This window comes from Bos javanicus, chromosome 7 (genome assembly GCF_032452875.1).
Source record: "Bos javanicus breed banteng chromosome 7, ARS-OSU_banteng_1.0, whole genome shotgun sequence".
NCBI lineage: Eukaryota > Metazoa > Chordata > Mammalia > Artiodactyla > Bovidae > Bos > Bos javanicus.
Window position 1 is genome coordinate 13,291,378 of NC_083874.1, and position 72,089 is coordinate 13,363,466.

At 41.3% G+C, this 72,089-nt stretch overlaps 2 protein-coding genes and 2 pseudogenes across 2 annotated transcripts; 2 read left to right on the plus strand and 2 right to left on the minus strand.

The window, feature by feature from the left end:
• The window catches only part of LOC133250614 (olfactory receptor 7D4-like), a 979-nt pseudogene extending 904 nt beyond the window's left edge, over positions 1-75 (plus strand).
• A 25,585-nt stretch (positions 76-25,660) lies between these two features.
• On the plus strand, positions 25,661-28,261 carry LOC133250615 (olfactory receptor 7D4-like). The gene has a single exon (XM_061422042.1). The coding sequence runs from the start codon at positions 25,736-25,738 to the stop codon at positions 26,666-26,668; it is 933 nt and encodes a 310-aa protein (XP_061278026.1). The 5' UTR covers positions 25,661-25,735; the 3' UTR covers positions 26,669-28,261.
• Positions 28,262-44,431: 16,170 nt separating this feature from the next.
• On the minus strand, positions 44,432-45,260 carry LOC133251756 (putative gustatory receptor clone PTE01; annotated as a pseudogene).
• A 19,022-nt stretch (positions 45,261-64,282) lies between these two features.
• LOC133251969 (olfactory receptor 7E178-like) lies at positions 64,283-65,563 on the minus strand. Its single transcript, XM_061424739.1, has one exon. The coding sequence runs from the start codon at positions 65,210-65,212 to the stop codon at positions 64,283-64,285; it is 930 nt and encodes a 309-aa protein (XP_061280723.1). The 5' UTR covers positions 65,213-65,563.
• Positions 65,564-72,089: the final 6,526 nt, after the last annotated feature.

The following is a 72,089-nucleotide window of genomic DNA, read 5'->3' on the forward strand; positions in this document are numbered from 1 at the left end:
AGTGGACATTGTGAACCCCAAAGACAAATGTTGTAGATTTAAATCTCCTGGTTCCTTTTCTCCCTTAAAAGACATGTTCATTTCTTCTATTCCTAAAGCACCTGTGACTTCACTTTTTGGGGATTGTCTTTTAAGGGTTTTTTTTTTTTTTTTTTTTTTAATGTAGGCCATTTTTTAAAGTCTTTATTGAATTTGTTACAACATTGCTTCTACTTTTATGTTTAGGGTTTTTGGCCACAAGGCATGTGGGATCTTAGCTCCCTGACCAGGTAACAAAGAAGCACGCCCTGCACTGGAAGGGCAAGTCTTACCACTGGGCTGCCAGAGAAGTCCCCACTTCTGTTTTTGTATTAGTTTCTCTACTGTTGTCAGTAAATTTTTTTGACATTTTTCTTTATATGCTGTCCATAAAATTTCATGGTTTTACATGCTTTCTTATAGCCATTCTAACAATTTCTAACTTCAGATTTAGAGCACTTTATCAAGTGCTGACCTGGTAGTCCCCAAATTAGCCTCTCAAACCCTGGTGATCTTCACATTCATTTGGTTGTGGGCTTGTTATCTCCAAAAGAATTGGGATAGAAGTCATACAATAGACATAACAAAGAGTTTCTCATATCAGGATTGTGTTTATTTCCTCACATGTGTGACTTTATATCTTCTTGAAGACACTTCTTTGAGATATTTTCTCTTTTTCACCCCACTTTTCAAAAGAAGTGGCTTCCCTGCTGGTTCAGACAGTAAAGAATCAGCCTGCATTGGCAGGAGACTTGGGTTCGATCCCTGGGTCAGGAAGATCCCTTGGAGAAGGAAATGGCAACCTACTCCAGTATTCTTGCCTTGGGAATCCCTTGGACAGAGGAGCCTGGCAGGCTACAGTCCATGGGGTTGCAAAGAGTGAGATATGACTTAGGATGAAGCAACAACAACAACAATTTTCTGATTACAGGAAATAGGCTGCATTCAGCTTCCAAGATCTTCCCTGGATTCCAAGGGCAGGTTCAAACAGTTGTTAATTAGGAAAGGGAGGGGATGCAGAGACAAAAGAGGAACAGTCAAGAAGCAATAGTGCAATTCTTAAATCATCCAACATGTACATTACCATTGTAAAATAGGGGATTCCCTGGTGGCTCATATGGTAGAGAATCTGCCTGCAATGTGGGAGAACTGGGTTTGGTCCCTGGGTTGGGAAGATCCCCTGAAGGAGGGCAGGGCAACCCGCTCCAATATTCTTGCCTGGAGAACCTCCATGGACAGAGGATCCTAGTGGGCTACAACACATGGGGTCATAAAGAGTTGGACACACCTGAGTGACTAAGCACAGCGCTGCACATGTAAATAGATGACCAGTGTGAGTTTGATGCATGAAGCAGGGCACCCAAAGCCAGTGTCTGATACAACTTAGAGGGATAGGGTGAGGAGGGAAGTGGGAGCAGCCAGGATTTAGAATGGGTGGGAAATGCATGTATACTTATGGCCAACTCATGTTGATGTTTGGCAAAAACCATCACAATATTGCAAAGTAATTATCATCCAATTAAAATAAATGAATAAAATTTTTAAAACAACTGAAAAAAAAAAAAAAAAAAAGACCCAATAGTACAGTGTTGGTGCAGGGATATAGGTGAAGATAGTAAATGACTTAGACCAGTGGTATCTGGGGAAAGAGTGCCCCAGGCTGAGGTTAAGGTTAATACAAAGCCCCTGCGGTAGGAGATTGCATGGGGGTGGGGGTGGGGGTTAGCTGGAGCAGAGTGAATGAGGGGGAGCACAGTAGAACAGGAGGACAGGTATCAGGGCTGATCCTATGAGCCTTTCTCTGCCGCTGAATGACTCACACTTTCATTTACTCTGAATGAGATGGGGAGTCATTGCAGGGATTTGAGCAGACATGTAACATGATCTGACAAGATTTTAAAGATCATTCTGGCTGCTGGGTTGAGCATGGGTTGTAGGGTGTAAGTAAGGTAGCCTGTTTGGACTACCTGCAGGCAAGCCTGGTGAGATATAGGTACCTCAGGCCAAGGGGAGGATAGCAGTGTAAGTATTGGGAAGCAGTCAGTTGAGTTGTATTTTGAAGGCAGAACTAAAAGGATCTACTTCCAGGAAGGATACATGTGTGAGAGAAAGAGAAAAGACAAGAATGACTCCAGCATTGGGGCCTGAACAACTGAAAAAATAGAACTGAATTCATTAAGATGGGTTTCCCAGGTGGCACAGTGATAAAGAATCCACCTGCAATGCAGGAGACAAGGGTTTGATCCCTGTGTCAGGAAGATCCCTTGGAGAAGAAGTGGCAACCCACTCCAGTATTCTTGCCTGGCAAATCCCATCAACGGGGGAGCTGGGATGATTATAGACCAGTCTGCAAAGAGTCAGATACGACTGAGCCACTGAGCACAACAGCACACATCCATTGAGACATAGAGGGTGAGAATGGAGCAAATTTGAGAACGAAAGAGGATATAAGAGATTCAGAGACATCTCAAAAGTGAGATATTTCAAATGGATATATATTCTATGAGTCCACATATAAAAAGTACGAAGAGTAGTCAAATTCATAGAGACAAAATAGAATGGTGGTTTTCAGGGGATAGAGGAAGGGAGGAAATATGATTAGTGTTTACCAGGTCCAGAGTTTCAAGTTGGGAAAGGTGAAAAAGATTTGGAGATGGATAATAGCAATTATTGTCCAACAATATGAATATACTTAATGCCAAGTGTATAGAACTGTACACATAAAAATGATTATGATGGAGAGATGGATCCAAAAAAATATTGCTGTGATGTATTTCAAACAGTATTCTGCCTTTGTTTCCCTCTGGGCTTCCCTGATAGCTCAGTTGGTAAAGAATCTGCGTGCAATCCAGGAGACCCTGGTTCAATTCCTAGGTCTGAAAGATCCACTGGGGAAGGGATAGGCTAACCACTCCAGTATTCTTGGGCTTCCCTTGTGGCTCAGCTGGTACAGAATCTGCCTACAGCATGGGAGACCTGGGTTTGATGGGAAAGGCTACCCACTCCAGTACTCTGGCCTGGAGAATTTCATGGATTGTACAGCCCATGGGGTCAAAGAGTTGGACATGACTAAGTGACTTTCACTTCACTTCACTTCTATGTTTCCCTCTAACAGTTTTATAGTATTCAGTCTTACATTTAGGTCTTTAATCTATTTTGAATTTATTTTTGTATATGGTGTTAAAGAATATTCTACTTTCATTCTTTTACATGTATGTTATGTAAATGTAATCACAATAAAAGCATTAAGTAGCACAAAATAATGGAGAAAGATTGAGGCTGATAATATTTTCAACATCATTATAAAATAATAGAGCTTAGTTAGGATTTTTTGGATAAAAATTTTATTTTTATTTATTTTTTGACCACACCAGACAGTTTGCAAGATCTTAGTTCCCCAACTGGAGGTCAGACCTATGCCACCTGCAGTGAAAGTATGGTCTTAACCACTGGACAATTAGGGAAGTTCCAAGATAAAAATTTTAATATTTTTCCTCAACAACATAGACGAGGGTTCTCAACCTCAATAACAGTGACATTTGCTAGGAGAACCAACCCCAAGTCCAAGGAGCCATGGCTGCACGGGTGCAGGAGGGCCTAGAGGAGCTATCCCACATTGAAGGTCAGGAAGAGTGGCGGTGAGGAGATACCCCTCATCCAAGGTAAGGAGCAATGGCTGTGCTTTGCTGGAGCAGCTGTGAAGAGATACCCCACGCCTAAGGTAAGAGAAACCCAAGTAAGACGGTAGGTGTTGCAAGAGGGCATCAGAGGGCAAACACACTGAAACCATACTCACAGAAAACTAGTCAATCTAATCACACTAGGATCACAGCCTTGTCTAACTCAATGAAACTAAGCCATGCCCGTGGGGCAACCCAAGATGGGCGGGTCATGGTGGAGAGATCTGACAGAATGTGGTCCACTGGAGAAGGGAATGGCAAACCACTTCAGTATTCTTGCCTTGAGAACCCCATGAACAGTATGAAAAGGCAAAATGATAGGATACTGAAAGAGAAACTCCCCAGGTCAGTAGGTGCCCAATATACTGCTGGAGATCAGTGGAGAAATAACTTCACAAAGAATGAAGGGATGGAGCCAAAGCAAAAAGAATACCCAGCTGTGGATTTGACTGGTGATAGAAGCAAGGTCTGATGCTGTAAAGAGCAATATTGCATAGGAACCTGGAATGTCAGGTCCATGAATCAAGGCAAATTGGAAGTGGTCAAATAAGAGATGGCAACAGTGAATGTCAACATTCTAGGAATCAGCAAAATGAAATGGACTGGAATGGGTGAATTTAACTCAGATGACCATTAAATCTACTACTGTGGACAGGAATCCCTCAGAAGAAATGGAGTGGCCATCATGGTCAACAAAAGAGTCTGAAATGCATTACTTGGATGCAATCTCAAAAACGACAGAATGATCTATGTTCATTTCCAAGGCAAACCATTCAATATCACACTAATCCAAGTCTATGCCCCAACCAGTAACACTGAAGAAGCTGAAGTTAAATGGTTCTATGAAGACCTACAAGACCTTTTAGAACTAACACCCAAAAAAGATGTCATTTTCATTATAGGGGACTGGAATGCAGAAGTAGGAAGACAAAAAACACCTGGAGTAACAGGCAAATTTGGCCTTGGAATACGGAATGAAGCAGGGCAAAGGCTAATAGAGTTTTGCCAAGAAAATGCACTGGTCATAACAAACACCCTCTTCCAACAAAACAAGAGAAGACTCTATACATGGACATCACAAGATGGTCAACATCAAAATCAGATTGATTATATTCTTTGCAGCCAAAGATGGAGAAGCTCTATACAGTCAGCAAAAACAAGACCAGGAGCTGACCGTGGCTCAGACCATGAACTCCTTATTGCCAAATTCAGACTTAAGTTGAAGAAAGTAGGAAAACCACTAGACCACTCAGGTATGACCTAAATCAAATCCCTTATGATTATACAGTGGAAGTGAGAAATAGATTTAAGGGCCTAGATCTGATAGATAGAGTGCCTGATGAACTATGGAATGAGGTTCGTGACATTGTACAGGAGACAGGGATCAAGACCATCCCCATGGAAAAGAAATGCAAAAAAGCAAGATGGCTGTCTGGGGAGGCCTTACAAATAGCTGTGAAAAGAAGAGAAGTGAGGAAAGGAAAGATATAAACATCCAAATGCAGAGTTCCAAAGAATAGCAAGAAGAGATAAGAAAGCCTTCTTCAGCGATCAATGCAGGAAAATAGAGGAAAACAACAGAATGGGAAAGACTAGAGATCTCTTCAAGAAAATCAGAGATACTAAGGGAACATTTCATGCAAAGATGGGCTCGATAAAGGACAGAAATGGTATGGACCTAACAGAAGCAGAAGATATTAAGAAGAGATGGCAAGAATACACAGAAGAACTGTACAAAAAAGATCTTCACGACCCAGATAATCACGATGGTGTGATCACTGACCTAGAGCCAGACATCCTGGAATGTGAAGTCAAGTGGGCCTTGGAAAGCATCACTACGAACAAAGCTAGTGGAGGTGATGGAATTCCAGTTGAGCTATTTCAAATCCTGAAAGATGATGCTGTGAAAGTGCTGCACTCAATATGCCAGCAAATTTGGAAAACTCAGCAGTGGCCACAGGACTGGAAAAGGTCAGTTTTCATTCCAATCCCAAAGAAAGGCAATGCCAAAGAATGCTCAAACTACCGCACAATTGCACTCATCTCATACGCTACCAAAGTAATGCTCAAAATTCTCCAAGCCAGGCTTCAGCAATATGTGAACTGTGAACTTCCTGATGTTCAAGCTGGTTTTAGAAAAGGCAGAGGAACCAGAGATCAAATTGCCAACACCCGCTGGATCATGGAAAAAGCAAGAGAGTTCCAGAAAAACATCTATTTCTGCTTTATTGACGATGCCAAAGCCTTTGACTGTGTGGATCACAATAAACTGTGGAAAAATCTGAAAGAGATGGGAATACCAGACCACCTGATCTGCCTCTTGAGAAATTTGTATGCAGGTCAGGAAGCAACAGTTAGAACTGGACATGGAACAACAGACTGGTTCCAAATAGGAAAAGGAGTACATCAAAGCTGTATATTGTCACCCTGCTTATTTAACTTCTATGCAGAGTACATCATGAGAAATGCTGGACTGGAAGAAACACAAGCTGGAATCAAGATTGCCGGGAGAAATATCAATAACCTCAGATATGCAGATGACACCACCCTTATGGCACAAAGTGAAGAGGAACTCAAAAGCCTCTTGATGAAAGTGAAAGTGGAGAGTGAAAAAGTTGGCTTAAAGCTCAACATTCAGAAAACGAAGGTCATGGCATCCAGTCCCATCACTTCATGGGAAATAGATGGGGAAACATTGGAAACAGTGTCAGACTTTGTTTTTGTTGGGCTCCAAAATCACTGCAGATGGTGACTGCAGCCATGAAATTAAATGACGCTTACTCTTTGGAAGGAAAGTTCTGACCAACCTAGATAGCATATTCAAAAGCAGAGACATTACTTTGCCAACAAAGGTTCGTCTAGTCAAGGCTATAGTTTTTCCTGTGGTCATGTATGGATGTGAGAGTTGGACTGTGAAGAAGGCTGAATGCGGAAGAATTGAAGCTTTTGAACTGTGGTGTTGGAGAAGACTCTTGAGAGTCCCTTGGACTGCAAGGAGATCCAACCAGTCCATTCTGAAGGAGATCAGCCCTGGAATTTCTTTGGAAGGAATGATGCTAAAGCTGAAACTCCAGTACTTTGGCCACCTCGTGCAAAGAGTTGACTCATTGGAAAAGACTCTGATGCTGGGAGGGACTGAGGGCAAGAGGAGAGGGGAAGACAGAGGATGAAATGGCTGGATGGCATCACTGACTCGTTGGACGTGAGTCTGGGTGAACTCTGGGAGTTGGTGATGGAGAGGGAGGCCTGGTGTGCTGCGATTCATGGGGTCGCAAAGAGTCGGACACGACTGAGCGACTGATCTGATCTGATCTGATTAATATTTGTCATAGAGTCTATCTTGTATATTGTCTGATGTTTATCAGGATCCCTGGTCTCTACTCGTGAGATACCAGCACTGAGTTGTGATAAGCAGAAACTGGTTATTCCAGTGTTCTCAACCAGACTGATTTTGCCAGTTGTTCCAGAGAGGGCAAAATCAGTCTGGTTGAGAACACTGGAATAAAATAAAATTCTGTGGGAACCAGAATTGATGGTGTATGCTTTCAAAGAGATGGGATCATAGAAAAAGCAACATTTTGGGGAGGATAAAATGTCAGGTTATCTTGGAAAGGTTGAGTTGATGGCGTTCAGAACACCCCACTATTATCTGAGAGGTAAGTGGTATTGGTTTGGATATCATTAATCTGCATAAGTGACAGTATAAGTTAATTAATCATACAGACAGACGAAGTTCCTGCTGAGAGATTCAGGAGTTATTAATAGAAAAAGAAGCCCATGCTTGAATGAATCCTACCCATGATGCTTCAGTTCTCAGTTGTAGAGCCTCATCTGGATATATGATCTCATTTGACCCGTTATAATATCCAATCATTCACATTCCCATTTCTTTCAAGGGAAATAAAACACTCACAGACCCATACTCCCCTTTGGGTATCGCTCCAAACTTCTAAAGAATTTGGTCAGTATCTGTTACTTCCATTTTCATAACATTCACTCTCTTCTCAACCAACTCATCAGGAGTATTTCTACCTCCATCACAACTGCCTTCCCTAAGGTCTGCAGTGACCTCACATGCCAAATAAGTTGTTTTTTTCTTTTTTTTAAATTTAAATTTATTTATTTTAACTGGAGGCCAATCACTTTACAATACTGTATTGGTTTTGCCATATATCAAAATGAATCCACCATGGATGTACGCGTGTTCCCAATCCTGAACCCACCTCCCACCTCCCTCCCCATACCATCCCTCTGGGTCATCCCATTACACCAACCCCAAGCATCCTGTATCCTGCATCAAACCTAGACTGGCGATTCATTTCTTATATGATATTATACATGTTTCAATGCCATTCTCCCAAATCATCCCACCCTCTCCCTCTCCCACAGAGTCCAAAAGACTGTTCTATACATCTGTGTCTCTTTTGCTGTCTTGCATACAGGGTTATCATTACTATCTTTCTAAATTCCATATATATGCATTAGTATACTGTATTGGTGTTTTTCTTTTCGGCTTACTTCACTCTGTATAATAGGCTCCAGTTTCATCCATCTCATTAGAACTGATTCAAATGTATTCTTTTTAATAGCTGAGTAAATAAGTTTTAAGGGATATTTTCCTTTTGTCAAAATGCTTGATGTCTCAGTAGCAATATCACTAATGGCTGCATTCCCTTTCTTGAAATAGGAAACTTTCTAAAGCATTTTGTTTCTGTTACAATGGGATTCCCAGATTCAAGTCCACTGGGCAACTTGCAGCATTAATGCATCCCTGAGGGAGAAACTTCTAACTTTGAAATCAAATCCTATAAAGGGGAAGAAAGAATTAGGGCAGAATCTTACAGAGCCCTGGGAGACTTCTTCATGAAGAAAGCTTTTTAATCTCCAGGGGAATAATCTGGACTGTAAATGTTTGAGCATAGCCAGATAAATTAAGAATAATTGGAACAAAGAAATTTGCCTCTCTTTACTACGATCTTCAGGGAAACAGCAGTGGCAGAAAGTTTCTTTTCTATTATTCTCCTTCTACCCCAAGGGAGCTTAATTGTTTAAAGAGTAGAGTGACAACAGGCCAATTTATTTAATGAGACAGCCTGAGAATTCAGCTACCAAAGTTCTCGAAACTTTTGAAATAAGCTTTCTGTGTCCCCAAGGCAAAGCATCTTGGGCTTCCCAGACATATGGTGTGAATTTCCTTCTTGGATAATCTCCCTGTACTTTCTGGAAGAAAATGTGTGCTATAGGAAAACAATCAAGACAACTAGGGGTTTCCATGATGTCATCTGAAAGAGGCAGCATACCCAAGTAAAGGTTGGGGGTGGTATAGAGGAGGGAGATGTAAGCAATGGAGGGAAAACTTATTCGACAGAGTCCTAGGGACACAAAGAAGAGTAGTGTTTCTCATAGTTTTGTCTCCAGACCAGCAGCATCAACATCACCTGGGAGCTTGTTAGACATGCACATTTTTCCTTCATCCTAAATCTATTGATGCTAAGTCAGAAACTCCAGAGTCAGCCCTAGCTACTTGTGTTTAACAGGCCACCCAAGTGGATTCTATGGGTGACTAAAACTTGAAAACAACTGCCTTAAGGGATTTGTTGAAGTGAGTGATGAAGGACCCTCACAAAGCTGCATCTTCAGAGATTTGAAAGATCTTCACCTCCAACATCTGATCAACAAATGATGATACATTTGTTGTCACTTTAAAATGTTTATCTCCCTTTCTTGTTTTCATTTTATGCATTTGTTTGAATTCTCAAAATAATATTAAATACTGTGGTTTATAGCAGTTGATTTTTGCATGTTTGCTAATTGCCATTTCTTAAAGCTTCCACATGGCACCCCACTCTAGTACTCTTGCCTGGAAAATCCCATGGCAAAACCCCATGGAGCCTAGAAGGCTGCAGTCCATGGGGTCGCTGAGGGTCAGACATGACTGAGCGACTTCACTTTCACTTTTCACTTTCATGCATTGGAGAAGGAAATGGCAACCCACTCCAGTGTTCATGCCTGAAGAATCCCAGGGACAGCGGAGCCTGGTGGGCTGCCGTCTGTTGGGTTGCACAGAGTCGGACACGACTGAAGCGACTTAGCAGCAGCAGCAGCAAAGCTTCCACATGCCATGGAATGTTACCTCTCATTTGAAGATCAAAATTTATTATTTTAAAGATATATCTTTATTTTTCTGGCTTGAGATCCTGCAACCTTCCCTTCCACATATTCATGTACACATTGTCCTTTGCAGCAACGGCTGTTAAAAATGAACAAATACATTTTTAAAAATTAATTTTTATTGGAGTATAGTTGCTTTGCAATGTGTTAGTTTTCACTATATAGCAAAGTGAATCAGATATAGAATCTGACATATATATATACATATATATATATACATGTATACATATATCCTCTTTTTTGAATTCCCTTCCCATTTGAAAAAGTGAAAGTGTTAGTCCCTCAGTTGTGTCTGATTCTTTGTGACCTCATGGACTGTAACCTCTGTCCATGCACTTCTTCAGTCAAGAACACTGGCTTAGGTAGCTGTTTCCTTCTCCAGGGGATCTTCCTGACCCAGGGATAAAACTTGGGTCTTCTGCATAGGCAGTTTCAGATTCTCTAAATAGGCAGATTCTCTACTGTCTGAGTCACTAGGGAAGCCCTGACTCTAGTTAGATCTCCAGAATTTATTCATCTTCTATCTGGAAGTTTGGATCCTTTGACCAGTATCTCCCCATTTGCCCCACCCTTAGTCCTTGGAGAAACTGCTTGCATGAAATAAAAATTAAATTGGGTAGAGTCAACAGAGATAAGGAAAGAGATTTATACCTGTGCCATTGAATGTAGGAGCATGTGAGAATACATAGCTGGGATCTTTGATTCTTGATTCTAAAAATATTATGGAAAATTGTAATTCTTACTGGCCCTATTTTAAAACTAAGAAACTGACATTTCAATAGACTGAGCAACAAACTCTTTAGAGACAGTAGATATTAATAGTTTCAACTACAATTCATACTTAGAATTACAAGTTGATTCAAGAGAGGGGTTATGGACTTCACTTTCACGTGTGCTCAGACGCTTTAGTCATGTCCAACTCTTTGTGATCCTATGGACTGTAGCCCACCAGACTCCTCTGTCCATGGAATTTCCCAGGCATGAATACTGGAGTGTGTTGCTATTTCCTCCTCCAGGGGATCTTTGACCCAGGGATTGAAGTGAGACCTCCCTCACTGCTGAGCCACCTGGGAGAGGAATATAAAAGAATTTGTAAACCATGTCTTAAAACTGCCACAAATTGTGTCAAATATGGGTTTACTGAAGGAGCTACATGGAGAATAGCAGAGTTCCTGCAAAGCTCTTAAATCAGTAAGACATGGAAAGAGACAGAGAGAAAGAAGGTGGTAAACTGTTCACCTCTTTTGCAAGGCACTCACCCAGTTCCACTCTCCTTATTTGCAATCCATGAAGCAGATGGTGTTCCATGTTTCTGTGCATTGTGGCACTTGAGGCTCCCCTGAACATGCATTCCATCCCTTCCAAGTGTGACTGCAACTGTCTCCAAGACCACGGGGCTTGATTTTATTCTTGTCCCAACTGGCATCAAGTTACTCCAATTGAAGGTCCTGCCATTTTGAAGGCATTGACTTAGAGAAAGATACAATCTCCATGACTCAAGATATTCAGTTCCCTTATGGTTGTCAGGAGGAGGGCATGGCAGTATTCTTGCCTGGAGAATCCTATGGACAGAGGAACCTGGTGGACTGCTGTCCATAGAGTGGCAAAGAGTCAGACACAACTGAAACCAGTCATGCATGGTTGCCAGAGAAGAAGGGAAGGGATCCTTTGGGAGTTTGGTATAGACATGTACACAGTGCTATATTTAAAAGGGTTACCAACAAGGACTTACTGTATAGTACATGGAACTCTGCTCAATGTTATGTGGCATCCTAGGAGAGTTTGGGGGGAGAATGAATACATGTATGTGTATGGCTAAATCCCTTCTCTGTTCACCTTTCAGGATCCCAACATTTGTAATTGGCTACACCCCAGTACTAAAAAAAAAAAAAAAAAAAAGATATTTAGTTAGCCCTTCTCTCTGCCAAGTCCTAAGAGATTAAACTCTTGGAGAGAGATAGGAAATGGATGGCCCATCAGTCTCATACACTGTCCAACTTAGCCTCTGCTTGGGACCAATTTGTACTTTCCATAGGTTCTGCATGCTGGAAGGAAGGGTGTTCAGGGTTCATTTCAGTTCAATCACTCAGTCATGTCCCACTCTTTGCAACCCCATGGACTGCAGCATGCCAGGCCCCCTTGTCCATCACCAACTCCTGGAGCTTGCTCAAACTCATGTCCATTGAGTTGGTGATGCCATCAAACCATCCTATCCTCTGTCATCCCCTTCTCCTCCTTCCTTCAGTCTTTCCCGGCATCAGGGTCTTTTCCAATGAGTCAGTTCTTTGCATAAGGTGGCCAAAGTACTGGAGTTTCAGCTTCAGCATCAGTTCTTCCAATGAATATTCAGGATAGATTTCCTTTAGGATGAACTGATTTGATCTCCTTGCAGTCCAAGGGACTCTCAAGAGTCTTCACCAACACCACAGTTCAAAAGAATCAATTCTTCAGCACTCAGTTTTCTTTATAGTTCAACTCTCACATTCATACATGACTACTGGAAAAACCATAGCTTTGACTAGACAGTCGACAAAGTAACGTCTCTGCTTTTTAATATGCTGTCTAGGTTGGTCATAGCTTTTCTTTCAAGAAGCAAGTGTTTTTTAATTTCATGACCGCAGTCACCATCTGCAGTGATTTTGGAGCCCCCCAAAATAAAGTCTGTCACTGTTTCCATTGTTTCCCCATCTACTTGCCATAAAGTGATCAGACTAGATGCCATGATCTTTGTTTCTTGAATGTTGAGTTTTAAGCCAATTTTTTCACTCTCCTCTTTCACTTTCATCAAGAGGCTCTTCAGTTCCTTTTCACTTTCTGCCACAAGGGTGGTGTCATCTGCATATCTGAGATTATGGATATTTCTCCCAGATATCTTGATTCCAGCTTGTGCTTCATCCAGCCTGGTGTTTTGCATGATGTACTCTGCATATAAGTTAGATAAGCAGGGTGACAATATACAGCCTTGATGTACTCCTTTTTCTATTTGGAACCAGTCTGTAGTTCCATGTCAAGTTCTAGCTGTTATTCTTAACTTACATACAGATCTCTCAGTAGTAGATATAACAGTGTTCAGGGTAGCCATCCTGTTACTGAACCAAACCAGGGTTCTCTTGCCTGCATCCAGAAAAGCCAATCTACTAACTTCAGGTTCAGGTAAAGGAAAGTGCAGACTTTATTTGCAAGGCCAAACAAAGAGTATAGGCAGCTAATGCTCAAATGGCTCAGACCTCCCTGATGGCTTTCCAGGAAATGTTTCTAAAGACAGGGTGAGGAAGAGGATTGTGGAGTGCATGATCAGCTGGTGCACAATTCTCTGGTTGGTTGGTGATGGAGTAATCGAGGGTCAGTATCATCAACCTTCTGGTTCCAACCAGTCTTCTGGGCTCTTTGTGCTTGTAGTCAGCATGCATTTAAATTCTACCATATGGTGGGGATTCAAATATGTTCAAAACAACTCAAGCATATGGCTCAGGTTATAGCCAGCATTGGGTTGCCCAGGTGGCTCAGTGGTCAAGAATCTGCCTGCCAATGCAGGAGACTCAGGTTCAATCCCTGGTTCAGGAAGATCCCCTGAAGAAGGAAATGGCAACCTACTCCAGTATTATTGCCTGGGAAATCCCATGGGCAGAGGAGCCTGATGGGCTACAGTCCATGGGGTTGCAAAAGACTCAGACATGACTTAGCAACTAAACAACAACAATCAGCCCCTATATTACTCTTTGTTCCAGGTTCTTTCTTTGCAGATTTTTTTTCTTGGTTTAGGTTCAGGGTTTGAAGAAGCAGGTTTTGCTGAAAACCTGGCAAACTGTCTGGTAGGCCCCTATTCAGTTACTTTGGATCCATCCTTCCCCTATGTATTCTCTGGGGATTTTCTCTTTGGCATAATAACTATGTTCCTATGCTCATGCAGCTAAAAAGTAAAGCAGTGGGCTGGAACTGATGGCATTGCTGCTAAATAATGTTGCCCCCACAGCTGCTCAGGCCCCTTGAAATCCTTTTAAAGGTATATTTTCAGGATTCATCAATTCTGTGTATGTATATGCCCCAAAGTATTGAAGGCAGGAATTCAAACAGATTCTTGCACACCAATGTTCAGAGCAGCATTAATCACAGGAGCCAAAAGGTAAAAACAAGCCATGTGTCCATCAATAATGTAAGAATAAACAAAATGGGATATATACACACAATGGAATATTATTCAATCTTAAAACAGAATGAAATTTCGATAGGTGTTGCAGCATGGTTGAATTTCGAAAACATTTTACTAAGTGAAATGTTTACCATTAAGTATTTTAATGTCAGACATAAAAGGATAAATGTTATATGATTTCATTTACATGATATATCTAGAATAGGCAAATTCATAGAGACAAAAGGTAGAAAGGAGGTTTTCAGGGTCTGATCAGAGAGAAGAATGGGGAGTTGCTGTTTAATGGATTTAAAGCTTCTGTTTGGATGATGAAAATGTTATGGAAATAGATGGAGGTAATGGTTGCACAACATTGTGAATGTACTCAATGCCACAGAACTTTTATACATAAAAGTGGTTAAAATGATGAATTTCATTATATATACACATATACAATATAAAATATACAACATGAATATTGTATATATTGTATGTTGTTGTTCAGTCACTAAGTGGTGTCTGACTGCAACCCCATGAACTGCAGCATTCCAGGCTTCCCTATCCTTCACTATCTCTCAGGGTTTCCTCAAACTCATATCCATTGAATTTGTGATGCCATCCAACCATCTCATCCTCTGTTGGCCTCTTCTCCTGCCCTTACTCTTTCCCAGCATCAGGGTCTTTTCCAATGAGTTGGCTGTTCCCTTCAGGTGGCCAAAGTATTGAAGCTTCAGCATAAGTTCTTCCAGTGAATATTCAGGATTGATTTCTTTTTGGATGGACTGATTTGATCTCCTTGTTGTCCAACGGACTCTCAAGAGTCTTCTCCAGCACCACAGTTCAAAAGCATCAATTTTTCAGCTCTCAGTCTTCTTTATGGTCTAAATCTCACATCTGTACATGACTACTGGAAAAACCGTAGCTTTGACTGTATGGACATTTGCTGGCAAAGTGATGTCTCCTCTTTTTAATACACTGTCTAGGTTTGTCATTGCTTTCCTACCAAGAAGCAAGTGTATTTTAATTTCATGTCTGCAGTCACTATCCACAGTCATTTTGGAGCCCAAGAAAATAAAATCTGCAACTGTTTCCACTTTCCCCCCATCTATTTGCCATAAAGTGATGGGACTGGATGCCATGATCCCAGTTTTTTGAATATTGAGTTTTGAGCCAGCTTTTTTACTCTTCTCTTTCACCATCATCAAGAGGCTCTTTAGTTCTTGTTCACTTTCTACCACGAAAGTGGTATCATCTGCATATCTGAGGTTGTTGATATTTCTCCTGGCAATCTTGATCCAGCTTGTGAGCCTATATGCAATAAACATAAAATAAAGTAAAACTGTTGTTGCTCAGTCACTAAATAGTGTTTGACTCTTTGTGACACCATAGACTGCAGCACACCAGGCTTTCCTTTCCTTCACTATCTCCTGGCGTTTACTCAAACTTATGTCCACTGATTCAGTGATACCATCCAACCATCTCATCCTCTGTCGTCCTCTTCTCCTCCTGCCCTCAATCTTTCCCAGCATCAGGATCTTTTCCAATGAGTCAGTTCTTCCCATCAGGTGGCCAAATTATTGGAGCTCCAGCTTCAACATCAGTCCTTCCAGTGAATATTCAGGGTTGATTTCCTTTAGGATTGACTGATTTGATATCCTTCCTGTCCAAGGGACTCTCAAGAGTCTTATCCAGCACCACAGTTCAAAAGCATCAATTCTTTGGCACTCAGCCTTCTTTGCCATTCAACTCTCACATGTATTGTAATTTTCTTTCAAAAGTAACCCCTCAGTTAGGACTTCTCTGGTGGTTCAGTGATTAAGAATCTACTTTGCAATTCAGGGAATACAGGATGTATCCCTGGAAGCGGAACTATGATGCATGTGTCATGTGGGTGCAACTAAGCCCCCATGCCACAACTGCTGAGCCCTTGAGGTCCGGAGCCCTCTCACTACAACTGGAGCATCTGTAGGCTGCAACGAAGATCCTCTGTGCCACAGCTAAGACTCTATGCAAGCAAATAAATAAACATTTTTAAAAAGTAAATTCTCAAACTCTTCTCCTGGAGATGTTGAGTAAGTAAGTCTGGGATAAGATGGGAAGCTATATATTAACAAAAACCTCAGTCAATTGGATTGTTTTTCACTGTCAACACTTCATTTCATTTTCTACCAGTCTCTTCTCTATACATACACATTTTTTACACACACACACACACACAAACATACCCACAATTAGTATAATTTTGTGCCTATGTTTGTGTAAGTTTTCTTCTTTTCCATTAGTTTTATGGTAGTTTGGATAATACTCAAATTATTTGACTGTGTGGATCACAATAAACTTTGGAAAATTCTGAAAGAGATGGAAATACCAGACCAGTCGACCTGCCTCTTGAGAAATCTGTATGTGGGTCAGGAAGCAACAGTTAGAACTGGATATGGAACAACAGACTGGTCCCAAATAGAAAAGGAGTACGTCAAGGCTGTATATTGTCACCCTGCTTATTTAACTTCTATGCAGAGTACATCATGAGAAACGCTGGGCTGGATGAAGCATAAGCTGGAATCAAGATTGCCAGGAGAAATATCAATAACCTCAGATATGCAGATGACACCACCCTTATGGCAGAAAGTGAAGAACTAAAGAGCCTCTTGATGAAGGTGAAAGAGGAGAGTGAAAAAGTTGGTGTAAAGCTCAACATTCAGAAAACGAAGATCATAGCATCTGGTCCCATCACTTCATGGCAAATGATGGGGAAACAGTGGAAACAGTGTCAGACTTTATTTTTCTGGGCTCCAAAATCACTGCAGATGGTGATTGCAGCCATGAAATTAAAAGACACTTACTCCTTGGAAGGAAACTTATGACTAACCTAGACAGCATATTAGAAAGCAGAGATGTGACTTTGCCAACAAAGGTCCATGTAGTCAAGGCTATGGTTTTTCCTGTGGTCATGTATGGATGTGAGAGTTGGACTATAAAGAAAGCTGAGCACTGAAGAATTGATGCTTTTGAACTGTGGTGTTGGAGAAGACTCTTGAGAGTCCCTTGGACAGCAAGGAGATCCATCCTAAAGAATATCAGTCCTGGGTGTTCATTGAAAGGACTGATGTTGAAGCTGAAACTCCAATACTTTGGCCACCTGATGTGAAGAGCTGACACATTGGAAAAGACTCTGATGCTGGGAAAGATTGAGGGTAGGAGGAGAAGGGGACGACAGAGGATGATATGGTTGGATGGCATCACCGACTCAATGGACATGAGTTTGAGTGGACTCCGGGAGTTGGTGATGGACAGGGAGGCCTGGCGTGCTGGAGGTTCATGGGGTCACAAAGTGTCAGACACGACTGAGTGACTGAACTGAACTGAACCCCAGGACAGTAGTTCTCAAAAGATTGTCGTGGGGACTGGCAAAATTTGGAAACTTAAAAAAATCCAAACTACTAGAGCTAAGCCCCAAACATTGTTGTTGTTTAGCCCCTAAGTTGTGTCCAACTCTTATGTAACTCCATGGACTTTAGCCCACCAGGCTTCTCTGTCCATGGGATTTCCCAGGAAACAGTACTGGAGTGGATTGGCATTTCCTTCTCCAGTGGCTCTTCCTGATCCAGGGACTGAACTCGAGTCTCCTGTGTTGGGAGGTGGATACTTTATCACTAAGTACCACCCAAAAAATTCAACCCCAAATCTACTGAGGCAGAAATTTCAGGCAGGACTCAGCAGTGTGTGATGTAACACATTCTCAAGATAATTTTGATGCAGGCTTAAGTTTGAGAACTGCCCTAGTGAATCCTGGGGCCCTTTGGTACTCTGCAATCTTTCTAATGTGGAAACTACAAATCCAAAATGCTGACACTTGTCTCAAAGAGGAGATTGAAGGGAGACCAGAGTGATTCTTCCCAGAGTAAACAGACCCAAAATAGAGGAATCACAGGTAGACCCTCTGTAAGTCTCACAGGGACAAGGAACTGGGTAGGTCAGAGATCCTTTCCTGTGTGCTCTTTGTCCTTAAGGAGTCAGACTGAACAGGGAATTGAAGATCCATTGATCAATTTGTCTAACAAGCTTCAGAAGGCATTCAGTCTCTAGGGGCACAAAAGCTGTAACACATCAACTTATAGTCACCAAGGCCTCCATGTGCGAGACCAAAGACACTTAATACCTTCTCCAGGAGCAATCAACAGACTCCAAACCATGTGTCTGGGCCTATATTCTTGTTTTCTGGTGGGACAGACCTTCTTTCTTCATCACCCACACTCCACGAGAGAACAGGGTTCAGGGAAGGTGGCCCCTGTGGTGATCCCATATTGGCAAGCCTGCATATCCCAGTAAGTGTTGTGGGAAGTAGAAAAAACAGGTGATTGAGTGAAAAAGGCATCGACTTATTAAGCACAAGGCAAAGAAAACCCTATGATGTCTATGGAGAAAAAGCTCTAAAGGATAATTGCTTGGGAAGGTGAATGGCTACACTACTTGTGTGAAGTTGCCACAACAGAGTGAGATTTCACCTCAGTTATTTATATATATGGAGTTTATATATATTTATATACAGTTATATATACAGCCTGCCAGGTTCCTCTGTCCATGGGATTCTCTAGGCAAGAATACTAGAGTGGATTCCACGCCCTCCTCCAGGGGATCTTCCCAACCCAGGGATTGAACCCACATTTCAGTGGCATGCAGGTTGTTTACCACTAGCATTACCTGGGAAAGTACTATCCTCCCTGGTGTTCATAAATACTTATAAGAAGAGAAAAATTGCACCAGGATGTTTGTGTATGATCCTGAAAGGATGAGGGTCACCCATGAGGTGATGCTGAGAAGATGGAGAGAGGGGGCATTTGTCTAGTGTCTGCCTACTCCCTGACTCTTTCCTTTCCAGTTTCTTAGGCCCTGTAACCAGAGGTAAAGGAATGAGTGTCTTTATCCTCTTACCTGCCATTGCTCAGATGGCTCAGTGGTCAAGAATCCACCTGTAATGCAGGAAACACAGGAGATGAGGGATCGATCCCTGAGTTGGCAAGATCCCCTGGAGGAGGAAACGGCAAGCCACTTCAGTATTCTTGCTGGGAAAACATCCCATTTGCAGAGAAGCCTGGAAGGCTACAGTCCATGGGGTCACAAACAGCCAAAAGACTAAGCTCGCACACACACCCCATTGTTCTGTCCTGGAAGGAGGTCTTCAAGTGTTTGAGGGGAGAGTACAAAAAAGGAAGGATCTCCTCATTCAGAGATTAAAGGTATTTAGCAGAAGTGAAAGAACTCGGAATATAAATGTTGAAGAAATTCCAGAAAGGGAAATCAGAAGATGATGAGTATATTTACTTATCATCACAGAAAAACAGCTGTGTGATAATTCATCCTTTGTGAAATTTCTTGCAAATGTGGAATTTCCCTATTTACTCTCTCAGTTACCTTAAGTTTGTACCTTTAGATAATTAGGACAGGAAGTCAGAGACACGTATGATGGTATTTCAGAGAAGGACTAGAAGAGCAATTGCTGATACTTTCCTGGGTAAAGACCCCAGGTGACAGAATGGACAAACCACAAGGTCCTACTGTATAGCACAGAGAACTATATTCAACATCCTGTGATAAACCATAATGGAGAAGGATATAGAAAACAATGTATATGTGTAAATGAATCATTTCACTCTTCAGCAGAGAGTACACATTTTAAATCAACTCTACTTCAATAAAAAATTAAAACTGAAAAGAAGAAAGATCCCAAGTGAAAGAATTAGTAAATATCATGGCCAGAGCAAATAGGCTAAATTGTTGGAACTAGGGATGGTTCAACATTGGGAGTGAGCATGTTGCCCGTTTAATTTATTTTTGGCTATGTGGGTCTTTGTTGCTGTGCAGGCTTTTTTCTCTGATTGCAAAGAGCAGCGGGTATTCTCTAGTTGTGGTGCCTGGGTTTCTTAATGTGGTGGCTTCTTCTGTTGCGGAACATGAGCTCTAGGTGCTCAGTAGTTGCTATTTCCAGGTTCTACAGTGTGGGCTCTGTAGTTGTGGCGCATGGGCTTAGTTGCTCCACTGCATGTGGAATCTTCCCAGACCAGGGATAGAACTCTTGTCTCTTGCATTGGCAGGCAGATTGATTACAACTGAGCCAGCAGGGAAGTCTGGACTTGGTTATTTAATGTGCAGAAAGTTGATATTCCTTTTCTGCCTCTCTTTCTATCTCTCTTTTATTAATATTAACATCTTATTTCTTTTATCTTCTTTCCACATAGTAACTTCCTTGAGGACAAGAGTTGCTGAAGGTTTGGGAGTCATAGACACCCAGAGATTTTGGAGAAATACTGGTTTGTACACTCATCTACTTATTAATTCACTCATTGTAGTCATTTGAAGGGTTTCTGTGTGCCAAGAACTCTGCGATAGATCTGCGATCCCCACCCAGGGATCGAACCCTGGCCTCTTACATATACTGTGTTGGCAGGCAGGTTCTTTATCACCAGTGCCACCTGGGAAGCCCACAACAGATCTGTAGGAGACAAAATTACTTTCCTCTCTTTCAAGGCAGTTGATCCATTAACTTACACAGCACACTCCAGCACACACACCTAGAATCTCAGACATTCTCATATACCCTCTACTACTTTGCTGAATAAAGCAAGTTGGAATGCAAGAGAACAATCTACATTTATTAAAAATCATGGGAATCTTTTACAAACTATCATACTTCAAATATGAGTCATGGAAATTGGACTGCCTTTCAAGTGATCAGAAGCCCTTATAGACAATTACAAACTGCCCATCTTCCCCAAAGTCAGATAGAGTGAAGATACTCATGTCTAGTTAAACAATTTGCATATGATATGGTCATTTTTATCTTTCCAAAGACACTATCTGCCTTGAGTTATTTTAAATTATTGACTGACAATGGACATATAACACTATGTTATTTTCAGATGTATACCAAATGATTCAATATTTGAAGACATTCAATACTCAGTATTTCAAAATGGTTGCAACAAGCCAGTTAAGACCAAGTCACAAGATCACAAACTCAAGAAAAAGATTACAAAGTTTTTTCTTGTGATGAGAACTTTTAAATTCTACTCTCTTAGCAGCTTTCAAGTATGCAAACAGTCCCCATGTTATACAGTAGAACCCCATGGCTTATTTACTTCATAACTGGAAGTTTGCGCATTTGGACCCCCCTTCGCCCATTTGACCCATCCTTCATCCTCCTAAGGAAACTTAGGGGACTTGGATTTTAATACCAAAGGAGACTGACAGTGATGACAGCCAATGGTAGTCTTTCTCCTTTGTAATTAGGTGCATTACAGAGTAGCAAGTGTGCAGAAAGACTTGTAAAAGGCAAACAGAACACTGACAGTCATTGTATTGTTCAGTCGCTGTTGTGTCAGACTCTTTGTGATCACATGGACTGCAGAATGCCAGGCTTCCCTGTCCTTCAGTATCAATCATTGTATGATCTTATGTTATCCCTAATTGCTGGCTATAGGATCTATTACTTTGGGTAAAAGACCCTCAGGACCAGGGGTGGTGAGAATCAGAGGGCAGGTGGACTCTAGATGAGTGTCCTCATCTTCTTAGTTCCATTCTAAGCATCACTGTAATGTGGGTGCCACATACGACTCATCCTTTCAGGTTCATGTGTAAATATCTTGGTGCAATTTCTTTCCTCCCAATATTTAATGAGCACCATACTCCAGTACTCTTGCCTGGGAAATCCCATGGACAGAGGAGCCTGGTAGGCTGCAGTCCATGGGGTCGCTAGGAGTCAGACATGACTGAGCGACTTCACTTTCCCTTTTCACTTTCATGCATTGGAGAAGGAAATGACAACTCATTCCAGTGTTCTTGCCTGGCGAATCCCAGGGACGGGGGAGCCTGGTGGGCTGCCACCTATGGGGTTTCACAGAGTTGGACACGACTGAAGCGACTTAGCAGCAGCAGCAGCAGCAGCATAGAGAACAAAATTTTATTTGTGACCATTCTAGTATCTAATGGTACTGAAATGGTTTAAGACTTGATGGACACATTTTCCTTGGACATTTAAACCAGTCCCTTAACTTCCCAGGTGAAGGGTGTTTCATCACGTGACAAATGTCCAGGAAGCATATAGCCCTGTTTCTACAAGATAATGATCGTCTTGGTATTTGTTGTTGTTTGGACAATCAGTCATGTCCAGCTCTTTGTGACCCCATGGACTGCAGCATGCCAGGCTTCCTTGTCCTTCACCATCTCCTGGAATTTTCTCAAACTCATGTCCATTGAGTCAATAATGCTATCTAACAATTTCATCCTTTACCACTCCTTTCTCCTCCTGCCCTCAATGTCCTTGTCATACCAGGCATTAAACATTTGTAGGTGAAACTTGCTCAGTCGTGTCTGACTCTGCAACACCATGGACAATACAGCCCATGGAATTCTCCAGGACAGAAAACTAGAGTGGTAGGTTTTCCCTTCTCCAGAGTGTCTTCCCGCCCCAGGGATCGAATCCAGGTCTCCCTCATTGCAGGCAGATTCTTTACCACCTGAGCCACAATGTAAGCTCAAGAATACTGGAATGGGTAGCCTATCCCTTCTCCAGCAGATCTTTTTGACCTAGGAATTGAATCAGGGTCTCCTGCATTGCAGGTGGATTCTTTACCAACTGAACTATCAGGGAAGCCCCTAAACATTTGTAAATGTGTTTTATTATTTAGTGAAAATATTTTCTTCATTTTTACATAAGAAATAAACCTTAATTCTACTCATCCCACAGTACTCTGTCTAGATAGTTGAGATATTCTCTCAAATTTTCTCACCTCTGAGGCATGGTTAACTGACTCATTTCTGGTCCCAGACAAGGTAAATAATCTAGAACAAGTTACTGTATTTCACTGGGCTTCATGTTCCACTTTTTCTTTAGAGCAAGAATGAACCATTTATCTCTAAGTTTCAAAGTTGCTTTTAACTTTTAATTTTTTTTTTTAGAAGATGTACTTGTTTGTTTTTCTCTACACTAGGTATTTGGTGCTTCATGGAGCTTTCTTTAGTATCAGTGAGTGGAATTCTCATTGCGGTGGCTTCTCTTGTGGAGCATGAGCTCTAGGGCATGAGGGCTTCAGCAGTTGTGACATATGGGCTTAGTTGTGCTGCAACATGTGGGATCTTCTTGGACCAGAGATCAAACCCATGTACCCTGCATTGGCAGGTGAATTCTTATCAACTGGACCACCAGGGAAGTCCTGCACTAACTTTTTAGATTTGATGATCCTAAACAAGAGAAGCGAAAAGCAAAGGAGAAAAGGAAAGATATAAGCATCTGAATGCAGAGTTCCAAAGAACAGCAAGGAGAGATAAGAAAGCCTGCCTCAGCAATCAATGCAAAAAAATAGAGGAAAACAATAGAATGGTAAAGACTAGAGATATGTTCAAGAAAATTAGAGATACCAAGGGAACATTTCATGCAAAGATGGGCTCAATAAAGGACAGAAATGGTATGGACCTAACAAAACCAGAAGATATTACAAAGAGGTGGCAAGAATACACAGAAGAACTGTACAAAAAGATCTTTATGACCCAGATAATCGTGATGGTGTGATCACTGACCTAGAGCCAGACATCCTGGAATGTGAAGTCAATGGGCTTTAGAAAGCATCACTACGAACAAAGCTAGTGGAGGTGATGGAATTCCAGTTGAGCTGTTTCAAATCCTGAAATGTGATGCTGTGAAAGTGCTGCACTCAATATGGCAGCAAATCTGGAAAACTCAGCAGTGGCCCCAGGACGGGAAAAGGTCAGTTTTCATTCCAATCCCAAAGAAAGGCAATGCCAAAGAATGCTCAAACTACCACACAATTGCACTCATGTTACATGCCAGTAAAGTAATGCTCAAAATTCTTCAAGCCAGGCGTCAGCAATACGTGAACCATGAACTTCCAGATGTTCAAGCTGGTTTTAGAAAGGGCAGAGGAACCAGAGATCAAATTGCTAATATCCGCTGGATCATTGAAAAAGCAAGAGAGTTCCAGAAAAGCATCTATTTCTGCTTTATTGACTATGCCAAAGCCTTTGACTGTGTGGATCACAATAAACTGTGGAAAATTCTTCAAGAGATGGGAATACCAGACTACCTGACATGCCTCTTGAGAAACCTATATGCAGGTCAGGAAGCAAGAGTTAGAACTGGACATGGAACAACAGACTGGTTCCAAATAGGAAAAAAAGTACATCAAGGCTGTATATTGTCACCCTGCTTATTTAACTTCTATGCAGAGTACATCATGAGAAATGCTGGGCTGGAAGAAGCACGAGCTGGAATCAAGATTGCTGGGAGAAATATCAATAACCTCAGATATGCAGATGACACCACCCTTATGGCACAAAATGAAGAGGAACTAAAAAGCCTCTTGATGAAAGTGAAAGAGAAGAGTGAAAAAGTTGGCTTAAAGCTCAACATTTAGAAAACTAAGGTCACAGCATCTGGTCCCATCACTTCATGGGAAATAGATGGGGAAACAGTGGAAACAGTCTCAGACTTTTTGGGGGGCTGCAAAATCACTGCAGATGGTGATTGCAGCTATGAAATTAAAAGACGCTTACTCCTTGAAAGGAAAGTTATGACCAACCTAGATAGCATATTCAAAAGCAGAGACGTTACTTTGCCAACAAAGGTCCATCTAGTCAAGCCTATGGTTTTTCTGGCAGTCATTTATGGATGTGAAAATTGGACTGTGAAGGAAGCCGAGCACCAAAGAACTGATGCTTTTGAACTGTGGTGTTGGAAAAGACTTTTGAGAGTCCCTTGGACTGCAAGAAGATCCAACCAGTGCATTCTAAAGGAGATCAGTCCTAGCTGTTCTTTGGAAGGAATGATGCTAAAGCTGAAACTCCAATACTTTGGCCAGCTCATGTGAAGAGTTGACTCATTGGAAAAGACTCTGATGCTGGGAGGGATTGGGGGCAGGAGGAAAAGGGGACGACAGAGGATGAGATGGCTGGATGGCATCACTGAATCCTTGGAGATTAGTTTGGGTGAACTCCGGGAGTTGGTGATGGACAGGGAGGCCTGACATGCTGCAGTTCATGGGGTTGCAAAGAGTCAGACATGAATGAGCAACTGAACTGAACTGAACTGAAGCCAGAGATAGAAGCTTCCCTGGTGACTCAGTAGTAAAGAATCTGCCTGCAATGCAGCAGACACGTTTTTGATCCCTGCATCAGGAAGAGACTCTGGAGAAGGAAATGGCCACCCATTCCATTATTTTGCCTGGAAAGTCCCATGGACAGAGGAGCCTGGTGGGCTGTAGTCCATGCAGTTGCAAAGAATCAGATACACCTTAGTGACTAACCCAACAACAAGCCAGAGTGAAGAGGATGGATGTGTATCCCAAAGGTCAGTGGACAGTGGTTGAAATGCTGTATAGACAAATAGCAATATAGGATTCTGAAGCTTTGTCATGTTAATGCTTTTATACCCAATCTATCACTTTAAGAAATTAAAGAAGTAGAAAGACTCTATGGGCTTCCATGGTGGCTCAGACAGTAAAGAATCTGCTTGAAACGCAGGAAACCTGAGTTCGATCCCTGGGTTAGGAAGATCCCCTGGAGAAGGGATAGACTACCCACTCCAGTATTCTTGCCTGGAGAATTCCATGGACACAGGAGCCTAGTGAGCTCCTCTAACACACACAGAGAGACTCTAGAGTCAGTCCAGTGGTTATTTCATGTTTCTCCCCCCTTTCTTCAATCATCTAGCAGATGCATCAGCAACATGAAAGCAGGAAATCAAACACGTGTTTTAGAATTTTTACTCCTGGGATTTTCCCAAGACTCAGAGCACCAGCACATCTTATTTGAGCTGTTTCTATCTATGTTTGTGGTCACTGTCCTTGGGAACCTGCTCATCATCCTGGCCATCAGCTCAGACTCCCACCTCCACACCCCCATGTACTTCTTCATCTCCAACCTGGCCTTTACCGATGTCTGTTTCATTTCCACCACAGTTCCAAAGATGCTGGTGAACATCCAGACACAGAGCAAATCTATCAGCTACGCAGGCTGCATCACCCAGATGTATTTTTTCACGGTTTTTGGAGTTATGGACACTTTTCTCCTGACTGTGATGGCCTATGACCGCTTTGTGGCCATCTGTCACCCCCTGCACTACACAGTCATCATGAACCCTTGCCTCTGTGGTCTGCTGGTTCTTGTGTCTTGGTTCATCAGCTTGTTATACTCCTTGATCCAGAGTCTGCTGATGTTACGGCTGTCCTTCTGTACCAACTGGGTCATTCCACATTTTTATTGTGAATTTTCTCAGGTCCTAACACTTGCCTGCTCAGACACGCTCATCAGTTACATCCTGCTGTACGTGGTGACTGGCTTTCTTGGCATTGTTCCCTTCTCAGGGATCCTTTTCTCCTACACCCGCATTGTCTCCTCCATTCTGAGAATCCCATCAGCTCGTGGGAAATATAAGGCATTTTCCACCTGTTCATCTCACCTGTCCGTGGTTTCTTTGTTCTATGGGACAGGACTTGGTGTGTATCTCAGTTTTGATTCATTTTCCTGGAGAGGCATGATTGCCTCGGTGATGTACACTGTGGTCACCCCCATGCTGAACCCTTTCATCTACAACCTGAGGAACAGGGACATCAAGAGGGCTCTACAAAAAGTCCTTGGAAGAACACTCTGTGTTCAGTGATGGGAACACTGATCTAAGGGTTTTGAGCTGACAGTGATAGCAGTAGTTGGCTAAAGAAATCCTGCCTCTTTCTTGTATGTGTGATTTGAATAAACATGTATTTTATTTAAGCAAAGCATATACATTTTAATGCAAATATCTTGCATTCAGCTCATTAAACAATTTCAGAATTGTCTTAGGAACACATTTCATGAACTTAGACTATCAACTATTATTTAATAATTTTACATATGTAGAGAGAGTGTTTTTTAATGACCACTGATTGAATTTTAGAATGTAGACCTATGCTTAATTACTCAACAGGTTGCATTTACTCAGTATACTATATTGGCATTCAAGTGTTTGAAATCCTGCCTCTTTTAAAAAATTTTTATTGAAGTATAGTTGATTTACAGTGTTGTGTTAATTTCAGGTGCACAGCAAAGTGAATCAGTTATACATGTACCCAGATCTATTCTTTTTCAGATTCTTTTCCTGTATAGGTTACCACAGAATATTTTTAAAAAATTATTGGAGTACACTTGATTCACAATGTTGTGTTAGTTTCTGCTATATAGTTAAGTGAATCAGTTATATGTATATATCCATACTTTCTCAGATTCTTTTCCCACATAGGTGATTACAGAATATTGAGTAGGGTTCCTAGTGCTATTCAGTAGGTCCTTATTAGTTGTCTATTTTATACATAGTAATGTATATATGTTCATTCCAATCTCCCAATTTATCACTACCCCCACCCCTCATGCTTCCCTTTGGTAATCATGAGGTTGATTTTGAGGTCTGTGAGTCTTTCTGTTTTGTGAGTTTGTTTGTATCATTTTTTATTGGATTGCACATGTAAGTGATACTATATATTTGTATGACTTACTTCACTTAGTTTGATAATCTCTAGGTCCATCTATGTTACTGAAAATGGCATTATTTTGTTCTTTTTCATAACGGAGTAATATTCCATTGTATATATGTACACATCTTCAATCATTCCTCTCTTGATGGACGTTTGGGTTGCTTCCTTGTCCCAGTTTTGGTGAATAAACAGTTTTGTTGCAATAAACATTGAAGAGCATGTATCTTTTTGAATTATGGTTTTCTCTGGATATATGCCAAGGAGTGGGATTGTGGGATCATATATTCTATATGAACTTCTATATTTAGTTTTTTAAGGAATCTCCATAGTGGCTGTACCAATTTACATTCCCACCACCAGTATAAGAGGGTACCCTTTTCTCCACACTCTCTCCAACAAGAAATTTTGCCTTTTAGTCACATCAAGTTTTGTTCTTATCCATCCTCCACAAGGGATTTTTGTCAAAATTGCCTAGTGAGTACTTTGTCTTCACCTCTTACAGTGTTGTCTCTATTAACCTCAGTTCTACTCTCTGTATCCCTCCTTTTACTAATCCATCACTGTAAATGGATTGGATTTCCAGTCTTGCAGGCTGATATCAGCCACTTCAAGTACAGACTCAGAATAGTTGAATGGGAGTTATGAAATAGTGCCTGTTCTTAATACCATTGCTAGTTCTTACCAAATTCATTTATTCAACAGTACTTACTGAGAAGTTCTCAGTGTGCCAGGCTGATGCAAATATCTGGAACACAGAAGTGAAGGGAGGAAAAAAAGACAAAAATCTTTGCCCTCATAGAGCTTAAATCCTGGATTTCAGCATTTATCAGATTACGTTCTATGTCCAAACAGAAAATACACTGACAAATAAATTATTTATTTGATTTTCAGCATGGTTGAACTTTTCTGCATATACTTAGTATGCTTCCAAAATAAGGTTTGAACATGTATCACTAGGACAGAAAAACTGCAAAGCCAAGAAGATTAGAACAGGTCAGGTGCTAATAAATTGTTGGGTCTAGCTGCCTCACTCTAGGTGAATTTACTGAGGTTGAAACACAAGATCCAGATGGTGACCAAATCTGAATGAAAGGGGACATATATTCAGGTATTGTGCCAGGACAGAGTGCTGGATTAGAGTTCAGGAGAGTAAGAATTGATCACGGAATTGCCACCCTGGAGATATATGATGCTGAGCAGCTTCACGGGGTACAGAATATGTTCAAACTACTAGATGTCTTGATGGATGTTTATTTTCCCATATTCTTCACCATAAAGAAATTGAATGGGACTTTCCTTGGTGGTCCAGTGACTGAGAGTCTACCTGCCAGTTCAGGGCACTGAGGTTTGATCCCTGGCCCAGTAGGATTTCACTTGCCATGGGGCAAGTAAGCCTGTGTGCCACAACTACTGAGCCTGTGCTCTAGAGCCCATAAGCCACAACTACTGAAGCCCATCCGTGCTAGAGCCTGTGCTCCACAGCAGGAGAAGTCACCACAAGGAGAAGCCCACACTTATCACTACCCTCACAACTAGAGAGTAGCCCATGCTTGCCACAGCTAGAGACACTGCACATGCAATAAGGGAGACCCAGCACAACCAAAAGGAAATATAAATAAATACGTGTTAAAAACCAAAATTGGATGATGTGTTGTCTTTCAATGGTGTGTTTGCCAAGGTACTGCAGGCAGGAAAGGCAAACGCAAACACATAAATATTCAACTTGGTAAAGAAGAATCGTTGCTCACACCAGGACTGGAGTGCAGTGGAATCAACTGGCCACCAAGTTATGTCCTTGAAGAGTGTTACCATGGGGAACACATGTATACCTGTGGCGGATTCATTTTGATATTTGGCAAAACTAATACAATTTGTAAAGTTTAAAAATAAAATAAAATTTAAAAAAAAAAAGGAAAAAAAAAAAAAGAATGGGCTTCCAAAAGGGGTGGGGGGGGGTCATTTCCTATTTAATCCATTTAATTTCTAAGCTTTGAGATTGAAAACAGTCTTGGGTCTGGCAACTGGGAAAAGAATCATGATTTTCTTTTTTTTTAATTTTTTATTTATTTTATTTTTTAACTTTACAATATTGTACTGGCTTTGCCATACGTCAACATGAATCCGCTACAGGTATACATGTGTTCCCCATTCTGAACCCTCTTCCCTCCTCCTTCACCGTACCATCCCTCTGGGTCGTCCCAGTGCACCAGCCCCAAGCATCCAGCATCGTGCATCGAACCTGGACTGGTGACTCATTTCATGATTTCCAATTGTGGGAACTGACTATTTTTTAAGAATTTATTTATTTTTAAGTAGAGGATAAATGCTTTACAATGTTGTGTTGGTTTCTGGCATACATCAGCACGAAGCAGCCATAAGTATACATATGTTCCCTCCCTCTTGAGTCTACCTCCCACCACCTATCCCATCTCATCCCTTTAGGCGGTCACAGAGTACCTGGTTGAGCTCTGTGTGTTATACAGCAGCTTCCCACTGGCCATTTGTTTTACATATGGCAACGTGTCTGTTTCTTTCTTTCTTTTTTTTTTTTTACTTTACAATATTGTATTGGTTTTGCCATACATCAACATGAATCTGCCATGGGTGTACACGTGTTCCCCATCCTGAACCCCCCTTCCACCTCCCTCCCTGTACCATCCCTCTGGGACATCCCAGTGCACCAGCCCCAAGCATCCTGTATTCTGCATCGAACCTGGACTGGTGATTCATTTCTTATATGATATTATACATGTTTCAATGCCATTCTCCCAAATCATCCTACCCTCTCCCTCTCCCACAGAGTCCAAAAGACTGTTCTATACATCTGTGTCTCTTTTGCTGTCTCACATACAGGGTTATTGCTACCATCTTTCTAAATTCCATACATATGTGTTAGTATTCTGAAAGAGATGGGACCTTTCATCTTTCATCAAAGAGATACCAGACCAGCTGACCTGCCTCTTGAGAAATCTGTATGCAGGTCAGGAAGCAACAGTTAGAACTGGACACAAAACAACAGATTGGTTCCAAATAGGAAAAGGAGTACATCAAGGCTGTATATTGTCACCCTGCTTATTCAACTTTTATGCAGAGCACATCATGAGAAACACTGGACTGGGACTCGAGCGACTGAACTGAACTGATACTGTATTGGTGTTTTTCTTATGCGTTCAGTTCAGCCGTTCAGTCTGGCCGACTCTTCATGACCCCATGAATTGCAGCATGCCAGGCCTCCCTGTCCATCACCAAATCCCGGAGTTCACTCAGACTCACGTTCATTGAGTCAGTGATGCCATCCAGCCATCTTATCCTCTGTCATCCCCTTCTCCTCCTGCCCCCAATCCCTCCCAGCATCAGAGTCTTTTCCAAGGAGTCAACTCTTCGCATGAGGTGGCCAAAGTACTGGAGTTTCAGCTTTAGCATCATTCCTTCCAAAGAAATCCCAGGGCTGATCTCCTTCAGAATGGACTGGTTGGATCTCCTTGCAGTCCAAGGGACTCTCAAGAGTCTTCTCCAACACCACAGTTCAAAAGCATCAATTCTTCAGTGCTCAGCATTCTTCACAGTCCAACTCTCACATCCATACATGACGACTGGAAAAACCATAGCCTTGACTAGACGGACCTTTGTTGGCAATAATGTCTCTGCCTTTGAATATGCTATCTAGGTTGGTCATAACTTTTCTTCCAAGGAGTAAGCGTCTTTTAATTTCATGGCTGTAGTCACCATCTGCAGTGATTTTGGAGCCCCCCCCCCCCCCAAAAAAAAAGTCTGAGACTGTTTCCACTGTTTCCCCATCTATTTCCCATGAAGTGATGGGACCAGATGCCATGATCTTAGTTTTGTGAATGTTGAGCTTTACGCCAACTTTTTCACTCTCCACTTTCACTTTCATCAAGAGGCTTTTTAGTTCGTCTTCACTTTCTGCCATAAGGGTAGTGTCATCTGCATATCTGAGGTTATTGATATTTCGCCCAGCAGTCTTGACTCCAGCTTGTGCTTCTTCCAGTCCAGAGTTTCTCATGATGTACTCTGCATGTAAGTTAAATAAGCAGGGTGATAATATACAGCCTTATGTACTCCTTTTCCTATTTGGAGCCAGTCTGTTTTTCCGTGTCCAGTTCAAACTGTTGCTTCCTGACCTGCATACAGATATCTCAAGAGGCAGGTCAGGTGGTCTGGTATTCCCATCTCTTTCAGAATTTTCCACAGTTTATTGTGATCCACACGGTCAAAGGCTTTGGCATAGTCAATAAAGCAGAAATAGATGTTTTTCTGGAACTCTCTTGCTTTTTCCATGGCAATTTTCTTGGCAATTTTTTCTCTGGTTCCTCTGCCTTTTCTAAAACCAGCTTGAACATCAGGAAATTCACAGTTTACGTATTGCTGAAGCCTGGCTTGGAGAATTTTGAGCATTACTTTACTAGCGTGTGAGATGAGTGCAATTGTGCAGTAGTTTGAGCATTCTTTGGCATTGCCTTTCTTTGGGATTGGAATGAAAACTGACCTTTTCCAGTCCTGTGGCCACTGCTGAGTTTTCCAAATTTGCTGGCATATTGAGTGCAGCACTTTCACAGTATCACATTTCAGGATTTGAAATAGCTCAACTGGAATTCCATCACCTCCACTAACTTTGTTCATAGTGATGTTTTCTAAGGCCCACTTGACTTCACATTCCAGGATGTCTGGCTCTAGGTCAGTGATCACACCATCGTGATTATCTGGGTCTTGAAGATCTTTTTTGTACAGTTCTTCTGTGTATTCTTGCCATCTCTTCTTAATATCTTCTGCTTCTGTTAGGTCCATACCATTTCTGTCCTTCATCGAGCCCATCTTTGTATGAAATGTCCCCTTGGTATCTCCAATTTTCTTGAAGAGATCTCTAGTCTTTCCCATTCTGTTGTTTTCTCTATTTCTTTGCATTGATCACTGAGGAAGGTTTTCTTATCTCTTCTTGCTATTCTTTGGAACTCTGCTTTCAGATGCTTATATCTTTCCTTTTCTCCTTTGCTTTTTGCTTCTGTTCTTTTCACAGCTATTTGTAAAGCCTATTGGTGTTTTTCTTTCTGGCTTACTTCACTCTGTATAATAGGCTCCAGTTTCACCCACCTCATTAGAACTGATTCAAATGTATTCTTTTTTGGCTGAGTAATACTTCATTGTGCATATGTATCACAGCTTTCTTATCCATTCATCTGCTGATGAACATCTAGGTTGCTTCCATGTCCTGGCTATTATAAACAGTGCTGTGATGAATATTGGGGTACACGTGTCTCTTTCAATTCTGGTTTCCTCAGTGTGTATGCCCAGCAATGGGATTGCTGGGTCATAAGGCAGTTCTATTTCCAGTTTTTAAAGGAACCTCCACACTGTTCTCCATAGTGGCTGTACTAGTTTGCATTCCCACCAATGGTGTAAGAGGGTTCCCTTTTCTCCACACCCTCTCCAGAATTTATTGCTTGTAGACTTTTGGATAGCAGCCATTCTGACTGGCATGAAATGGTACCTCATTGTGGTTTTGATTTGCATTTATCTGATAATGAGTGATGTTGAGCATCTTTTCATGTGTTTGTTAGACATCTGTATGTCTTCTTTGGAGAAATGTCTATTCAGTTCTTTGGCCCAATTTTTGATTGGGTTGTTTATTTTTCTGGAATTGAGCTGTAGGAGTTGCTTGTATATTTTTGAGATTAGTTGTTTGTCAGTTGCTTCCTTTGCTATTATTTTCCCCCATTCTGAAGGCTGTCTTTGCACCTTGCTTATAGTTTCTTTTGTTGTGCAGAAGCTTTTTAATTTTAATTAGGTCCCATTTGATTATTTTTGCTTTTATTTCCAATATTCTGGGAGGGGGGTCATAGAGGATCCTGCTGTGATTTATGTTGAAAAGTGTATTGCCTATGTTCTCCTCTAAGAGTTTTATAGTTTCTGGTCTTCCATTTAGATCTTTAATCCATTTTGAGTTTATTTTTGTGTATGGTGTTAGAAAGTGTTCTAATTTCATTCTTTTACAAGTGGTTGAGCAGTTTTCCCAGCACCACTTGTTAAAGAGATTGTCTTTTCTCCATTGTATATTCTTGCCTCCTTTGTCAAAGGTAAGGTGTACATAGGTGTGTGGGTTTATCTCTGGGCTTTCTCCTTTGTTCCATTGATCTATATTTCTGTCTTTGTGCCAGTACCATGCTGTCTTGATGACTGTGGCTTTGTAGTAGAGCCTGAAGTCAGGCAGGTTGATTCCTCCAGGTCCATTGCAGCTTCACAGCTGAATTCTATCAAAAATTTAGAGAAGAGCTAATACCTATCCTACTCAAACTCTTCCAGAAAATTGCAGAGGAAGGTAAACTTCCAAACTCATTCTATGAGGCCACCATCACTCTAATACAAAAACCTGACAAAGATGCCACAAAAAAAGAAAACTACAGGTCAATATCACTAATGAATATAGATGCAAAAATCCTTAACAAAATTCTAGCAATCAGAACCCAGTTCAGTTCAGTTCAGTCGCTCAGTCGTGTCTGATTCTTTGCGACCCCATGAATCGCAGCCCGCCAGGCCTCCCTTTCCATCACCAGCTCCCGGAGTTCACCTAGACTCACGTCCATCGAGTTAGTGATGCCATTCAGCCATCTCATCCTCTGTCGTCCCCTTTTCCTCCTGCCCCCAATCCCTCCCAGCATCAGAGTCTTTTCTAATGAGTCAACTCTTTGCATTAGGGGGCCAATGTACTGGAATTTCAGCTTTCGCATCATTCCTTCCAAAGAAATCCCGGGCTGATCTCCTTCAGAATGGACTGATTGAATCTCCTTGCAGTCCAAGGGACTCTCAAGAGTCTTCTCCAACACCACAGTTCAGAAGCATCAATTCTTCAGTGCTCAGCCTTCTTCACAGTCCAACTCTCACATCCATACATGACCACAGGAAAAACCATGGCCTTGACTAGCCGGACCTTTGTTGGCAAAGTAATGTCTCTGCTTTTGAATATGCTTATATCTTTCCTTTTCTCCTTTGCTTTTCACTTCTCTTCTTTTCACAACTATTTGTAAGGCCTCCCCAGACAGCCATTTTGCTTTTTTGCATTTCTTTTCCATGGTGATGGTCTTGATCGCTGTCTCCTGTACAATGTCATGAACCTCATTCCATTGTTCATCAGGCACTCTTATCTATCAGATCTAGGCCCTTAAATCTATTTCTCACTTCCACTGTATAATCATAAGGGATTTGATTTATGTCATACCTGAATGGTCTAGTCGTTTTCCCTACTTTCTTCAATTAAATCTGAATTTGGCAATATAGGGTTCATGATCTGAGCCACAGTCAACTCCTGGTCTTTTTTTTTTTTTTTTTTTGCTGACTGTGTAGAGCTTTTCCATCTTTGGCTGCAAAGAATATAATCAATCTCATTTCGGTGTTGAACATCTGGTGATGTCCATGGATAGAGTCTTCTCTTGTGTTGTTGAAAGAGGGTGTTTGTTATGACCAGTGCATTTTGTTGGCAAAACTATATTAGTCTTTGCCCTGCTTCATTCTGTATTCCAAGGCCAATTTTCCTGTTAATCAGAACCCAACAACACATTAATAAAATCATACAACATGACCAAGTGGGCTTTATCCCAGGGATACAAGGATTCTTCAATATCTGCAAATGAATCAATGAAATACACCACATTAACAAATTGAAAATTTAAAGCCATATGATTATCTCAATAGATGCAGAGAAAGCCTTTGACAAATTTCAACATCCGGTTATGAAAAAAACTCTCCAGAAAGCAGGAATAGAATGAACATACCTCAACATACTAAAAGCTATATATGACAAACCCACAGCAAACATTATCCTCAATGGTGAAAAATTGAAAGCATTTCCCCTAAAGTCAGGAACAAGACAAGGGTGTCCACTCTCACCACTACTATTCAACATAGTTTTGGAAGTTTTAGCCACAGAAATCAGAGCAGAAAAAGAAATAAAAGGAATGCAAATTGGAAAAGAAGAAGTAAAACTCTCACTATTTGAAGATGACATGATCCTCTACATAGAAAACCCTAAAGACTCCACCAGAAAATTACTAGACCTAATCAATGAATATAGTAAATTTGCAGGATATAAAATCAACACACATAAATCCCTTGCATTCCTATACACTAATAATGAGAAAATAGAAAGAGAAATTAAGGAAAGAATTCCATTCATCATTGCAACGGAAAGAATAAAATACTTAGGAATATATCTACCTAAAGAAACTAAAGACCTATATATAGAAAACTATAAAACACTGGTGAAAGAAATTAAAGAGGACACTAATAGATGGAGAAATATACCATGTTCATGGATCAGAAGAATCAATATAGTTAAAATGATTATACTACCCAAAGCAATCTATAGATTCAATGCAATCCCTATCAAGCTACCAAGGGTATTTTTCACAAAGTTAGTACTCCTGCCTGGAAAATCCCATGGACGGAGGAGCCTGGTAGGCTGCAGTCCATGGGGTCACTACGAGTCGGATTCGACTGAGCGACTTACTTTCACTTTTCACTTTCATGCATTGGAGAAGGAAATGGCAACCCACTCCAGTGTTCTTGCCTGGAGAATCCCAGGGACGGGGGGCCTGGTGGGCTGCCGTCTATGGGGCCGCACAGAGTTGGACACGACTGAAGTGACTTAGCAGTAGCAGAGCAAATAATTTCACAGTTTGTATGGAAATACAAAAAAACCTCAAATATCCAAAGCAATCTTGAGAGGGAAGAATGTGTCTGTTTCAATGCTGCTCTCAATTCATCCCACCCTCTCCTTTTCCTTCTGTGTCGATAAATCTGTTATCTATGTCTGAGTCTGTATTCCTCCCCTGCAAATAGGTTCATCAGTACCATTTTCCTACTCTCTCTCTCTCTCTCTCTCTCTCTCTCTCTCTATATATATATATATATATATATATATATATATATATAATACAAAACTTGTTTTTCTCTTTCTGCCTTACTTCACTCTGTATAACAAGTTTTAGATTCATCTACCTCATGACAACTGACTGAAATTTGTTCATCTTTATGACTGAGTAATATTCCACTCTATATATGTACCACAACTTCTTTATCCATTCATCTGTCAATGGACATCTAGGTTGCTTCCATGTCCTAGCTATTATAAACAGTGCTGCATTGAACATTGGGGTACATGCATCTTTTTCAATTTTGTTTTTTTAATTGGAGTATAGATGCTTTACACTCTTGTGTTAGTCTGCTGAACAATGAAGTGGATCCGCTTTTGCATACATATATCTCCTTCTGCCTTTTGCTGACTTGCTCTTGATTTTTTTGGTTAGCTAAATCTAACAATGCTCCTGATGTGTGCTTACCTGTAACTGTACCATTCCAGATTTATTGCCTTGCCTCTCACTGTTAACACCGACATTTGAGTTTATAATTTTACTTGTAAGCATAATTTAAAACTCCTGCTCAGTGTGGAGGTTAGCTTCCCACACCACAATCAAAACTCCAAGAATTGCAAAGTTGTAACAACAATAGAAATGTTGGATATTCATTGACTAAGACTACTTTAAGTTTCCCCTTCAGCTTAAATGAGTTTCTACCAATCTGTCCTCGCTCTGTTTTCTTAGAGTACTTACATTAGAAAACTTTTAAATTCTTTTTCTATTCCTTTTCTTTTTGGCCATGCCATGGGTATGTGGGAATCTTAGTTCCCTGACCAGGGACTTAACCCGTGCCCCTTGCAGTGGAAGCACAGAGCCTTAACCACTGAACCACCAGTCAAGTCCAGTCTGCTTCTTTTATTAGTAAATGTAGATAAATCTTCTCCAAGTCTCTCATCCTTTTTACAACCAAAGAATGATTTTCACAAAGCCTTCTCTTTGAAATCTAATCATCAAGAAAATTAGTTCCCCTGTCTCCCTGCTTCTGTGGGAATGTAAGAGCCTAAATTAAAAAAAGCAGCAACCAAAGCAGTAGCATTGACATATATACACTATCATGTGTGAAACAGAAAGCCAGTGGGAAGCTGATATACGACACAGAGAGCCCAGCCTGGCACTGTGTGATGACCTAGAGCTGTAGGATGGGAGGTGGGGAGGGAGGGTCAAGAAGGAGGGGATATATGTACAGCTATGGCTGACTCCCTTTGTTGTCCAGCAGAAACCAACACCACATTGTAAAGCAATTATCCTCCAGTTAAAAAGAAAAGCGTGCATCTGTGCTAAGCCACTTCAGTCATGTCCGACTCTTTGCGACCCTATGGACTCTAGCCTGCCAGGCTCCTCTGTCCCTGGGGATTCTCATGGGGAATCTCTAGACAAGAAGGGTTGACATTTCCTCCTCCAGGGGATCTTCCTGACCCAGGGATCAAACCCCTGTCTTCTTTATTGGCAGGTGGCTTCTTCACCACTACCACCACCTGGGAGGTCCCAAAAAGGAAAGCAGCAATTAGCAAACACAAATGGCCTATCCTATCAACCTGCCTTCCTTCCCTAACATCTTCCAGTGCTTTTCCATTAGCTCCCGCCAGCTTGAAAAATCCTCCCATTTTTTGTTTCAGGAGAGATGAGACAGGGAGAAATAAATGCATGATCCAGAGGCTGAAAAGAATGTGGTCTGGTTGATGAACTAGAAGAAAACCAAGATGTCTAAACAACTGTGTTCTCAAGTTTATCAACCCAACATCTGGGGAGGGAAGCTGGAAATGGAGTTCAATCATATGGGCAAAAATTCAACTAATAACATTTATGGAATTGGCCTCAATAAATATTCTAGAGACTGAAGCTCAGGTGAGCCACCTAGTTCAGTCCAGTTCAGTTCAGTCGCTCAGTCTTGTCCGACTCTTTGCGACCCCATGAATCGCAGCACGCCAGGCCTCCCTGTCCATCACCAACTCCTGGAGTTCACTCAAACTCATGTCCATTGAGCCGGTGATGCCATCCAGCCATCTCATCCTCTGGAGTCCCCTTCTCATCCTGCCTCCAATCCTTCCCAGCATCAGAGTCTTTTCCAATGAGTCAACTCTTCGCATGAGGTGGCCAAAGTACTGGAGTTTCAGCTTTAGCATCATTCCTTTCAAAGAACAACCAGGGCTGATCTCCTTCAGAATGGACTGGTTGGATCTCCTTGCAGTCCAAGGGACTCTCAAGAGTCTTCTCCAACACCACAGTTCAAAAGCATCAATTCTTTGGCGCTCAGCCTTCTTCACAGTCCTACTCTCACATCCATACATGACCACGGGAAAAACCATAGCCTTGACTACACGGACCTTTGTTGGCAAAGTAATGTCTCTGCTTTTGAATATGCTATCTAGATTGGTCATAACTTTCCTTCCAAGGAGTAAGTGTCTTTTAATTTCATGGCTGCAGTCACCATCTGCAGTGATTTTGGAGCACCAAAAAATAAAAGTGTGACACTGTTTCCACTGTTTCCCCATCTATTTCCCATGAAGTTATGGGACCGGATGCCATGATCTTAGTTTTCTGAATGCTGAGCTTTAAGCCAACTTTTTCACTCTCCTCTTTCACTTTCATCAAGAGGCTTTTTAATTCCTCTTCACTTTCTGCCATAAGGGTGGTGTCATCTGCATATCTGAGGTTATTGATATTTCTTCCGGCAATCTTGATTCCAGCTTGTGCTTCTTCCAGCCCAGCATTTTTCATGATGTACTCTGCATAGAAGTTAAATAAGCAGGGTGACAATATACAGCCTTGACATACTCCTTTTCCTATTTGGAACCAGCCTGTTGTTAGCAATATATATATATTAGTATTACTGTCAAATATTGTAGCTAGGAGGAGATAATGGATCTGGACTCCATGGAAAGAGGAAACCAAGAAACTTCACCTATGGGACTTTCCAGATCTTGTCTATGTTGTACCTTTCATCTGATTTAATTTGTGTCCTTTACTATTAAAAAAGATATAATCATAGAGTGTTAGTCACTCAGTCGTGTCCAACTGTTTGTGACCCCATGGACTGTAGCCCACCAGCCTCCTCTGTCTATGGACTTCTCCAGGCAAAAATACTAGAGTGGGTTGCCATTCCCTTCTCCAGGAGATCTTCCTTATCTAGAGATTGATCTCAGGTTTCCTACATTGCAGAAAGATTCTATACCATCTGAGCCAAGAACTTTCCTGAGTTCTGTAAGTTTCTGGTGTTCTATTAAACCAGAGGTATTCTCCTTTATTTGAACATTCTAGAAAATTACTGAATATGAGAAAGTCCTCGAATTTGTAGCTGGCTGACCTGAAGTGAGGGCCCCCCTGGGAAACTGGGAACTTGTGCTGGTGTCTGAAATGAGGACAGGCTTGTGAGGACTGTTTTCTCAGACATCGCAGTTTGGCAAACTGTTTGTAGCCAATTTCTTTCTTAAATTGAAGAAAGTAAGGAAAACCACTAGACCATTCAGGTATGACCTAAGTCAAATCCCTTATGATTATACAATGGAAGTGAGAAATAGATTTAAGGGACTAGATCTGATAGAGTGCCTGATAGATTATGGATGGAGGTTCGTGACATTGTACAGGAGACAGGATCAGGACCTTCCCCATGGAAAAGAAATGTAAAAATGCAAAATGGCTGTTTGAGGAGGCCTTACAAATAGCTCTGAAAAGAAGAGAAGTGAAAAGCAAAGGAGAAAAGGAAAGATATTCCCATTTGAATGCAGAGTTCCAAAGAATAGTAAGGAGAGATAGGAAAGCCTTCCTCAGTGATCAATGCAAAGAAATAGAGGAAAACAACAGAATGGGAAAGACTAGAGATCTCTTCAAGAAAATTAGAGATACTAAGGGAACATTTCATGCAAAGATGGGCTCGATAAAGGACAGAAATGGTATGGACCTAACAGAAGCAGCAGATATTAAGAAGAGGTGGCAAGAATACACAGAAGAACTATACAAAAAAAGATCTTCATGACCCAGATAATCACGATGGTATGATCACTGACCTAGAGCCAGACATCCTGGAATGTGAAGTCAAGTGGGCCTTAGAAAGCATCACTACGAACAAAGCTAGTGGAGGTGATGGATTTCATCCTAATCCCAAAGAAAGGCATTGCCAAAGAATGCTCAAACTACCACACAATTGCACTCATCTCACATGCTAGTAAAATAATGCTCAAAATTCTCCAAGCCAGGCTTCAGCAATACATGAACTGTGAACTTCCTGATGTTCAAGCTGGTTTTAGAAAAAGCAGAGGAACCAGACAACCAATGTTGTCAAATTGCCAACATCTGCTGGATCATGAAAAAAGGAAGAGAGTTTCAGAAAAACATCTATTTCTGCTTTATTGACTATGCCAAAGCCTTTGACTGTGTGGATCACAATAAACTGTGGAAAATTCTTCAAGAGATGGGAATATCAGACCACTTGACCTGCCTCTTAAGAAATCTGTATGTGGGTCAGGAAGCAACAGTTAGAACTGGACATGGAACAACAGACTGGTTCCAAATAGGAAAAGGAGTACGTCAAGGCTGTATATTGTCACCCTGCTCATTTAACTTCTATGCAGAGTACATCATGAGAAATGCCAGGCTGGAGGAAGCACAAGCTGGAATCAAGATTGCTGGGAGAAATATCAATAACCTCAGATATGCAGATGACACCACCCTATGGCAGAAAGTGAAGAGGAACTAAAGAGCCTTTTGATGAAAGTAAAAGAGGAAAATGAAAAAGTTGGCTTAAAGCTCAACATTCAGAAAACTAAGATCATGGCATCCGGTCCCATCACTTCATGGGAAGTAGATGGGGAAACAGTGCCTGACTTTATTTTTTGGGGCTCGAAAATCACGCAGATGGTGACTGCAGCCATGAAGTTAAAAGACACTTGCTCCTTCGAAGGAAAGTTCTGACCATCCTAGATAGCATATTCAAAAGCAGAGACATTACTTTGCCAACAAAGGCCCGTCTGGTCAAGGCTATGTTTTTTCCAGTAGTCACGTATGGATGTGAGAGTAGGACTGTGAAGAAACCTGAGTGCCGAAGAACTGATGCTTTTGAACTGTGGTGTTGGAGAAGACTCAAGAGTCCCTTGGACTGCAAGGAGATCCAACCAGTCCATCCTAAAGGAAGTCAGTCCTGGGCGTTCATTGGAAGGACTGATGTTGAAGTTGAAATTCCAATACTTTGGCCACCTCATGTGAAGAGTTGACTCATTGGAAAAGACCCTGCTGCTGGGAAGGATTGGGGGCAGGAGGAGAAGTGGACGACAGAGGATGAGATGGCTGGATGGTATCACCAACCATATGGACATGAGTTTGGGTAAACTCTGAAAGTTGGTGATGAACAGGGAGACCTGGCATGCAGCAGTTCATGGGGTCATAAAGAGTTGAACACGAGTGAGTGACTGAACTGAACTCAACTTGGAGCCAGAAAAGACATTGGAAAAAACAGTCAAGTTCAAACTCATCACAGGCCTTTGAAAACCCCCAGGGAGCTCTGGAGCTAACCTTAGAGTTGGCTGGAACTGGGGGCAAAAGAGATAAATGTTTACACATCCTCATCATATAGTCATTGAATTGGGCTGCCTAGTGATGCTCTGTAGCTGAGGCTGATCCCTCTTGGAGTTGATTGCTGACAGCTGAGTAACACCCAACATTGGAGTAATATGTCTGTCATGCCTGACAGGATAACATAACAATGTAAAATTTACCCTCTTAGCCATTTTATCTTTTTTTTTTTTAATTGAAGAATAATTGCTTTACAGAATTTTGTTGTTTTCTGTCAAACCTCAACATGAATCAGCCACAGGTATACATATATCCCCTCCCTTTTGAACCTTCCTCCCATCTGCCTCCCAACCCACCCCTCTAGGTTGATACAGAATTTAAGTTTCCTGAGCCATACAGAAAATTCCCATTGACTGTCTATTTTACATATAGTAATGTAAGTTTCCATGTTACTCTTTCCATACATCTTACCCTCTCTTCCCCTCTCCCCATCTCCATAAGTCTATTCTCTATGTCTGTTTCTCCATTGCTTCCTTGTAAATAAATTTTTCAGCACAATTTTTCTAGATTCTGTATATGTGCGTTAGAATATGATATGTATCTTTCTCTTTCTGACTTACTTCACACTCTGTATAATAGGTTGTAGGTTCATCCACCTCATCAGAACTGACTCAAATGTGTTTGTTTTTATGGCTGAGTAATATTCCATTGTGTACCACAACTTCTTTATCCATTCATCTGCTGATGGGCATCTAGGTTGCTTCTATGTTATAGCTATTATAAATAGTGCTGCAATGAACAATGGGATACATGTGTCTTTTTCAATTTTGGTTTCCTCAGCGTATACGCCTAGGAGTGGGATTGCTGGGTCATACGGTGGTTTTATCCCTAGTTTTTTAAGGATTCTCCATACCATCTTCTATAATGGCTGTATCAATTAATATTCCCACCAACAGTGCAAGAGCGTTCCTTTTCCTCCACACCCTCTCCAGAATTTATTATTTGTAGAAACAATAAATGATGATGGCCATTCTGATTGGTATGAGGTGATATCTCATTGTGGTTGTAATTTGCATTTCTCTAATGAGCAATGCTGAACATCTTTTCATGTATTTGTTAGCCATCTGTATGTCTTCTTTGGAGAAATGTCTGTTTAGGTCTTTTTCCCACTTTTTGATTGGGTTGTTTGTTTTCCTTGTATTGAGTTATATGAGCTGCTTGTATATTTTGGAAATTAATCCTTTGTCAGTTGTTGCATTTGCTATTATTTTCTTACCCTCTTAGACATCTTAAGTGTCCAATTCAGGAACATTTGTGGCTCAGTGGTAAAGAATCTGCTTGTAAGACAGGAGATGCAGGAGACATGGGTTTGATCCCTGGATCAGGAATATCCCCTGAAGGAGGAAAAGGCAACCCACTCCCATAATCTTGCCCGGGAAATCCCAGGGAGAGAGGAGCCAGGTGGACTACAGTCCATGGGGTTGCAAAGAGTCAGACATGACTGAACAACTGAGCATGCACGCACACACCACTATCCATCTCCAGAACTTTTTATCTTCCCCAAGTGAAACTCTATTTCTGCTAAACTAATTCCCCATTCTTCTTTCCAAAGCCTCTGGTAATTATCATCCTACCCATTGTCTCTATGACTTTGATTACTTTAGGTGTCAAATCATTCAATTTTTGTCTCTTTGTGTCTTGCTATTTAATATGATTGGGAAGAAGTTAGATGGAATGGGAAGGAGAATTATCAGCAAGACTGGGAACTGACTTTGCTTTGGTAGGTACCCTCTCATCTACTCCTTGGGAAGCATACAACCCACTTTTCCCAGGAAAAACTCAGTTGATAAGTGTTTATTCAAACTTAATATTCATAGTGTCCTATTTCAGTTTCAAAATACTCCAGTTTAGAAATCAAATATCCACTCTATTTACTTAAAAATCACTAAAGAGCAAAAATATACTAGGTGTCTTGGTCATTAAGGTAGGGTTTAGATCCACCTAAAACATAGGGAATACTCATAGGAAAGTTATAGAAACAATGCAAAACAAGAAAGAGAGAGGTGTATTTATTTTGTGATGATATAAACAAGATTGCTTGTGACCAAGAGTCTTGAGTAATACACAAGGAAAGAGAGACGGCTATACTGATGTGATATGCAAAGTCCCATAAGGGTTATAATTCACATGGGGCATCCAGCTAATCTCCCAATTCCATTAGAGCTATGCTACAAAGAGGAAAAATTGTGTAAACATAAAGTAGAGAGCCAGATAGGTACATTTTCAGTAAGTGACTTCAGATTCAGAATCACTTATTGCAATCACTTATTGTTTGATTTTGTTGTATTTTGTACTCCCGTGAACCGAAAAACAGGGGTTGGGATTAGGCTATTCTGCTGATAATCCTCCAGGGGGCACTCTTGATGTCCTTGTTCCTTAGACTGTAGGTGAAAGTGTTCAGCATAGGGGTGACCACAGTGTACATCACTGAGGCCACTGCACTCTTCCTGGGAGATTGTGAGATGGCTGAGCTGAGTTACACCCCAAGGCCTGTTCCATAAAACAAACAACTGACAGGTGAGAACCACAGGTAGATAAGGCTTTGTACTTCCCACCTGATGAGGAGACTCTCAGAATGGAGGAAACAATTTGAGAATAAGAGTAAAGGATTCCTGAAAGTGGAATCCCACCGACAATGGTACTGTTGAAATAAATTAATATGATATTGATGGAGTTTTCAGAACAGGCAAGATTGAGGAGTTTAGAAGGGTCACAGAAGAAATGAGGCATTTCCACTTCTGCACAGAGGTAAGCTGTGACATCATCAAGTAGTGAAGCTGGGAGTTCAAAAGTCTGATGGAAAATGATACCAGGACCAAGAAGCCACAGAGGCGGGGATTCATGATGAACAGGTAGTATAGGGGGTGACAGATGGCCACCAACTGGTCATAGGCCATCACTGTCAGGAGGAGACTCTCCAAACATGCAAAAAGAGAAAAGACGGTCACCCCAGCTAGGCAGCCTGCATAGGTGATGGATTTGCTGTGTGTCTGGAGGTTCACTAGCATCTTGGGGACAGTGGTGGTGTTGAAACTGATGTCAGCCAAGGACAGGTTGGAGAGGAAGAAGTAAATGGGTGTGTGGAGGTGGGGGTCAAAGGTGACAGCCAGAATGATGAGTACCTTCCCAAACACAGTGACCAAGTACATGGACAGGAAGAGCCCAAAGAGAAGGGGCTGCAGGTCTGGATAACCTGAGAGGCCCAGGAGGAGGAATTCTGAGACATCTGTTAGATTCTGTGGTTCCATGTAGAGGGGACACCTTTGAAAAATAAGAGAGTATTAAATAAACAGAACAATTGAAGGGGCATACAGATAAGTGTCCATACTTTGGATTTAATAATTCACAAATATTAAAAAAATTTTTATTATGATGCAGTTCTGAAAATTCTTGCAATCCTCTGTATATTACACTAGTGAGAATTTCCAAAAGATATATGCACTCAACAGTATTGCTTCCATTTAAAAAATTGATATTTGGCAAAACTAATACAATTATGTAAAGTTTAAAAATAAAATAAAATTAAAAAAAATTGAAACATTAAATTTTTCTATAACTATCTCTACAAGTTATGCTAATGGAAAAATCAGACAAAATCAACCACATGGTCTGATTTTCAAGGTGTAAAACTAGAAAGATCCTTGAAGGCTGACTAGGAATAGTCTTTTCATGATAGAGTCACATGAAATTTAGCACCTTACATAGGGAATGATGGAGAAGGCAATGGCACCCCACTCCAGTACTGTTGCCTGGAAAATCCCATGGATGGAGGAGCCTGGTAGGCTGCAGTCCAAGGGGTCGCTAAGAGTTGGACACAACTGAGCAACTTCACTTTCACTTTCCACTTTCATGCATTGGAGAAGGAAATGGCAACCCACTCCAGTGTTCTTGCCTAGAGAATCCCATGGATGAAGCCTGGTGGGCTGCGTCCATGGGGTCACACAGAGTAGGACCCGACCAAAGTGACTTAGCAGCAGCAGCATAGGGAATGATGGGGCTTCCTTGGTGGCTCAGGTGGTAAAGAATCTGCCTGCCAATGCAGGAGATGCAGGAGACTGGGATTTGATTACTGGGTCAGGAAGATCCTCTGGAGGAGGAAATGGCAACCCACTCTAGTATTCTTGCCTGAAAAATTCCATGGACAGAGGAGCCTTGTGGGCTATGGTCCATGGGGTCGTTAAGAGTCCGACATGACTGAGCAACTGAGCACAAGGAATGATATTATTATAACTATTATCACTCAGATTTACAAAATGGGCTGGAAAATTCATTACTATCCATAGACAAGCCCATCATCCATAATATTCATACAGTAAAGATCCCTTGCAAGCAGTTTGGTCCATTCTGCCTATTTACCTATAAACTCACCACATCTCAAAAGAAGGAATTCATGGTTTTACTTCTATTTGATCATCTGGGACTAACATAGGTTTTAAAAGGAAATAATCTGGTGAGACAGAGCCTTGGGGCGGGAATTAGGAGGCCTTTGTCTGAGTTCCACATGTTTCACCCACTTAATGTGCAGTGTGTGTAAATCTCCCCACTTCTCTGCACTTGTATCCCTCACACTGAAGTAGGGCCAATAACACCCATTTGTAGGATGTGTGTGGTGTGGAGGAAGGGGAAATTTCCTCTTCTACCCCTCTAGAGTTCTTGTGGCTAGAATAATAACAAAATTGATGCAAGACAACAGGAGAAAAAGAAACAAATTTGAATTCTTACACACAGAGGTCTTATTAAAATAAGACCTAAGAAGTGGCCAAAGCAGGCAGCTATTATCTCTTTTAGGCAAAGAAACAGTAAGTTGATGAGGAATTGACAGGAGAAAGACACGTAGGCTTTTGGTATTTCATGAATGAAGAATATCAACAGATTTAGGCTTAGGGTGGTAAATAAAAGGAAAAATAAGATTTGTTTACATTGGCTTCGCAAAGAGTCGGACATGACTGAGTGACTGAACTGAACTTAATTGAACACTGGCTTCTAATCTCCAAATTCCCTATAATTGATCATAAGGGGGTGTCTTTCCATTCCTGATGCAGGAGTGCCCATTTCAAGTATAGATGTGAGAGTTGGACCATAAAAAAGGCTGAGCGCCAAAGATTTGATACATTCGAACTGTGGTGTTGGAGAAGACTCTTGAGAGTCCCTTGGACAGCAAGGAGATCAAGCCAGTCAGTTCTAAAGGAAATTAACCCTGAATTTTCACTGGAAGGAATGATGCTGAAGCCAAAGCTCCAATACTTTGGCCACCTGATGCGAAGAACTGACTCATTGGGAAAGATCCTGATTCTGGAAAAGATTGAAGGCAGTGGGAGAAGGGGATGACAGAGGCTGAGGTGGTTGGATGACATCAGTGACTCGATAGACATGAGTTTGAGCAAACTCCAAGAAATAGTCAAGGACAAAGAAGGCTGGTGTGCTGCAGTCCTTGGGGTTAAAAAGAGTCAGACACAACTGAGCGATCAAACAACAACAAATGCAGGCTTCTAGGCTCTGAATTCCCTATCTTTGATCATAAGGGGGTCCTTCCCACTTCTGATGCAGGAGTGCCCCTTTCTTGTCAGAGATTTATTCCCTGCTTTTCCAGGAGACAAAGGAATTTCCTCTTGCACTGGCTGATTCTCAAGTAACTTCTGTAGAAACTAATCAATAAACCATTGCAGCACATTTTGGGACCAATCTCCTTAATCCTCAGTAGTGGCACATAAGAGTGGTCAGTACTTAAGAAATATTCAGTTACAGTTATTTAATTTTTTTTAAAGTTTTTTTATGTGGGCCATTATTAAGGGTTTTTTTTGTTGTTGTTGTTACAGTATTGTTTCTGCTCTAGTTTTTTGGCCATGAAACATGTGGAATCTTAGCTCCCCAACCAGGGATTGAACCCAAACCTCGTGCATTGAAAGGCAAAGTCTTAAGCACTGGGCCACCAAGGAAGTCCCCAGTCATGGCTTTTACATCAGAAGTTGAATCATTATTGGGCTATTTATCTTATTGATGAAATGAAATCCTAATAAAGTTTTAATGATCTTACATTCTATTATATGAGAGAGAGAGAGAGAAGCCTGTCATGTCCCAGGGAATTCATCTACAGAATGAATGGAATCCTAATATGTGTCTCAGTCCACCCAATAAAATTAGCTTTCCTTGTTCTTTTTTTTTTTTTTCATCCTGCACAGTTCCAGTGTGCTCAAAAACATGAGAATTTACTAACAATGATCAATTTGCAATTAAGAGCATATTGACAGACATTTTAGGCTTCCAGGCATTCTTTAGAATGTTCTAAGGATGAGAAACAAAGCTTTGAGTGTGACCCACACCCATCTGACGTTCATCCTCCAACCCATAAAATGTGTGCTTTAACATCCAACATGAATCACTGAAGTTGTCCTCTAGCTATTTATGTGCTGGGAACCAGCCAGGCTCTTTGCTACAAACTTGAAGATGGTCAGTGTCAGCAGGGAGATAGGATGGTATCTCAGGCAGATAGAGCAGGTTGGGAGGCATGAACCCACGCCGGTCATCTAGCCAGTCCCATCGATGGAGGAAGGCATCTTGGGTCCCACCAGCTCCCAGCCGGGCATAGTGGTGGAACCCAGGCCACTGTTGTGGTGGGTCAGTCCCGTGGGAAAGCAGAGCCTCATCGGGCAGAGTTGCTCAGGTGTGTCCATCCTGAGCAGGTGTTACGTGGTCCAGAGAAGGGAGACCAGGGAGGTGTTCAGAGAGGAGCTGACTTGTGGGTTGGGCAGGGAAGGTGGAAGAATGAGGGAGGGGACCCCACAAGGAGAGAGAAGACCTGCAAAGGTGCAGCTGGCAGGGACGATGATCCAGGCAGATGTGAGAGCCTGGAGACATTTAAACCCATGAAGCCCATTTGGCTGCCAGCGACGGATGCCCACCTCAACACAGAGAAAGATTCAGGGGACAGCTGGGATGTCCTCAGGCACAGGGAGGGCTGGGAAACAGGTGTGGGAAGGACACCTCCAGGGCTGCCCCAGGAGGTTTCAGCAGCAGCAACTGTGGGGCAGCCTGGTCCAGGCAACTCCCTCTGGAATCCATGACCCAACCATCCTCAGTCTGGGGACCAGAAGGAGAAGGAACCTCTTAATGTTACAGACAGGGCTTCCCAGGGGCTGCTAGTGGTAAAGAACCCACCTGTCAACGTAGGAGATGTTAAGAGATGTGAGTTTGATCTCTCTGGGTTAGGAAGATCCCCCGGAGGAGGGCATGGCAACCCATTCCAGTATGCATGCTTGGAGAATCCCATGGACAGAGGAGCCTGGGCTACAGTCCATAGGATCACAAAGAGTCAGACACGACTGAAATGACTTAGTATGGCACAGTGTTACGGACGAGAAGCTGGAGGTCCCAGGAAGTCATTCAGTGTGGCCAGCAAGTGGCATGGGGGGATGGGTATGCAAACCCATGGGTTCCAAGATTTATGACTTTTCTCCTGCAAAAATGTTTCTCAAGCTTCAGGCATCCCTAAGCTACCTTCGTGATTTTAATCATTTGCAGTATACTATCTCTTCTATTATTCAACTCACCTTTACATCTATTTACTTAAACTTTCTATTCATGAGGATCATGGCTAGTTTTAGTTTGGTCTAATGCTTTCCTTGTTCTTTAACTGATTCTGCTTTAAAAAAAAAACTTTTATGTTGTCACAGCCAGTGCTCTGTGATAACCTATAGGGATGTGATAGGGAGGGAAGAGGGAGGGGGTTCCAAAGGGAGCGGATACATGTATACCTATGGCCAACTCATGTTGATATATGGCAGAAACCATCACAACATTGAAAAGTAATTACCCTCCAATTAAAAATAATAATAAAGTTAAAAAATTTTTATGATTCACTACTTGTTTAAATAATGGTGTTGTACACAAAAAAGAATTCTACTTTTTGAATGTTTTTCTTTTTGCCAGCTTTCTAAATGTTCTATGGACATCTAATTACAATGAATGAGATACAAAATTTAAATATATTTGTGTAGGATATGATTAATATAAATTAATTAAATATAAATTTATTATATTTTAATTATTAATGACATAACTCAAGATGCTCCTATTCTTACTTTTTCTGCATTTGATAAAATATTGTCAGAGAAATGTTAATATGTCATACTATGATTATGTATTTTTTCTTTCCCTTATATTTCTTCTGATTTTTGCTTTATGTTTCTTTATTGTTAAGGTGTCTAATGGTATATGATGTCTATCTTTGTGAATTGTACCTTTAACCATTAAAAATATTCATCTTTGTTTCAGACATAGAGGACAGACTTATGGTCATGGGGAGAGGGGAGGAGTGGGTGAGATGTATGGAGAGTAACATGGAAACTTCATTACCATATGTAAAATAGACAGCTAATGGGAATTTGTGTTTTGTCTCAGGGAACTAAAACAGGGGCTCTGTATCAACCTAGAGGGGTGAGATGGGGAGGGAGATGAGAGAGATGCTCAAACAGGAGGGGACATATGTATACCTATGGCTGATTCATGTTGATGTTTGACAGAAAAACAACAAAATTCTGTAAAGCAATTATCCTTCAATTAAAAAATAAATAAATTAAAAAAATTTTTAAATTCATCTTTGTTTCATTTAAAATAAATGATTTTTTAAAGAAGAATAATTGAGTGCTGTAGATTTTATTAAATGGAAAATGATAGATCCCTTAGAAAGTGACACAGAAGCATACAAGTACTGGTTTATGTTTTGTCTAGTCCTGTAAGACATTGTGCTGCTGTCCATGGGGTCACAAAGAGTTGGACACAACTTAGCAACTGTACAACAACAACAGGAAGCTGTAGGAAGGAATGAAGGGACAGACAGAAATGACCCAGCATATGGAAGCCTTAGCCTTATTGCCTACGTTGTGTTTCTGAGAACTTTTTAACAGAGATTTTTGTTCTTGTAGCCTATTCTGTGCCAAGCAAAGAGAGGCGCCGAGAAATCGGAGATGAATACGACTCAGTTTTCCCTGGAGGCATTCAGAATCTATTTGCATAAGGACAAGAACTATCGTATAAAATGTTCTTTCAGGATCTGGGAAAAATCAAACCTCAGATCACAGAATATTTTGATTGAGTAATTGGTACTTAAACTCAAGGGTAATAATAATAAAGCAATACCTAAAATTTACTCTGTCACTATTGTAATGCAAATGCATCCAGGGAACATTTAATCACATGCTTTTTACTTCTTTTGTTTCATTCTTACTTAGGCAGTTGTATCAATTGGATATCAATTTTCATGACCAGTTTCAGGCTCAAAGATATTAAGAGCTTGTCCAGTGTGGTTCAGATAATAAATAGAGCATAAGATTCAAAGTTAAATTGTGGGTTTCTGAAGCCCATGCGCTGAACTTAGGCACTCCATTTACGTACACTTCAGAGAGTTGAAGCAGAGATTGAGAAGTCTCTTCCAAACTTCCTAACATATACCTTTATACTGTTTCTTGTTTTCTAATCAGCACCCTAACACTATACTTTCTTAGAGATCCAGAGGTTATAAATTATAAGAATGAAGGAGCAGGTTGACAGTGAAGCAAAATTTGAGATCAAAGACAAGAGAGAGAAGGGCCTTGAATTGTCAAAACTGATACTTTCTGGGATCCTCAGACAGTTAAGAATCAGCCTGCAATGTAGGAGATATGGGTTTGATCCCTGGGTTGGGAAGATCCCCTGGAGAAGGGAATGGCTACCCGCTCAAGTAATCTTGCGTGGAGAGATCCATGGACCGAGAAACCTAGCAGGCTACCGTCCATGGGGTTGCAGAGTCAGACGCGACTGAGTGACGAACACTTTTACTTTTTCACTTTCACTTTCAACTCAGTCTTCTTTCCTATCACTGATGTAGCAGGTGCCACTCATACTGTCCATTGTGTCTACTGTGAACACCCAAAAGGAAGAGTACAGTGATCAGGGGGTCTCTGTGTGCTGTGCTGTGCTTAGTTGCTCAGTCATGTCCAGCTCTATGTGACCCTATGGACTGTAGCCCACCAGGCTCCTCTGTCCGCAGGGATTCTCCAGGCAAGAATACTAGAGTGGGTTGCCATGCCCTCCTTCAGGGTTTCTTCCCAACCCAGGGATTGAACCCAGGTCTCCTGCATTGCAGGCAGATTCTTTATCAATTGAGCCACCAGGGGAGCCCAGGGGGTCTCTGCCTGGGAAGAAAAGGAAGAGAGTTTGCTTTTTGGTGTTTTCCTTTTTTATAGCTTAATAAAACTTCTTCGATATGTCTCAAATCCTAAACATTTGTGAAGGGTTGATTTATCATCAAATCCAACCCTCTTATGTACAGTTGAACAATTTAGGACCAAAGCAGTTCTCAAATGCTAAGTTGGCCTTTGTATGCCAACTAAAGAGCTTTATTTTTTTTTTTGAATTTTGAATTCTTATTTAAAATTTTTTAGTTGGAATATAGTTGATTTACAATGTTGTGTTAGTTTCAGGTGTACAATCAAGTGAACCAGTTATTCACATACATACATCTGCTCTTTTTAAGATTCTTTTCCCTGTAATGATAGTATATTGAGAAGATGTGCTATACAGTAGGTCCTTACTAGTCATCTATTTTATATAACAGTGTGTATATGTCAATCTCAATCTCCAGATTTATCCCTCCCACCCTTACCCCCTGGTAACCACAAGTTTCTTTTCTACATCTGTGACTCTATTTCTGTTTTGTAAATAAATGTGTGTGTACTGTTTTTTAAAAAGTCCACATATAAGTGATATCATATATTTGTCTTTCTCTGTCTGACTTACTTCACTCAGTACGACAGTCTCCAGCTCTAGCAATCTAAATATCCATCGACAAACGAGTGGATAAAGGTTTGGTAGATATATACAATGAAATATTACTCAGCAATTTTAGAAAAGAATGATATAATGTCATGTGCAGTCACATCGATGGAACTAGAAATTACTATGAACTTTTCAATAAACTCTTATGTAGGTGTTACATTTTCCCCAAATTCACCCTTGCATGAAGTTTGGATTGGCAGGAGAGAATACGGTCTAGGTGCCCTATGAAAGGAGATTCAATGTTTACATTAAAATCTGACTATACTCCCTTTTTATCCCAGGGCTTGATAAAAATTGCAGTAAAATACTGTGATCTTATCCTCAGTTGTAAAATAATGATAATGCACACTGCTGTCTTTTGAGGCTGGTAATGCGACAGAGGATGAGATGGCTGGATGGCATCACTGACTCGGTGGACGTGAGTTTGAGTGAACTCTGGGAGTTGGTGATGGACAGGGAGGCTTGGCGTGCTGCGATTCATGGGGTCGCAAAGAGTCGGACACGACTGACAAACTGAACTGAACTGAACTGAATGCATACAAAAGGAAAGAAACAAGCTACTTAAAAACTAAGCTAAAAAAAAAACCAAAAAACAAAAAACAAAAAAAATCTAAGTTTCAGTTCAGTTCAGTTGCTCAGTCATGTCCAACTCTTTGTGACCCCATGAATCGCAGCACACCAGACCTCCCTGTCCATCACCAACTTCCAGAGTTTACTCAAACTCATGTCCATCAAGTCTGTGATGCCATCCAGCCATCTCATCCTCTGTTGTCCCCTTCTCCTCCTGCCCTCAATCCCTCCCAGCATCAGGGTCTTTTCAAATGAGTCAACTATTAGCATGAGGTGGCCGAAGTATTGGAGTTACAGGTTCAGCATCAGTCCTTCCAATGAACACCCAGGACTGATGTCTTTTAGGATGTACTGGTTGGATCTCCTTGCAGTCCAAGGGACTCTCAAGAGTCTTCTCCAACACCACGGTTCAAAAGCATCAATTCTTTGGTGCTCAGCTTTCTTCACAGTCCTACTCTCGCATCCATACATGACCATTGGAAAAACCATAGCCTTGACCAGATGGACCTTTGTTGGCAAAGTAATGTCTCTGCTTTCGAATATGCTATCTAGGTTGGTCATAACTTTCTTTCCAAGGAGTAAGCGTCCTTTAATTTCATGGCTGCAGTCACCATCTGCAGTGATTTTGGAGCCCAGAAAAATAAAGTCAGACACTGTTTCCACTGTTTCCCCATCTATTTCCCATGAAGTGATGGGACCAGATGCCATGATCTTCGTTTTCTGAGTGTTGAGATTTAAGCCAACTTTTTCACTCTCCTCTTTCACTTTCATCAAGAGGCTTTTTAGTTCCTCTTCACTTTCTGCCATAAGGGTGGTGTCATCTGCATATCTGAGGTTATTGATATTTCTCCCAGCAATCTTGATTCCAGCTTGTGCTTCTTCCAGTCCAGTGTTTCTCATGATGTACTCTGCATAGAAGTTAAATAAGCAGGGTGACAATATACAGCCTTGACGTACTCCTTTTCCTATTTGGAACCAGTCTGTTTTTCCATGCCCAGTTCTAACTGTTGCTTCCTGACCTGCATATAGGTTTCTCAAGAGACAGGGCAGGTGGTCTGGTATTCCCATCTCTTGAAGAATTTTCCACAGTTTACTGGGATCCACACAGTCAAAGGCTTTGGCATAGTCAGTAAAGCAGAAATAGATGTCTTTCTGGAACTCTCTAGCTTTTTCCATGATCCAGTGGATGTTGGCAATTTTTTCTCTGTTTCCTCTGCCTTTTCTAAAACCAGATTGAACATCTGGAAGTTCATGGTTCACGTATTGCTGAAGCCTGGCTTGGAGAATTTTGAGCATTACCTTACTAGTGTGTGAGATGAGTGCAATTGTGCAGTAATTTGAGCATTCTTTGGCATTGCCTTTCTTTGGGATTGGAATGAAAACTGACCTTTTCCAGTCCTGTGGCCACTGCTGAGTTTTCCAAATTTGCTGGCATATTGAGTGCAGCACTTTCACAGCATTATCTTTCAGGATTTGGAATAGCTCAACTGGAATTTCATCACCTCCACTAGCTTTGTTCATAGTGATGCTTTCTAAGGCCCACTTGACTTCACATTCCAGGATGTCTGGCTCTAGGTCAGTGATCACACCACCGTGATTATCTGGGTCGTGAAGATCTTTTTGTACAGTTCTTCTGTGTATTCTTGCCACCTCTTCTTAATATCTTCTGCTTCTGTTAGGTCCATACCATTTCTGTTCATTATCAAGCCCATCTTTGCATGAAATGGGAATGCAAACTAGTACAGCCACTATGGAGAACAGTGTGGAGATTCCTTAAAAAACTGGAAATAGAACTGCCTTATGATCCAGCAACCCCACTGCTGGGCATACACACTGAGGAAACCAGAAGGGAAAGAGACACGTGTACCCCAATGTTCATCGCAGCACTGTTTATAATAGCCAAGACGTGGAAGCAACCTAGATGTCCATCAGCAGATGAATGGATAAGAAAGCTGTGGTACATATACACAATGGAGTATTACTCAGCCATTAAAAAGAATACATTTGAATCAGTTCTAATGAGGTGGATGAAACTGGAGCCTATTATACAGAGTGAAGTAAGCCAGAAGGAAAAACATAAATACAGTATACTAACGCATATATATGGAATTTAGAAAGATGGTAACAATAACCCGGTGTACGAGACAGCAAAAGAGACACTGATGTATAGAACAGTCTTATGGACTCTGTGGGAGAGGGAGAGGGTGGGAAGATGTGGGAGAATGGCAATGAAACATGTAAAATATCATGTAGGAAACGAGTTGCCAGTCCAGGTTCGATGCATGATGCTTGATGCTTGGGGCTGGTGCACTGGGACGGCCCAGAGGGATGGTATGGGGAGGGAGGAGGGAGGAGGGTTCGGGATGGGGAACACATGTATACCTGTGGCGGATTCATTTTGATATTTGGCAAAACTAATACAATTATGTGAAGTTTAAAAATAAAATAAAATTGGAAGAATAAAAAAATAAATAAATAAAATAAAAAAGACCAAAAAGTCACATACTATATAATTTCATGTATATAAACCTTATAAAACGCCAACTTATCTCTATAGTGACAGAAAAAAATGGTGGCTTTCTGGGGATGCGTACTGGATGAGCAAGGAGGGGGATTTTCAGGGGCATAAGGAGACCCCTTGACGAACTCCTTTTCCTATTTGGAACCAGTCTGTTGTTCCATATCCAGTTCTAAGTGTTGTCTCCTGACCTGCATATAAATTTCTCAAGAGGCAGATCAGGTGGTCTGGTATTCCCATCTCTTTCAGAATTTTCCAGTTTATTGTGATCCACACAGTCAAAGGCTTTGGCATAGTCAATAAAGCAGAAATAGATGTTTTTCTGGAACTCTCTTGCTTTTTCCATGATCCAGCGGATATTGGCAATTTGATCTCTGGTTCCTCTGCCTTTTCTAAAACCAGCTTGAACATCAGAAAGTTCAAGCTTCAGGTATTGCTGAAGCCTGGCTTGGAGAATTTTGAGCATTACTTTACTAGCATGTGAGATGAGTACAATTGTGTGGTACTTTGAGCTTTCTTTGGCATTGCCTTTCTTTGGGATTGGAATGAAAAGTGACCTTTTCCAGTCCTGTGGCCACTGCTGAGTTTTCCAAATTTGCTGGCATATTGAGTGCAGGACTTTCACAGCATCATCTTTCATGATTTGGAACAGCTCCACTGGAATTCCATCACCTCCACTAGCTTTGTTCGTAGTGATGTTTTCTAAGGCCCACTTGACTTCACATTCCAGGATGTCTGGCTCTAGGTCAGTGATAACACCATCATGATTATCTGGGTCATGAAGATCTTTTTGTACAGTTCTTCTGTGTATTCTTGCCATCTCTTCTTAATATCTTCTGCTTCTGTTAGGTCCATACCATTTCTGTCCTTTATCGAGCTCATCTTTGCATGAAATGTTCCTTTGGTATCTCTGATTTTCTTGAAGAGATCCCTAGTCTTTCCCATTCTGTTGTTGAGTTCATCAAGGCTGTATATTGTCACCCTGTTTATTTAACTTATATGCAGAGTACATCATGAGAAACGCTGGACTGGAAGAAACACAAGCTGAAATCAAGATTGCCAGGAGAAATATCAATAAGCTCAGATATGCAGATGACACCACCCTTACGGCAGAAACTGAAGAGGAACTCAAAAGCCTCTTGATGAAAGTGAAAGTGGAGAGTGAAAAAGTTGGCTTAAAGCTCAACATTCAGAAGACGAAGATCATGGCATCCGGTCCCACCACTTCATGGGAAATAGATGGGGAAACAGTGGAAACAGTGCCAGACTTTATTTTGGGGGGCTCCAAAATCACTGCAGATGGTGCAGCCATGAAATTAAAAGATGTTTACTCCTTGGAAGGAAAGATGTGACCAACCTAGATGGCATATTCAAAAGTACAGACATTACTTTGCCAGCAAAGGTCCGGCTAGTCAAGGCTGTGGTTTTTCCTGTGGTCATGTGTGGATGTGAGAGTTGGACTGTGAAGAAGGCTGAGTGCCGAACAATTGATGCTTTTGAACTGTTGTGTTGGAGAAGACTCTTGAGAGTCCCTTGGACTGCAAGGAGATCCAAGCAGTCCATTGTGAAGGAGATCAGCCCTGGGATTTCTTTGGAAGGAATGATGCTAAAGCTGAAACTCCAGGACTTTGGCCACCTCGTGCGAAGTGTTGACTCATTGGAAAAGACTCTGATGCTGGGAGGGATTGGGGGCAGGAGGAGAAGGGGATGACAGAGGATGAGATGGCTGGATGGCATCACTGACTCGATGGACGTGAGTCTGGGTGAACTCCAGGAGTTGGTGATGGACAGGGAGGCCTGGTGTGCTGCGATTCATGGGTTCGCAAAGAGTCGGACACGAGTGAGCGACTGATCTGATCTGATCTGAAGGAGACCCCTGGTGGTCATAGAAATACTATGCGGGTTGTGTAGATGCTCCCACTGGTGCAAATGTATGTCAAAACATATAAAAATATATGCTATATGTCTATTATACTTCCAAAAAGCTGTTAATTGTTTTAATATAAAAACAAAAATAAAACTGCCACATGACCCAGCAAAAAAAAAAAAAAAAATGTTCCCTTGGTATCTCTAATTTTCTTGAAGAGATCTCTAGTCTTTCCCATTCTGTTGTTTTCTTCTATTTCTTTGCATTGATCGCTGAGGAAGGCTTTCTTATCTCTCCTTGTTATTCTTTGGAACTCTGCATTCAAATGGGAATATCTTTCCTTTTCTCCTTTGCTTTTCACTTCTCTTCTTTTCACAGCTATTTGTGAGGCCCCCTCAGGCAGCTATTCTGCTTTTTTTCATTTCTTTTCCATGGGGATGGTCTTGATCCCTATCTCCTGTACAATGTCATGAACCTCTGTCCATAGTTCATCAGGCACTGTGTCTATCAGATCTAGTCCCTTAAATCTATTTCTCACTTCCACTGTATAATCATAGGGGATTTGATGTAAGTCATACCTGAATGGTCTAGTGTTTTTCCCTACTTTCTTCAATTTAAGTCTGAATTTGGCAATAAGGGGTTCATGATCTGAGCTACAGTCAGCTCCCAGTCTTGTTTTTGCTGACTGTATAGAGCTTCTCCATCTTTGGGTGCAAAGGATACAATCAATCTGATTTCAGTGTTGACCATCTGGTGATGTCCATGTGTAGAGTCTTCTCTTGTGTTATTGGAAGAGGTGCATTTGCTATGACCAGTGCATTCTCTTGGCAAAACTCTATTAGCCTTTGCCCTGCTTCATTCCGTCGTCCAAGGCCAAATCTGCCTGTTACTCCAAGTGTTTCTTGACTTCCTACTTTTGCATTCCAGTCCCCTATAATGAAAAGGACATCTTTTTGGAGTGTTAGTTCTAAAAGGTCTTGTAGGTGTTCATAGAACCATTTCAACTTCAGCTTCTTCAGCATTACTGGTTGGGGCATAGACTTGGATTACTATGATATTGAATGGTTTGCCTTGGAAACGGAGAGAGATCATTCTGTCATTTTTGAGATTGCATCCAAGTACTGCATTTCAGACTCTTTTAGACCATGATGGCTACTCCATTTCTTCTAAGGGATTCCTGCCCACAGTAGTAGATAGAATGATCATCTGAGTTAAATTCACCCATTCCAGTCCATTTTAGTTCGCTGATTCCTAAAATGTTGACGTTCACTCTTACCATCTCCTATTTGGCCACTTCCAATTTGCCTTGATTCATGGACCTAACATTCCAGGTTCCTATGTAACATTGCTCTTTACAGCATTGGACCTTGCTTCTATCACCAGTCACACCCACAACTGGGTATTATTTTTTCTTTGGCTTATTCCCTTCATTCTTTCTGGATTTATTTCTCCACTGATCTCCAGTAGCTAATTGGGCACTTACTGACCTGGGGAGTTCGTCTTTCAGTATCCTATCATTTTGCCTTTTCATACTGTTCATGGGGTTCTCAAGGCAAGAATACTGAAGTGGTTTGCCATTCCCTTCTCCAGTGGACCACATTCTGTCAGACTTCTCCACCATGACCCATCCGTCTTGGTTGGCCCTACATGGCGTGGCTTAGTTTCATTAAGTTAGACAAGGCTGTGGTCCGTGTGATCAGATTGGCTATTGGTATATCAATTCCTACATAAGACTTTGTGATTCTATGTTTACAGTCATCATTTTCATCACCATCACTTTCATGATCATTTGGAGCACTTAGGAGATGATTTAGAGGGACCTATGTCGTGATTAGGTAGACCAGATGCCCATGGAAGACAGACCCAGTGTGCAGGGGAAATAGAAATTTAAATTAGAGTTCTAGGATGCCCAAAAGGTGCAACAACATCAACTTCATAAGCCTCTGAGCTGATCTTTGCATTTTGGTGCCCTCCCACTGACTATCTCAACTGCCCCACTGCCTTGATGATAAGAAAACAAGTTTCCTCCAATCCCTTCTACCTTCAGTGTCTTCCTCTGCATTGGCACTCACTGGGCTGTGCTGTGTCTCTGCTGGAGCAGGGATGAAGGATGCAGATTGCTTTCCCCTCCCCTACCTGCTCTTGGATGAGGAATGAAGCTTCGGGCTGGCGGCAAGACGTACTTAAGTATGGGCCTCCTGGTGCAGACAACAACTCCAGGAGGGTGAGACACACAGGTATCAACCCCACTGGACTTGAGCTGGCTAACTGAAGAGCTGAGAATCACAGGCTTATTTACAGTGATGCAGCCTTGAGACCTCAATGCGGGTAGCACATAATTTGCCAGATTTGTCCAAGGTGTCTCAGTCTCTGAGGATTTTATAATTTCGTGGAGGAAGAAAAGGAGAAAAGTGAGAGATTTAGACTTGTCCTCTTCTTGGGGGAGTTTGACTTCTACTCATAGTCTCTGACTTTCACAATGTTTATCTCATCATAATATTCAGGCAACTTTTTTTTTTTTTCAATTAGAGAAAACAGTATGACTTTTTAATCTGCAGATCCACTTAATCAGTTATGTGATTTGGAGAGATTTACATCTTCTAAAACATGATTTTTTTCTATTTCCTTAATTAAGACTCCTGTCTTGGGAAACCTTATTTTTCATTCTATGGTTCTGGTTTAGGGTTTTGGGATATCATATTTGGAGATTTATGGGTTTTTCTTTTTTCTATTTTGAATGAGAGTTCCAACTCTAGTTCTAACATTACAGAATTTTAAATTTTAAGTTCTAGTTAATTTAATATTCTAGCTCTAATTTTTCTGTTCAGTTGTTGTATATTGTATGTTATTGCATGCATACTCAGTCATGTATGGTTTTTTATGACCCCATGGACTGTAGCCCACCAGGCTCCTCTGTCCATGGGATTTCCCAGGCAAGAATACTGGAGTAGGTTGCCATTTCCTCCTTCAGGGGATCTTCCTGACCAGGGATTGGACCTAGTTCTCCTGTGGCTCCTGCATTAAAGGCAGATTCTTTACTCACTGAGCCACTGTGACATATTACACAACTGTGAATTTTGACATATTATTTGGAAACTTGCTAGCTTGCTTGAACACTTCAAGGGGTCTCAGAGAGTCTACATTCAAAATATAGGTGAGGACTTCAGTCTTATCAAGGCTTAACTAGGATAGTATCTGATTCCAAGCTCACTTTTATGGCTCTTGGTAGGACTGAGTCCTTTGAGGGCCAGAGGACTCCCTTAGCTTTTTACCAAATAGGCTTCTGACAGCATGGCAGCTGGCTTCCATTAGAGCAAGGTGGTCATTTAGTGGGAGCAGGTTGGCAAGATGAAACCAGAGCTGGTCTACACATTAAGGTTGGAAGGGACAATCCAATATTTTCCAAATTCAATTCATTGAAAGGAAGTCACTGTATCCAGTCTATACTCAAGGAGACAGATATACAAGGGCATGAATATAGGAGGAAGGGTACATTATGAGCATCTTTGAAGCTACCCCCATATAGACCTCACACTTTTTCAGAAGCATTGACTCTAAGAAAAATTAAAACTATAGAGATGCTTCTGTGTTTGGTAGCCTTGTCTCCAACCCATCACAGTATCATCTTTTCAAGAAAAGTTCGCTGGAGAAGACCTGGCACAGGGAAGAGTATGCCCTGTTGTGGGTACTTCTGCAGATCCCACCATGCTGCTTCTGGCCATACAGTCAGGAGTCCAGAGGTAGCCTCCTTTAGGCATTGATTACTGAGGGCTGAGTACATCTAACATTGGAGCATATGTCCCTCATTTCTGACAGGACATATTATTATTATTATTTTTAAATCATTTTACAGTATACAGTTCAATGGCATCAGTACATTTACATTGCTTTGCAACCATCACCACCATCCATTTCTATATCTCCAGAACGTTTTCATCTTCCCCAACTGGAACTCTATGCCCATTAAACACTAACTCCCCCTCCTCCTCCCAAAGCCTCTGGCAACCACCATTCTACTCTCTCTCTATGAATTTGACTATTATATCTGTGGAATCATTCAAATTTTGTCACTTTGTGTCTGGTTATATAATATGACTGGGGCAAAGTTAGATGGAATGGGAAGGAGAGTTATTAGAAAAACTGGGAATCAATTTTACTCTGATAGGTTCTCTCCTATCTTGGGAAACACGCATCCCTGTTTTCCTAGGAAAATTCCAGTTGATAAATGTTTATTCAAACTTAATGTTAACTGTGTCCTGTTTCAATGTCAAAATACTCTGGCTTGGAAATGAAGTGAAATAGGCATCCCATTTGCTCAAAAATCCTTAAGGAGCAAAAGTATATTAAATGCCTTGGTCATTAAGTTAGGGTTTGTATGCATGTATGCTAAGTCGCTTCAGTCATGTCTGACTCTTTACAGCACTATGAACTATAGCCCGCCAGGCTCCTCCATCCATGGGGATTCTCCAGGCAAGAATACTGGAGTGGGTTGCCATGCCCTCCTTCTGGGGATCTTCCTGACCAGGGATCGAACCCATGTCTCTTATGTCCTGCATTGGCAGGTGGGTTCTTTACCACTAGCACCACTTGGGAAGCAAGTTAGGGTTTAGATTCACCTAATACATAGGGGAAAATCATAGAAAAAGTACATAAGTAGTAAACTTCTCCCTCCCAAGAAAGAGGGAGCTATGATTATTTTGCAATGATAGAGACAAGACTACCCATTATGAAGAGTCTTGAGTAGTACATGATGAAAGTGAAAAGAATATACTGCTGTGTATGCAAAATCCTGGAAGGGATATGACTCATAGAGGTGTCCAAATAAGCTCTCAATTACATTAAACTTATTCTAAGAGGAGAAATCTGGAATCAAGATTGCCAGGAGAAATATCCATAACCTCAGATATGCAAGTGACACCATCCTTATGGCAGAGAGCAAGAGGAACTAAAGAGCCTCTTGATGAAAGTGAAAGAGGAGAGTGAAAAAGTTGGCATAAAACTCAATATTCAGAAAATGAAGATCATTGCATCTGGTCCCATCACTTCATGGCCAGCAGATGGGGAAACAATGGAAACAGTGAGAAATTTTATTTTGGGGGGCTCCAAAATCACTTCAGATGATGACTGCAGCCATGAAATTAAAAGACACTTGCTCCTTGGAAGAAAAGCTATGACCAAGCTAGACAGCATATTAAAAAGCAGAGACATTACTTTGCCAAAAAATGTCCAACTGGTCAAATCTATGGTTTTCCAGTAGTCATGTATGCATGTGAGAGTTGGAGTATAAAGAAAGCTGAGCGCCGAAGAATTGATGTTTTTGAACTGTGGTGTTGGAGGAGACTCTTGAGCGTCCCTTGGACTGAAAAGAGATCCAACCACTCCATCCTAAAGGAAATCAGTCCTGAATATTCATTGGAAGGACTGATGCTGAAGCTAAAACTCCAATACTTTGGCCACCTGATGTGAAGAACTGACTCATTGGAAAATACCCTGACGCTGGGAAAGATTGAAGGCAGGAGGAGAAGGGGATGACAGAGGATGAGATGGTTGGATGGCATCACTGTCTTGATGGACATGAGTTTGAGTAAGCTCCAGGAGTTGGTGATGGACAGGGAAGCCTAGTGTTCTGCCATCCATGGGTCACAAAGAGTCAGACATGACTGAGTTTCTGAACTGAACTGGAGGAAAAAAATGTATAAACAGGAAGCAGATCCAGAAAGACATAGATATGCTGTGGGACTGAAGATAAGAATTTCTTCTTGCACATGATTGACCTTGCTGCCTTTTCTAGTCCTATGAATGGAAATAAATAGAACTGCCTTATGATCCAGCAATACCACTGCTGGGCATACACACTGAGGAAACCAGAAGGGAAAGAGACACGTGTACCCCAATGTTCATCGCAGCCCTGTTTATAATAGCCAGGACACGGAAGCAACCTAGATGCCCATCAGCAGATGAATGGATAAGAAAGCTATGGTACACATACACAATGGAGTATTACTCAGCCATTAAAAAGAATACATTTGAATCCGTTCTAATGAGGTGGATGAAACTGGAGCCTATTATACAGAGTGAAGTAAGCCAGAAAGAAAAACACCAATACAGTATACTAACGCATTTATATGGAATTTAGAAAGATGGTAACAATAACCCTGTGTATGAGACAGCAAAAGAGACACTGATGTATAGATCAGTCTTATGGACTCTGTGGGAGAGGGAGAGTGTGGGGAGATTTGGGAGAATGACATTGGAACATGTATAATATCATGTATGAAACGAGTCGCCAGTCCAGGTTCAATGCACGATACTGGATACTTGGGGCTGGTGCACTGGGACGATCCAGAGGGAGGGTATGGGGAGGGAGGAGGGAGGGGGTTCAGGATGGGGAACACAGGTATACCTGTGGCGGATTCATTTCGATATTTGGCAAAACTAATACAATATTGTAAACTTTAAAAATAAAATAAAGAAAATAAATAGAAAGAAGATAACGTGGATGTTGACCTTAGGCTATTCTGCTGATAATCCTCCAGAGGGCACTCTTGATGTCCTTATTCCTCAAGCTGTAGATGAAGGGGTTCAGCATAGGGCTGACCACAGTGTACATCACTGAGGCCACTGCGCCCTTCCTGGGGGAAGACGAGGCAGCTGAGCTGAGATACACACCAAGACCTGTTCCATAAAATAAGCAAACAACTACCAGGTGAGAGCCACAGGTGGAGAAGGCTTTATACCTCCCACCTAATGATGAGATTCTCAGAATGGAGGACATAATTTGAGTATATGAGTAAAGGATTCCTGAGAGTGGAATTCCACCAAAGATTGTACCAATGAAGTAGATTAATATGTTATTGGTGGAGGTGTCAGAACAGGCAAGGTTGAGGAGTTGAGAAAGGTCACAAAAGAAATGAGGGATTTCCACTTCTGGACAGAAGGTAAGCTGTGACATTACTAAATAGTGCAACAGGGAGGTCAAAAGGCTGATGGAAAATGACACCAGGACAAACAAGCCACAGAGGAGGGGGTTCATGATGACCAGATAGTGTAGGGGGTGACAAATGGCCACCAACCGGTCATAGGCCATCACTGCCAGAAGGAGACTCTCCAAACATACAAAAAGAGAAAAGAAGGTCACCTGAGATAGGCACCCTGCATAGGTGATGGATTTGCTGTGTGTCTGGAGATTCACTAGCATCTTAGGGATGGTGGTGGTGGTGAAACTGACATCAGTCAATGATAGGTTAGAAAGGAAGAAGTACATGGGGGAGTGGAGGTGGGAATCAGAGGTGACAGCCAGGATGATGAGCAGGTTCCCAAGGATGGTGACCAGGTACATGGACAGGAAAAGCCCAAAGAGGAGGAGCTGAAGTTCTGGATCATCTGAGAGGCCCAGGAGGAGGAATTCTGAGACACTTGTTAGATTATGTGGTTCCATGTTGATGAAACACCTTTTGAAAAAGAAGAGAATATTCAATAAACAAATCAATTGTAGAGGGACCCAGATAAATGTCTATGCTTTGGATTTAAGTGGGTCACAAATAAAATGTTTAGGCTTGAAGACCATACATCCCATGGTCTTCAGAAATACTTCTTAGCTGTGAACACATATTTTGTTATTGTTGTTCAGTTGCTAAATAATGTCCAACTCTTTGCAACCCCATGGACTATAGCATGCCAGGCCCCTCTGTCCTCCATTATCTCCTGTAATTTGCTCAAAATCATGTCCATTGAGTCAATGATGCTATCTAACCATCTCATCCTCTGCTGCCTGCTTCTCCTGCTGCCCTCAATCTTTCCCAGTGTCAGGGTCTTTTCCAATAAGTTAGCTCTTTGCATTAAGAGACCAAAATACTGGAGCTTCAGCTTCAACATCAGTCCTTCCAATGGATATTCAGGGTTGATTTCCTTTAGGATGGACTGGTTTGATCACCTTGCAGTCCAAGGGACTCTCAAGAGTCTCCTCCAGCACCAAAATTCAAAAGCATCCAATCTTTGAAGGATCACAGCTGTGTTGTGGTGAAGGGGCTTGCAGAAGTCAATGAAACTATAAGCCATGCCGTGCAGGGCCACCCAAGATGGATGGGTCATGATGAAGAGTTCTGAGAAAATGTGGTCCATTGGAGAAGGAAGTGAAACCCATTCCAGTATGCTTTCTATGAGAACTCCATGGATAGTATGATAAAGCCGGAACACATCTTTACTGATGCTCAAAGTACTGACCAGTGTTTTTGTACACCTACTTTAAAAGTATGAGGCCAAATAATTTGAGAGAAGTAATGACAATTTGAGATCAGAACTTAATGAACACAGCAACATATTTGTCCCCTGATTTTGAAGGAAGTGTATGAAATTGAAAGTATTCTTTTCTCTCTTTTAAAAAAAATCTGATTAAAGAACACTAAGAAACACTCAAATGTACTGTATCTAATCCAAATGCAGTACAAGAAGTTTCCTTGATGTGCATCTTAGTCCTAAAGATCTAGAATCATGTTAATTGGATCCTAAATTAAAATGAAATGTTCAGAGATAGCATTTCTATGCAAATTATCTTTAATGGTTTTTCCATATTTACTTGGTTTTATGTCATCCATCTTCCATGGAGATAATGCTGGGTTGTCTGGTCAAAGTTCCTTCACATATAACTCAAAAACAAATATTTGGCCTTGGTGGGCTTCATATTTTGATAAACATATTTTTGTTGAAAGCATAAAATCATACAGCATCACTGGTCTTTATTACTATATGATATGCCAATGATTAAAGAAAAATTCACTTTTAATAAATGCTTGTTTTTTTCATTTTTAAAGTGCTATACAGTCTCACAGAAAGGTCTGAAGTTGAATTTGCCTTTTGCCATTTTTGTTTGCAGTGGCTAATTAAAGCGTCTTAAATGTGTCTCTAAATTGTTTTAGTTGAGTCTGAGTCTTTGTGACACCATGAATTGTAGTCTGCCAAATTCCTCTGTCCATGGGATTTTAAAGACAAGAGTACTGGCATAGGTTGCCATTTCCTTCACCAGGGGATCTTCCTGACTCAGGGATCAAACCTGCACAGCTTGTGTCTCCTGCATTGGCAGGCAGGTTCTTTACCACTAGCACCACCTGGGAAACTCTAATATATCTCTTCCTATACATTTGTAAAGGGTTGATTTCTCATCAAATCCAACTCTCTTACACCAGTTGAAAAATTTAAGGCCAAAGCCTGTTCTCAAATGCTACATTGGTCCTCTTATACCAGCTTTTCAAGTCATCCTTCCTTATTGACAAATGACATTTCTCCTACATTCATCATCCTGAAGGCAACTCAGGTCTTCATTTCTCCTGACAGGTCAAAACATGATGTATTTTGGGAAAAATCAAAAGGGGAAAAGCTAAAGACTAATATCAGAAAAGTAGGGTAAAGAGTATACTTTCCATCTTGGGCAGGAAAGCTGGTGAGCCCTGATAAAGAGTGGTAAAATATTTAACCTTGTTTCTTGGGATTAAGACTATGTACCTCTTGAAATTTACCAATAAAAGACTTCATAAAAAAAGAAAAACAATACATGAGTAGTTTGTACATATGTAAAGTGGGTATATTAATTGAACTGGACTCAGGGCTGCTCTGATAGCTCAGTTGGTAAAGAATCCACCTTCAATACAGGAGACCCTAGTTCAATTCCTGGGTCAGGAAGATCCACTGGAGGAAGGATAGGCTAACCACTCCAGTATTCTAGGGCTTCGCTTGTGGCTCAGCTGGGAAAGAATCTGTCTGCAATGCAGGAGACCTGGGTTTGATCCCTGGGTTGGGAAGATCTCCTGGATAAGGGAAAGGCTACCCACTCCAGTATTCTGGACTAGAGAATTCCATGGACCGTATAGTCCATGGGGTTGCAAAGAGTAGGACACAACTGAATGACTCACTTACACTTTCTTCCAAGGTTGCTGTAAAAATTAAATTAAAATAAAGTACTTTGGTAGTGGTTATCACTGCTTTACTTAAGCAAAGGAGAAAAGGAAAGATATAAGCATCTGAATGCAGAGTTCCAAAGAATAGCAAGAAGAGATAAGAATGTCTTCCTCAGCGATCAATGCAAAGAAATAGAGGAAAACAACAGAATGGGAAAGACTAGAGATGTCTTCAAGAAAATTAGAGATACCAAAGGAATATTTCACGCAAAGATGGGCTCAATAAAGGACAGAAATGGTATGGACCTAACAGAAGCAGAAGATATTAAGAAGAGGTGGAAAGAATACACAGAAGAACTGTACAAAAAGATCTTCAAGACCAAGATAATTACGATGGTGTGGTCACTGACCTAGAGCCAGACATCCTGGAATGTGAAGTCAAGTGGGCCTTAGAAAGCATCACTATGAACAAATCTAGTGGAGGTGATAGAATTCCAGTTGAGGTATTTCAAATCCTGAAAGATGATGCTGTGAAAGTGCTGCATTCAATATGCCAGCAAATTTGGAAAACTCAACAGTGGCCACAAGACTGGAAAGGGGCACTTCTCATTCCAATCCCCAAAAAAGGCAATGCTAAAGAATGTTCAAACTACCACACAATTGCACTCATCTCACACGTTAGCAAAGTAATGCTCAAAATTCTCCAAGCCAGGCTTCAGCAATACGTGAACCGTGAACTTCCAGATGTTCAAGCTGGTTTTAGAAAAGGCAGAGGAACCAGAGATCAAATTGCCAACATCCACTGGATCATGGAAAAAGCAAGAGAGTTCCAGAAAGACATCTATTTCTGCTTTATTGACTATGCCAAAGCCTTTGACTGTGTGGATCACAATAAACTGTGGAAAATTCTGAAAGAGATGGGAATACCAGACCACCTGACCTGTCTCTTGAGAAACCTATATGCAGGTCAGGAAGCAACAGTTAGAACTGGACATGGAACAACAGACTGGCTCCAAATAGGAAAAGGAGTATGCCAAGGCTGTATATTGTCACCCTGCTTATTTAACTTACATGCAAAGTACATCATGAGAAACGCTGGGCTGGAAGAAACACAAGCTGGAACCAAGATTGCCGGGAGAAATATCAATAACCTCAGATATGCAGATGACACTACCCTTATGGCAGAAAGTGAAGAGGAACTAAAAAGCCTCTTGATGAAAGTGAAAGTGGAGAGTGAAAAGTTGGCTTAAATCTCAACATTCAGAAAACGAAGATCATGGCATCTGGTCCCATCACTTCATGGGAAATAGATGGGGAAACAGTGGAAACAATGTCAGACTTTATCTTTTGGGGCTCCAAAATCACTGCAGATGGTGACTGCAGCCATGAAATTAAAAGACGCTTACTCCTTGGAAGAAAAGTTATGACCAACCTAGATAGCATATTGAAAAGCAGAGGCATTACTTTGCCAACAAAGGTCCATCTGGTCAAGGCTATGGTTTTTCCAGTGGTCATGTATGGATGTGAGAGTTGGACTGTGAAGAAAGCTGAGCACCGAAGAGTTGATGCTTTTGAACCGTGGTGTTGGAGAAGACTCTTGAGAGTCCCTTGGACTGCAAGGAGATCCAACCAGACCATTCTGAAGGAGATCAGCTCTGGGATTTCTTTGGAAGAAATGGTGCTGAAGCTGAAACTCCAATACTTTGGCCACCTCATGCAAAGATTTGACTCATTGGAAAAGAATTGGGGGCAGGAGGAGAAGAGGAAGACAGAGGATGAGATGGCTGGATGGCATCACTGACTCGATGGACGTGAGTCTGAGTGAACTCCGGGAGTTGGTGATGGACAGGGAGACCTGGCGTGCTGCGATTCATGGGGTTGCAAAGAGTCGGACACGACTGAGCAAATGAACTGAACTGAGTGGTTATCAGTGCTAGCTGATTGATCTTTTTGATCCTTTTGATCTTTTCAAATTTAATTATGAATAGACCACAGCCTAGAACCAATTAGATCAGAGTCTCTACCTGTAGACCTTTGGGCATACTTATCAGGAGGCACTAATGGGGAATAATCTGTCTGCCAATGCAGGAGACACAAAAGATGTGGGTTCAATCCCTGTCAAGAAGATCTCATGGAATAGAAAATGACAACCACTTCAGTATTCTTTCCTGGAGAAGTCCATGGACAGAGGAACCTGGTGGGTGATAGCCCATGGGACCACAAAGAGTCAGACATGACTGAGCAACTGAAGAGACACACACATCTTGCCTGGGTAGAGAACCATTACCTGTATATTAACTGTTGCATTAATGTTATATATTAATACTACCATTATTACCATATGAAAAAATATAAATATTTAATAATGCTCACTTTAGAATTCATATTTATTACTGATAAAACCTGAGGATTTCTTGCTATTTCTGCATGATCTTATTCCCTTGAACTTCAATTGCCCAAAGGTAAACATTGTCATGAATTTGGTATATGCATTTTCCTTTCAATGTTTCCTTAATATTGGTGTTGATTTTTGTATTCACAATAAATTTTCTTGAAAACTCACTTAAATACTATTACACTAAAGATACTGTTAACTGAATTCTGATATACAAAACATTGCCTTTTAAGCCTCTTGAAAAAGAAAGATATATCCATTTGAATGCAGAGTTCCAAAAATAGCAAGGAGAGCTAAGAAAGCCTTCCTCAGTGATCAATGCAAAGAAATAGAAGAAAACAATAGAATGGGAAAGACTAGAGATCTCTTCAGGAAAATTAGAGATACCAAGGGAACATTTCACGCAAAGATGGGCTCAATAAAGAACAGAAATGGTATGGACCTAACAGAAGCAGAAGATATTAAGAAGAGGTGGCAAGAATACACAGAAGAACTATACAAAGAAGATCTTCATGGCCCACATAACCACGATGGTGTGATCGCTGACCTAGAGCCAGACATCCTGGAATGTGAAGTCAAGTGGGCCTTAGGAAGCATCACTACAAACAAAGCTAGTGGGAGTGATGGAATTCCAGTTGAGCTATTTCAAATCCTGAAAGATGATGCTGTGAAAGTGCTGCACTCAATATGCCAGCAAATTTGGAAAACTCAGCAGTGGTCACAGGATTGGGAAAGGTCAGTTTTCATTCCAATCCCAAAGAAAGGCAATGCTAAAGAATGTTCAAACTACCGCACAATTGCACTCATCTCACACGTCAGCAAAGTAATGCTCAAAATGCTCCAAGCGAGGCTTCAACAGTACATGAATCATGAACTTCCAGATGTTCAAGCTGGTTTTAGAAAAGGCAGAGGAACCAGAGATCAAATTGCCAACATCCATTGGGTCATCAAAAAAGCAAGAGAGCTCCAGAAAAACATCTACTTTAGCTTTATTGACTACACCAAAGCCTTTGACTATGTTGATCACAACAAACCTGAAAAGTCTGAAAGAGATGGGAGTACCAGATCACCTTACCTGTCTCCTGAGAAATCTGTATGCAGGTCAAGAAGCAACAGTTAGAACTGGACATGGAACAACAGACTGGTTCCAAATAGAGAAAGGAGTACGCCAAGGTTGTATATTGTCACCCTGCTTATTTAACTTTTATGCAGAGTCTATCATGTGAAATGCCAGGCTAGATGAAGCACAAGCTGGAATCAAGATTGCCGGGAGAAATATCAATAACCTAAGATATGCAGATGACACCACCCTTATGGCAGAAAGTGAAGAAGAACTAAAGAACCTCTTGATGAAAGTGAAACAGGAGAGTGAAAAAAAAAAGTTGGCTTAAAACTCAACCTTCAGAAAATGAAGATCATCACATCCAGTCCCATCACTTTATGGCAAATAGATGAGGAAACCATGGAAACAGTGAGAGACTTTATTTTGTGGGCTCCAAAATCACTGCAGATGGTGCCTGCAGCCATGAAATTAAAAGATGCTTGCTCCTGGAAGAAAAGTTATGACCAAGCTAGACAGCATATTAAAATGCAGAGACATTACTTTGCCAACAAAGGTCCATCTAGTTCAAGCTATGGTTTTTCCAGTAGTCATGTATGGATGTGAGAGTTGGACTATAAAGAAAGCTGAGCACCACAGAATTGATGCTTTTGAACTGTGGTGTTGGAGAAGACTCTTGAGAGTCCCTTGGAGTACAAGGAGATCAGTCCTGAATATTCATTGGAAGGACTGATGCTGAAGCTGAAGCTCCAGTACTTTGGCCACCCGATGTGAAGAAATATCTTATTGGAAAAGACCCTGATGCTGGGAAAGATTGAAGGCAGGAGGAGAAGGGGATGACAGAGGATGATATGATTGGATGGCATCACTGACATGATAGATATGAGTTTAAGTAGGCTCCTGGGGCAGAGAAGGCAATGGCACCCCACTCCAGTACTCTTGCCTGGAATATCCCATGGATGGAGGAGCC

Excerpts from the sequence above, each read along its gene's own strand:
- LOC133250615 (XM_061422042.1), top strand. The coding sequence starts at position 25,736 with ATGAAAGCAGGAAATCAAACACGTGTTTTAGAATTTTTACTCCTGGGA.
- LOC133251969 (XM_061424739.1), bottom strand. The coding sequence starts at position 65,212 with ATGGAACCACATAATCTAACAAGTGTCTCAGAATTCCTCCTCCTGGGC.